Genomic DNA, 61,230 nt, shown 5'->3' with positions numbered 1-61,230 from the left:
TGTGTTTTTCTTGTGTTTTGTAATCCTCTGTTTTACAATTGTATTCCTGTCAGAATCATGTGTTTTTCCTATTCCTCTGTTTTTTCATTCCTACAATTCAAAGGGGCCCTGAACATCCACTCACACCTTATTTTTTTTTTCATTAGCTAGCACAGGGTACATGCTAATCACGTTGGAGTGACTAGATGGGAACTATATTTTATTGCTTAACTATACTATAATATATGAGATCAATATTAATTGGAAAATTCTTATGATTTATATATTTCTGTATTCCAAATGCTTCTTACCATCAAATTCCTTTGTTTTTCAATCCTACGTTTTACATATACAATCCTATATTATTCCTGTGTTTTTTCCTGTTCCTATGTTTTTCCTATCCTGTGATCCGAACAAGCCCTTAAATATCTTTACCATAAAATGTGCCAATTTTCAGCCCAACTCTTTTTATTTTTAGCATAAAAATGTACTAAATTTTAACCCAGCCCCTTACATTTTGTAAGCTAAAAGGTTAGACCCATTACTACCCTATGCATATGACCTCCTCCCTACAACCTTTGTGCTACTGACCATTTTGTTGGAGCGAAATGACAAGAATTTTCAGAAATGTAACCTACGACGCAGCTGATGGTGAGCAAGAACAAAACAGAGCTGCAATTCAGGCGGGACTCAGGACTCGATCAGGAGCAACCTCAGCATGCCTACTACTGTTCCCAATCCTAAAATTTTAGATTTTTAATTTTAAAAAAAGATGGATCCAACGGACCTCCAATTATAGATAAAAAAAAAAGTTAGAAATCACAACCCCATTATTCTCACTCCCCACAAGTTGGAGAGACCGCTGGCTCCCAATATGCCAATCCCGGATAGTTCACATGCACTACCGAAATGTGCCATTGTGAGCTCGTCCACAGCTGGCGGCCTACGATTCACATCACCGGCCACCGAGATCCTCCTCTGCACCATCACGCGCGCTAACAAAATGTTCACGTTGTCTCAAGCTTGTTTGTTGCCGCTTGGATTCGTGTCGGCGAGGGCCATCAATTTGCGCCACTGGCCACCGGATCCTCTCACACCCTCTCCTCTAGCTGCCCTTGTTGCCATCCACCACCAGACAAAAACCACCTCATCGTGCCCCAATCTGTTCGGCCATCCACGAGAAAGGCAGTAGACCAAGATAAGATGTAGAGGTGGAAGAAAAGAGAAAAGAAGGAGGGATTCATAGGTGGCCCCAATGTCCCATTTGTTAGATTGATTTATATGGGAGGAAAGGAAATATTTTGGTAGTTTTTTAGGTGGCCCCACTTTTTATTGCTATGTTCGACTGTACTTTTTGGTTGTAGTGCATCCAACATAAATAGTATGATATGTCTGCATACACTACAGCCGCGGGTATTGTAACTACTGCACCGTGTAGCCAAACATGACCATTACAAGGAGTCATGTTCGCCTAATCTGTTAGGGCTTTAAATCCTAGTTAGAAAACCAAAATATTTAGGGAGTGGATTAATGGGGTATCTCTTGATGATGTTTTTAGTGTTGTTACCACCTGGAATTTTCTCATGCTTCCCATGGAAACTGTTGTTTCTTAGTTACCGGTAATATGCTCATGCTTTGCAACAGATCAGACCCATAATTAGGAATTAACTGGATGGGTAGATTGAGGATAAAGCACGGGCTAGAAACGTTTGAGGAGAAAGTGCTGGGTTCTACGATGGTTACACATACACAAAGAGGACAAAAGGAGAACAACCCCGTTTTTAAAGCAGTAGAGATACTTTGAGGTGATCTAATTTTTGTTTTATACACGGACCTATAGGATGTGTATCTTATTTTTCTCCCCTCTTTCAATGAAAAAGAATGCAATAAATATCCTCTTATATATTATTAAAAAAGTGGCATGCCGGAATATTTTGTGCTAGCAAATTGTTCATCCCAAGTTACACATGATTTCACGAAGATTAAATGGAACTGATGTTGAATATATATTGTGATATATCATGGTTGTATCAATGTTGGACTGTGGATGTAATAGTAATTGCTGTTAATGAATCATATGGTGCTGGATGTGGATTACTTCTTGCCTGTGAATCGAGTGATGAAATCAAATGATCAATCAGTATCAAATGGTAGTAACTGGAATAGTCAAAAATGGTATTTCTTAGGCAAAATTTGCTACAGAACACTTAAAAGAAGTGTGATTAGCCGTGGGATACCGCAAAAACATAAATTGGTTGTAGGACATCGCAAAATAGTAATTAGCTACTGGACACGGGAGACATTATTTTATTATTTTCGGTGAAAACAGAGAAAGAAAGAGTGTTAAAAGTACTGAAATGCCCCCGGCCTTCTCACCTCCATTGCCAAGTTTCTTCTTCTTCACCTCGCAAGGGAGACAGTTCAATTATTCGAACGATCGATGGGGAACTCGTACAGCAATGTCGGCTCGCCGACGGCGGCGGGGTATGTGCAGGCGCCGGAGCTGCCGCTGCACCTGTGCTTCTTCCTGGTGGTGCTGCTCGTCTTCCTCGGATTCTCGTGGTACATGAGCTACGAGTCGGCAGCAGAGCGGTTCGCCAACCAGGCGCGGCTCCTGCTGATGGCGTCGCCGCTCGCACTGTTGCTCACCCCCCGGACCCTGCGTCACTCGAGCCGTCGCTGCTCTTCCCGTCGTTGGGCGCAGCCCGGCACCGTGTTCACCATCCCGGTGTTCCCGGAGCAGTAAGAGGTCACTGCCGCCACCTTCGTCTGCCAGCTCACCCCATCCCCGCCTCTCCTCCCCGCCGTCCTCATCTCCTGCAACGGCCGGCGCGGGCCGTCGAGGCGGAGTCGGAGGTGGCGTGGTCCCGCCGCGGCTGCAATACTGCCCCGCGCTCGCGCCTGGCTGTACGTGACGCACTCCACGACGGCGGTTGAGGCGGCGCCGGTGGTGAATTTGCCGGTGCTTCCCGACACGTGGAGGAGTGCGCCGGCGCGGCGGAGCGTGCTCTGCTCGCGGTGGGTTCGTCGCCGCCACCACCGCTAACGTCACAGGTGGGAGTGAACGGGACGACAGCAGCGTGCGACGTCGTGCTATTCTGCTACTGTCGGGTGAGGCTGAGGCGGCCAGCGTGCGCGGCGCCGGCGGGGAGGGCGGCGAGGAGGCTGGAGAGGTAGTGCTCGTGGCCGGGGGCATTTCAGTACTTTTAACGCTCCCTCTCCTTGTTTTCACCAAAAATAATAAAATAATGTCTCTAGTGTCCAGTAGCTAATTACCACTCTTTTGTGATGTCCTACAGCCAATTCACGTTTTTCAATGTCCCACGGCTAATTACACATTTTTTGAGTGTCCTGTAGTAAATATTGCCTATTTCTTATCAGCCAAAGTGATAAGAAAATAGTCAAGCTTTTTTCGAACGTGCAAAAAATTTACAGATTAATATATTAGAAAAAATAGTCAAGCCTGACGGGATTTATCTTCATGTTGGTTGCCCCCGCCGGGTCCTGACGTCCAACGGTAATGAATTATCATGACGGCTATCCTTAGTGGTGTGCTGACAAAAAGTATTTCTCTATCGATGAGCCATCAGACATTTATCACTTGGTTTCGTTTTACCTATCCTAGGCCATGACAAAAGTTTTGATAAAAAAGTCATATCAAATGTTTAGACACATGCATGTGATATTAAATGTGGAGAAAAAAAACAATTGCATAGTTTGCATGTAAATTGCGAGACGAATTTTTTGAGCCTAATTACACCATGATTTGACAATGTGATGCTACAGTAAACATTTGCTAATGACGGATTAATTAGACTTAATAAATTTATCTCACAATTTACAGGTGAAATCTGTAATTTGTTCTGTTATTAGTCTACGTTTAATATTTCAAATGCGTATACGTATACTTTAAAAAACTTTACACCCAAAGAACTAAACACGCCCTATGTATATATCCTACTAGCATTAGTGAGTTCTCTTCTATATGTCTATGAGAAATTTTATGGTATCTTCTAGCTTAAAGACCATAAAATTACTTATATATTGTGAATTTAATGTTATGTGAGGAAATAAAAACAGAAGGGGGTATTTTCTGAAGTTAGGCTTCATAACACAGAGGCAACATGCTTGTACGCAGTACTTCAATGTACTCTTATCCAACAACAATAGAAGAAGGTAAATTTCACAATTGCAGTTACACTACGATATGTAGATTCCCAATGTTTGTAGCACGGGAGGCATACCACATACATACATTGTACTTCCCCCAACAAAGGAGCGTACACCTTGAAGTTGATCGGTTGAAGCAAAACATCTGAGACCAGCAGAAGCAAAGAAAGGTGTTTGCCTAGCCTAGCAACTAGTACCATTACCGTATAACTCTTCTAGGAGGCAACACTATCACCAAATATTTATTTCTTACTACTATAATCTAACACTACAATCCAACCCTATATACCCTCGTTGCCATCTGTCTTAACCAATCTTGTTGCTGAAAGTGAAAGAGCCCAAACGAACAGAAAAGTGTACAATATCATCGTGCAAACTCATATATCATGCAGGCAGCGACCGCTGCCGCGGCGGCGGCTCCCCCGCCGCCTCGCCGCCACGGTTACGCGAACGTCGATCCCCGGTGCGAGTGGACACGCACGGAAGACGCCGACACCCTCGTCGTCGATGTCTCAGGTAAAAAATAAAATTCATGATTGTACCACGACTCGTGGTTCACATTTTTGGATAAGAAATTTCCGAAAAAAAAAACACCCGAACTTATCTGAATTATTCAGCATAAAATTTCTTGGAATTCAGCCAAAAAACTGTTGAATGACTTGCGAATTGCCTCTCGTGAGGGATTTATTTATTTGTTTTGTTGGTTTCAGGGTTCAGGAAGGAGGAGCTGAAGGTGCTGTACAACACCAGCCGGAAGCTGAAGGTCGCCGGCGAGCGGCGGGCCGACGGCGGCCAATGGGCACGCTTCCTCAAGATGTTTCCGGTCCCGAGGAGCTGCGACGCCGGCGCCATCAGGGCCGTCATGGACAACGAGGAAGCCCTGCTCTACGTCATCCTGCCCAAGGGATCATCGTCTTCTTCCTCCTCCTCCAGGGACAAGAAGGAAGATGAACACAATGTGAGCTCCCAGCCTCAGGGAGAAGCAGCCATGGCGCCCATGGCGGATGGGCCATCAAGCAGCAGCGGCGGCGGTGGCAATCTGTACATCGCCCAGGAAGACGAAGAGATGGGCAAGATTGATGAGAAAGAAGAGGTGATTGCCACGCAGGATGTGCCAAGAACACACGGCGATGTGGATGATGGTAACGGGAGATGGTGGCAGAGGGTCAGGCCTATGAATGTTCTTGGCGTTGCTCTCATCCTTGCAGTGGCTTGCGTTGGAGCCTATGTGCTGTGCTTGATGCTGCTGTGAATCGTAGCATGTGAATTAATCGCTTGTGTAAATGTGTTTGTTGCTCATGTGAATTACAATTGTCACTGTTAGCTTGGGACTGGTTTGCTACATACGAGCTCATCAATGAATGTGAATACAATAACATATATGGCATTCTGCTTTCCTAGTGTTAGATTCTAGTTGTAAATTGTAACGCTTCTGTTTTGCAATTCAACTCATGGAGCTCAGAAAAGGAAACAGTGGACGATGCAATTCGATGCGAATTTGTGATTCTGTTTTGTTCTAAGAGAAGACAATGCCCCAAACGCAGCCTCAAATTACCCACCAAATGGCGATGTTGGCTCTTTTCAACAAGCAAAGATAAGCACTATTGGACACCTCAATTTTGCACTATTGGAAATCTCATTTTGCGCTGGCAAGCTGGGTGCGGATGAGCTTGGCAGCATCTACCATGTTGGTTAGTGCAGGTTTCACCTCGGTGTATTTGCGGGTCTTGAGACCGCGGTCAGGGTTCACCTAGAGGATGTTGGTGTCAAGCACGGCAAGCATCTTGTTGATGCGGTCCGCGATCTCCTCGGTGGAGGGGATCCTGGGGGAGTGGATGTCATACACACCCTCGCGGAAGACGGACAGGAGCTTCTCATCGGTTCGGGAGTTCTCGATGGAGCTCCTGGATAATTACACTCCTGAATAGAGCGGAGCTGCTGCTCTACTGCTACTGAAAATTACACTGCGAATGTGGAGCGGCATTCTCACCACTCCTTAGTCCGTTCTGTCCTCAGTATAGGAGCTATACCAAACGGACCCTAAATATTAATAACTTCTCTATATATTTTGTGGTTTTTTACCATCTACGATATATTGCTGAAATATCATGGTTATATGGGCTTATATATACTCACGCTCTCATGCTTTTAAAAGGATAGTAGCCGATGTGTATTTGGTCACTCCTCTTAGAAAAGGACGTGTTACGACTAGGGTTTGTAATACTGTATGAAAACTATTGGGGATCAAATCCAAGCGGTTTTAACTAGTTTTCGTACCAAGTTGACCGAAAGCACACTTATGTTTTGACAATCCTAAGATATATACAGATCTTAAAGCAACTCCTGTTAAAATAGAAATCTGTCAAAGAAAGCTTACTAAATTTTATTTTCTTTTTAGATTCAAAACTATGCTAAGTTATGGACCCCTTTAATATTATTCTGATATTTTATAGTCATAGCCAATATATTTCACATAGAATTTCACCTAGGTAGGGTACACTACAAACGCCTTTACAACAAATAATCCTTTAATATAATTGTAAAAGCGTAGGTGTATCAGACAGTTTAAATTTTGGTGTACACAAATATAAATATGTGCATCTATATAAAAAAACAACTAATAAACCCTTTTAGTGAACCACTATAAATTTTGAGTGATTCCTGCCACTAGGAGTACACGACTTAGCACAATTAATTGACTAAACACACACCTACTTTTTAATTGGAAAATAAAGCTAATAGTAAGCTGTATAAATAATGGAGAACAAGAGGAATTCATGAAAACACACAACTTGGAGTTGGAAAAAAGAAGAAGAAATTGGTTTAATAGCACTGAAAGTTCACGACTTTAAAAATATGGCACTCAAATGTTCTATTTTATTTTAATAGCATCGAAAGTTACCCTCCATTACTCTACTTAGCATTCCGTTAAAAACCACTCTTATCTTTTGCAATATCATCATTTTGCTTTATTCCTTCTCACATTCCCTTTCTTCTTCCTTGGGCACACAAGTAGGAGGAGTTGTGGCAGCAGGAAGCAACCTCGAGCACAAGATTGATGGAGGAGCTCAACCGCTAATACCATGGTAGACCTCGAGGGCATGCATCATCAGGCAAATTCCAGGACATCGAAGGTGGCAGCCACAGGTAGGTTGACGGCGGTGGCCGCACAGCTCAAAGCCGGCAGCTAGGGACAAGCTCGACGATCAAGGCAGTGGGGGATAAGCTTGAGGGTGTCGGCTTGGGTGAGCTCGCGGCCGTGGCTGCGGGTAGCTGGGGAGCCCGAGGGCACGGCCTGTGGCGATCTCGATGGTGGCCGGGCCGGGTGAGCTCGAGGGCATGGCCTGGTGCTAGCTCGACGACCACATCTAGAGGCTAGAGCAATCTTGATGGCGTCCAAACAGGCAAGATTGAGGTCGGTGGCTGATTATGAACTCGAGGACGGCTGCACAATTTTTTTGTGTGTGTTTTAGTTTTTGAAAAAAATGATAAAGTAAAGAAGTTAACCGAATTTTGAATGGAATGCTGAATAGAGGAATGGAGAGTAACTTTCGGTGCTATTAAAGTGAAATAGAACTTTAAGTGCTATATTTCTAAAGTCGTGATTTTTCGATTACCAAACCCCGGCCAGAGCCAACCAAACAAGGCTATCATGCAGACTTCCGTGTATATGATCAGGCCAACAACAGAAGATCTTCCAGCTAAGAATGTACCGGAAAAGGGAAAAGATTCTGGGCTGATTGGGGGCAATAGTTGAGACCTTCAAATACAGGATACAAATATGGACCAATGTCAGTGCCTCAGAAGTTATTGGTAGAGGTTCACAGAAAGAAGGCCAGCTGAACAGGTGCCTGCACGGTTTTGAGTAAGAAAACAAGTACAGCAACATGAACAGGAGATGGGGGTAGTATATATACTCAACCAACGTTAGTACGTTACACAACCAACCTCTTGTTCAGCTAGGTATATGGAACCAACCCCATTTTATTATTGTTGGCCTAGACAGTTAAGTCAACCATCACCACAGAAAAAATTCAAGGTACAAGAGAAAAGGGGAAAGAGGCAACTCATGCGCTAAGTTACAGAATGACACAAGGACAGGCAAAAAACATCAGGAAGTCCAGCATCAATGTGATTCTTTGGCGGCCTCAATCTCTGATGTGCTTTCGACCATCACAATCACAGGGCTACAGCTGAAATACTGAGAGCTACGAGTTTAGAGCAACCGCGCTCTGCGACTCTACAGTCTTCAGGACTTCCTCTCCCATTCGCTTGCATCCGACCAAGGTCTGGTTAAGAAAGATAAGTTTTCAAAGGGGAGAAAAAGGGAGCACATATAATTGGTACCTCTGTAGCACTAGTTATACAAGTAGCGAAAGTTAACAAATTTGAGGTGCAACATAAGCTAAAAGAAACTGATTGTTTGATCTATGCTACATAATAAGGTAGAGTTGAATTTCCTTTTTTCAAGTTGAATACTCCCTCCATCCCAAAATATAAGAACCTAGGACCGGATAGGACATTTCCTAGTACAACGAATCGTTGTAATAGGAAATGTCCCATACGGTCCTAGGTTCTTATATTTTGGGACCGAGTACATGATAAGTTGATAACTAGTCCCAATATATCACACTTTTTTTCTATGCTCACTGTATAAAACAATAAATAATTATCCCTAGGTAGCCACCAACTATTTGGTATGCAAGTAGATTATACGAAGCTAGTAACCATTATTAAACCTCAGTTTGGCAGAAACATAGCAAATAGCTACTAGACACTGGACATCTTCAACAGGACAAATACAAGCATTGTACTATTCATGGATGCATAACAAATCAGTCTTACCGTTCCAGGAGAATATATGTCCCCAGTTCGGAACCCGTTGTTTAGTGTCTCTGTAACTGCGGCTTCAACTCTCTTTGCAGCATTTTCTTCTCCAAGGCCATACCGCAATAGCATGGCAGCACTAAGAATTGTAGCTAATGGGTTTGCCTTATCCTGCACTCAATAATTAATAGAGGAAGCAAACATTCAGATAAAGCTGCATATTAAAGGCCAATGTAGAGTTTTAACAATATTTCAGAGTTAGAGGTCATCTCAACCTGCCCAGCAATGTCGGGCGCAGAACCATGAATAGGCTCAAAAAGACCTGGTCCCTGCATACAAAAGGAGAATACTTAGCTGTCATACATCCATCATTTTCATCAAAAAATCAGTGTCTAAAAAATGCAGAGAAGTTTTGGCCATGCATTACCGATTCACCAACACTGGCAGATGGGAGCATTCCAATGCTTCCAGTAAGCATTGATGCTTCATCAGACAATATGTCACCAAAAATATTGTTTGTGACAATTGTGTCAAACTGCAACATTGCAGGGAATTCAGTGGGTTAATGCTCGCTTTCTCAGCAAGGTGCAATAAGTTGCATATAAAAGAAACAAACCTGCTTAGGATTCCTAATAAGCTGCATTGCTGCATTATCAACATACATGTGCGACAGCTCAATGTCAGGGAATTCAGAAGCTAATGAAGTCACCCGTTTTCTCCAAAGCATAGATGCCTACAATAATATAAGAATGAAAGAGCCATGTTAAACAACAGATCAAAAACAAACCTTTTTAACCTTTCAAGGGATTTACAAGTGTTAGAAAAATGATAAGTAATGATATGTGAATCCAATTAAGTATCCAAGATAGAAACACCAAATCTATGTTTGTACTTTTTATTTCGCAATCATATGACAACCACATACATGTTTGTTATAGCGTCCATGCTCAGTTTAAGAATCAAGTCAAACAGAAAGGATCAAGGAACACTTCCATACAACATATACTCCAACATGAAGTTTCACAACATAAATGTATCTTGAAGTACCTCAAGCACATTCGCTTTGTCTACTGAGCAAAGCTTCCCGCGCCTCTTGCGAGCAACCTCAAATGCAACACGTGTGATTCGATCAATCTGGGGATCAAGCAAAATTCCATGAACACATAAAATTGTTGGAGGTGAATGCATTCTTAAAAAAAATAATATTAAATGAACATTTCTTAGTTTGCAATTAAATACAGACACGTGACCAGATATCATGTCTAGACAGATATTTGTGAGAAAATAAATGTCGAAGCTGTATTTGAAGTTTAGCCATGCACATTCCTGGCACCACCACCCATGTGGGACTATGACTTGTCCAAGAAATAACTTTTCAGTGGAGCAAGATGCTAAAATATGTAATGAAGGATAGAATCACCTCAGAAGCTGAATATACTTCAGTGTTGAAGCCAGTGTCTTCTCCTTTGTCGTTCTTTCCAAAACCCCTAGGTTGGCCGAAGTATATTCCTGCCAGGCAAATGTTGTAACAAGTTCCATAAGAATGTATATGAAGTATCAATATGAAAAATTAATGAGAAACCTCCATGCTCCTTAATTAATATTACCTCCTGTAAGCTCTCTAACAACCATGATGTCGACTCCTTCAGCTACTTCTTTTTTCAAAGTAGATGCATCTACTAACTAAAGAGATAATTAGCTCAAAGGAAAAAATAACTACAGGTAGTCCTCTTGAATACTATAGGAATATAGGGGCAGCATAGCTAGTACATAAACATTAAAAAAAATGAAGATTGATATTAACTACTTTCCCTATCACTAAATATATATGTCCTAGAATATATGCAGTCAAACAGTATTATATTCACCATTAGTAATTTTCCAAACGAAATCAAGATTGCCTACATGAAGTTGGTATACTACATCTGTACATCCATCATGGATTATAATTTAAAAATATAATTCATAATAGATTTCTTTTGTGGTTGATGACAACATAATATAATGGAATGGGCAGGCAATGCATATTTAGTGAAAAAGGAGAACTAGAGAAAATTAAGCCAGCTCTATATAAGCATGCATATTTAGAGGAAGGAATGACATTGCAACTGGAGCTAACTTCAAAACGACATTACAGAAGGAAAAAAACAAACAAAAATCTTTTGGAATATCCCGTCATATTCTTTTGAATATGAAACACTCCTTCCACACCCATTTCTGGTAAGTGTCCATTACTAGCCACTACAGGGAAAGAAATCACTGTCATTTTACCATTCATCATGGTGTAATATGCCATAATATGCCTTCACAGTGCCATTGTGAAGACAAGCTTCATTTGCATTGTTATTTGTTTAAATTAAATACGGATGTTTGAAGGTTACTGACATAGTTTTCCCTATCTATTAATAGCAGCATCGCATGCACTAATGTAGTTACAACCTTGAATGTCCGAGACAGTTCAGCAGTCAATTCAGATACCCCAGATCGTGGTAATTGTTCAAAATTGGCATTGGCACAGATTACTTCAGGAGATGTTCTACCATCATTTCAACTCCATAAAGCTCAAAGCAACTAAAAAGATGTCGCTATTTAAACGAATAATACTGATCAAGCGAATTGCACTGAACTGAACTAAGGTGGGAGTAGGATATACCTGAGGCAACACTGCAGCTGGCCTCAGATTAGCAAAGACGCCAAGCCCAGCGCGTATCTGGAGCAACCCAGTCTCTGGCTTGAGGTGCTTCTCATTGTTATCCCACTTATACCTACAAAGCACAGCATTGTATCAAACTATCCCGGAAGTCAGAACGCGAATTCTGACCCAGCCGAAAACAAACTCTCTGCGGGTACTGCTGCGGCATCTACATTTCTAGTCGAACAAACCGCTCACCCTCCTATGGCGCCGAGGAGGACGGCGTCCGACGCCTGCGCCGCCGCGAGCGTCTCCTCCGGGAGCGGCACGCCGTACGCATCCACCGCCGCGCCGCCCATCAGCTTCTCCTGGAAGCGGAACTCGACGCCTGTGGCGGAAGGAAACAACAAGGGGGGTCATACTGCTGCTAGCAATCGGGGGCTAACGCGTAGGGCCGAGAGAGAGCGAGAGTGAGAGAGATTGATTCGAAGCCTTGCCTTCGAGAGCGCCGGCGAGGGAGAGGACGTCCTTGGCGACGGCGACCACCTCCGGGCCGATGCCGTCACCGGGGAGGAGCGTGACGTTGTAGCTCCTCTTCGCCGCGGAGCAGCGGACGGCCGCCATCGGGCGCCGCGCCGTCGCCGGCGCCGGCGGCGCCATCCGCCGACGAGGCGACAAGGCTAGGGTTTTGATGAGGGGATTAGCTTGGATTGACATTTTTTTTGTGTTTCTTTTTTTTTTTTTGCAAGTTTAGTGGTCGGAGACTTGGTGGTGGGCTTGGGCTTTGCCCTTGCTTTGTTGGTGCTGAAACGCGTTTAAAACCGGCAGCTCTCGGGAAAACCACCGGAGTCAGAGCTGCCGCGCGGTTGTGTTGTGCCCTGCCCTTCGCCCGAGAGAAGAGTTGCTTCGGTGGATCACGGTGCTCTTATAGCATGTAGGCACCGCACAACTTCGTCTCCCGTCTCCAGCAGCTCGCGTTTCTTCCACGTCGCGACGAGGATAACCAGCGAGCCGTTAAGTCTGGATAACTAATAGTAACGTTTTTCAATGATCGACTGATGCTATAGATATAAAAAGAGAAGAAATATGTTTGCGGTATGTTATGAGACCCTTTGATCGGACCTGCTAAAACCATACAACCAGTGAGGGTTCAAGCCCAAGACGTCGAGTCTGTCGGGACAAAGTCCCCATGGCGAAGACTATCAAGCAAAGACGGCGAAGGGCGAAGGATCGCGCTGTTATCCAACAAGGTTGGAGGCATCTTGGACGAAGGATGTATGGCAAAAGCGGATGGATTCGCCATAACAAGTTCAACTTCAAGGAGGCCCAAGAGGCCATCTCAGCCAATCAAGCCCGGGGGCCACTGGGCCAGCGTTCGCCAGTCGGCCCACTAGAGGCCCATGTATCTCAATTACATTATATACCCATGTAAATGTCCCTTTCATAAGGGCAACCACCCTGTAAAACCTAAACCCTAATAAGGGAACCTGTAATGAGATTATAAATAGACCCCTAGGGTCATGTAAAAGGGGATCCCAAGAAAAATTCTCAATTTAATTCATTTTACTGCTTTCCAACTACTGTTAAGTAACCACGTCTTTCAACGTATACGGTTGTTATTTCGACAACAAAATGCTATTTGCAAGCGTCCAAATCCAAGAAATACCATCAACCAGCGTGAGTTCTAAAAAAATGTCATCGTACAAACAATTTTGTCCTAAAAATATCATCGCCGTTAGGGTTCCATCTACCCCACGCTGTTAAATACACAGTTCATCATATAGCATTTAACGGCGAGGGATGGACGGAACCCTAACAGCGATGGTATTTTTAGGACAAAATTATTTGTACGATGACATTTCTTGAAACTCACACTTAAAAATGGCATTTGTTGAGTTTAAACGTTTGTCAATGGCATTTTTTGGATTATCTCGTATAAAAGATTATTAGCGTTGCATACTATAGCGTTGGATACTTAGGAGTTAACTCCGCCACATACATATTTTTAAATAGATTTAATTAAAATATCATATATAAGAGTTTAACGTAGAATAGCATTATAATTTTCATGTACGTTTTACCATGTTTGCTAAATAAATAATTAATTTTTTTCTTATATTGATTCTGAAATATGAAGTACATTTGACACTTGGTTTTGCTTAAATTCATCTAGCCTTTCTCACTTCAATAACAAAATGAAAAATTTACTCTCTCTTTTTTTCTAGAAATGAAAAAAATTATCCAGTCGCTCTCAGTGGAGAAATTAGTGATGGCAGAGGGAAAAAAAGATTGCAAGGCTTAATATAACAGAGCGACCGGTGCAACAAACAATCAATTAGAGTGAAAATGGAGTTGATTTGGACGGATAATGATCCTACTATATCCTAACCCATATTTTTAAGCGGATTCGAAGTGGGTGTAGATAGTGTACAAATGTGGATGCGGAGTGGATTGTTTCGAATGTCAAAAATGGCACGAAGTCGGTGCGGATTAATTTTGTCAAATATTATGTGTGTATGCAATCGATACAACGTGAAGTTAGTAATTCAAGGAATAATAATACAACAATCAAAGAACGACCCATGCAATAATTATATACTTAAGTGCTAAACAACATGAAAACATGATGTCTATAATATAAAAATGCAGCTACGCAAGTGTAATATGAGACGGTAAAAGCCTGAAACTAAGAAATCTAGATTAATTGATGAATTAGGTCACTAGATGGGCCAGCTTATATTATATGTAACAGATAGAATGTTTATATGTATTGATAATTTTGGATTATCCGATAAACTGCTTATCGGATAATCTGATAGAAATATTGAATAATCTGCATCCGTCGGATTTTAGAAATACCACATTCACATCTGAATTCGTATCATTACTATTTATATCCACAAGATTTTTAAAAACTCATCCTATATTATCGTTTTGGACGAATTTGGAACGGATTGTTATCCGATCCATTTTCACCTGTCGATTTTGCTATATCTCACTCGAAAGATTTTTTCTTATCTCTCACTCGATTTTCTCACTCAAATTTACAGTGCATTTTCTTGTAAGTTATAGTGTAATTTATGAAACTTACACTGTAACTTTTGTAAGTTACACTGTAATTTTTGAATCTTCACATGTAAATTTTAAATTTTGTATTTGATTTGGTCTTTTTCTTGAGGATATGGTAATTTAATGTTCATTATGGTGTTTCTTAATTGCTTTTTGCTTTTTATTATATCTATCGGATTTTAATACAAAGATTAAAAATCTGTGTGATACGATTATAAAAATCTTTCGAAAGATGTATAGGTACTCCCTTCACCTGTCAACTACTGTTGTTATGGGCCTAGAGAGGCCCACCTACTTCCGCACTAGTCCGTTCTGGACCAAATTAGGGAGGGCGTTTAGAGCCCAAATCGTCACGGCCTGCTCATTGTCGGCCGAATCCCGTTTTCTCATTCCAGCCTTCCAGGCAAGCAACACCATTTCCTGCAAAGTCAAGTTTAGAAACGCCAGATGGGTACCATAACCAAAGTCAAAATTAAAATTTCAAACTTAATTTTCAAGTTGATTTTAAGATATTTCCAACACAGGTTTTTTAATATTAACTTTTAAGTCGTTAAAAATACATATATAAAAATTTTACTTATAAATTACTCCCTCCGTTTTAAAATGTTTGACGCCGTTGACTTTTTAGCACGTGTTTGACCATTCGTTTTATTCAAAAAATTTAAGTAATTATTTATTCTTTTCATATCATTTGATTCATTGTTAAATATACTTTCATGTACTCATATAGTTTTACATATTTCACAAAATTTTTTGAATAAAACAAACAGTCAAACATGTGCTAAAAAGTCAATGGTGTTAAATATTTTAAAACGGAGGGAGTAATTTTTATTCTCTACTTATTAGAGAATATAGACTATTGATGAGGCTGCAAGGAACTTGCTGATTCAACTCGTCAATCTCAAATATGCCGGCCCAGTCTTCCGGAGGTGCTCATAGGGGTAGGATGTGCGTGTGTGCGTTCATAGGGGGTGAGTGTGCGCACGTTGTGAGCGTCTGCGTTTGTGCTGTGTTTCTCAAAAAAAAAAAAAACTCGTCACCTAAACTAGAAAAAGAACTCGTTACTTTAATGAGCTGATTGCCCTAACCAGTATACAGCCATGGAAAAATGGCAACTACCCGTTTAGCTAAGATTTTGTACGGTGTAAAAGAAAATTTAAATCAAGCATGATGAAACATTTGACCAAAGCAATTTCTTTTCTGAAAAGACATATTTGTGCTTTTTGCAGCACGAAGGGGGAAAACATTGTCTCTTGTACAGTATCAATTACTATAGTTTCGCAGGAAATGCTGGAACAAGTCGTCAAGGGGCAGTGAGCCAGGTTTAGATATCTCTCCAAGAAGAGAAAAATGAGAGTACAAAATTTTGAGCTGTTGGAGCGTTTAACAAGAGAACAACTCATTCTGTACATAACCTCACATTTGAGCTGACCATTTGACCAAACCCCTGAAAGAGCCAAAACAAACCAAGATTAACAATGCTCAATGTTTCTGATTAGGTTGACAAAAAGGGACTTCCAGGCATGCTTAATCGAGAGGGTAGGAAGGGGGGGGGGGATAACTTCTAGGCTCATGAAGGCAGTAATTGGGAGCTTAAATACAGGCTATAAACATGTATACAGCTATGCTCTAAGAGAATCCATGGGTGAAAAGGTTTGTTAAAGATCAGGGCCTCAGAAGCCACTAGGAGAGGTTAGTACAAATACAGCTGAAGAGCCGACGAGGTGCCAATGTGAAGATTATTCTTGCTCCACCTCGTCACCGGTTATCCCCTCATCTTCATCGTTATCGTCAGTGTCATCATCTTCATCATACTCATCGTCATCACTGCTGTCTGTGGAACCAAAAATTGCATCCTTTGCTGCTGCAGAATCACCAAAGCTGCACTGTCCTGGTTGTGCATGGCTTGAGGAAGGATGCACTGAATTGGGTATGCTGCCTGGTGGTAGCGAGGAGAGCGGTTGTGGGGCTAATGGTTTCAGATAATTTGGGACGCCTTCTCCAGGCCTAATGTGGATAGCACCTTTTGACTGTGCCGCTTTTATGATTGAAGCGGCATCAGATGGAGATGCAATGCGTGCACCTGCTGCGATGGCTGCTGCCCTAATAGAAGAACCCTCGGGAGTTGACCGAGGATCAGCATTGGTAGATTGAGATTGACAAAGACCGAATGACACATTGCCATTGCTAATCATGCTGCCAGAGTTCGTAGAATTAATCGCATCTGCATCGACAATAAGATGTAAATGAGTTTCAGTCAGAAGAATTGTCGATAAGTATTCATATTTAAACAGTCAAATTACTAGCATGCACCAATGAAACAAACATATATATATGTCATGGCACAAACTTAACAGCGAGGATGATTTGCAATAATTGGCAAAATCTGTATGCACAACTGGCACTAGATGTTAGGGACATCAACATATTTGAGTAGCGAAGTATAATAGTGTCAAAAGAAACCTGCAGATATCTTCGAGCTGTCCATTGAAGGCAAGCACAGTCCAACCGGGACTGTCACAAGCTGTGGCGAGGATGTAGAACTTGCCATGTTCACGTTGTTTCCCTTGTTGCCATTACCTTGGGACAATTCATGACTCTGCAGAATTCATCAAGATCAGTGTCTTGAAGACTGATAAATAAGCTATACTTGGAGCTAAAATAAGCAGATTGGCAAGGTCTATAAGCTGGGTCTTGGATAAATGAATCAAAAATAACTGGCCGCCATATTAGATCTTGTATTGCCTGAAGGCAACTCACTTGGTTTTTCTAAGAGGACTAGAAATACAAAAGTGTAATGTAATAGTAAGCAACACATAAAGACTGATAAAAATGTTTTCTGATCAAACCACACAAAGTAAAATTACAGCTAATGTAATAGTTATGTTCCGGACAATGATATCACAGGCGAAATTGAATGAAAAAAAATCTTCAATAATAAACCAGTTGATTTTCCTTAAATGAAAGGGAGATGTTTCAATAGCATAAGGCCTTCCAGAACTATTGACTGGGATCTAAATTTTCACCTCCAAGTAGGTTACAGCTGTTGGGCTACAAACACAAATTTGGTTGGTAAGTTACAGCTAGGGGAGAATGCCCCCGATTAACCAAAAAGATCACTTAAAAAGATAAATAATCCCGAGTTCTCATAAACTACCGAACATTGGGGGTATTTGTAAACACACAGAATTGATACCAAACAAACATACCATACCCAAAATATCAGCAATAGAAGTTCGTATAAATTACCAAAAAGTGACAGCTCCCATTTCAAATGAATTGACCATATCAATGTCATTTTCATAGTGTATTAAGCTTGCTATACAGAACAGGTGAAAGTTTCAAGATTATCTGCAAGGTATTAATGAGTAACGGGGTAAATCTGAGAAAGTGAGCATGTCACAAAACAAATTGGAAAAACTGAGTTACAAATCAACACTTGTTTATTAAATGCATACTAAAATGTGACCTAAAACCTTGGTTCTCTCACATAGTTAATCCTATTAATGATCCCCACCAATATTTTTATCTGGACCATCAGATATTTTTTTAACATTATTAATTAAGTACACAAAAGTGAGAATATTAAGCACAACACGATGATTAAATAACCCTTCTTTACAATATCATTTATAGCTAAATTCAAAAATGATCAGATCTCTACGATCACTCAAGTAAAAAGCTAATATTCTCCCTAAAAGCAGTCATGCTTCAGGTAAAGCTTCACTAATCCTTTTCCATAATGGTATACCCAATCAATCAGCAAGCTCAAATGAATGAACAAAGAAAAGCTTTATATAGTGTTCATTTTGATGTCATGATGCGACAGAAAAAGGAAAAATAGGAACAATAGGAGATGCAGGGCAAGAAGCAAAGGGAATAATATGTCTCATTGTGCTCAACTGTAAACAGAATTATCATTCATTGGTTATATGTGACCATAATATTGCCTGCATGAACCCCACTGTTCGTTGATAAAAAATTTAGATGACAGACCACAATCTAAAATGGAAATACAAAACAGAAAAGATGTTCAAGCCCTACCAATAGTGTCTCTTGTAACCATAATATATGCGCATGATGAGTAACATAAACCTATTAAATGTGTTTCTTGATACCTCATTAAATATGATTTATCCTATCAGAAGTTTCAAAAAAAATGATTTTTTAATGTAGCATCTTTACACAATGTGGAGGTTTGTGTAAAAGTTTCAAAATTCTTGCATTTCTACTTTTTTGTAAGATACAATTTATCTGTTATATGCTATATAAAATATATTTTTGCATTTTTGTTTTTAATGTAAATCATCTTTTATATGCTACACAAAATAATTTTGTGCTATTATCTTTTGTGTAAGCAATTTCTCTCTCATATATCACACAAAAAATATTTTAAAAATAAAAATACCCAAAAAAAACTTGAAACTTATATACAAATTTCAATGTTGTGTAAGGAGTCTAGATAAAAATTCCCATATTTCATTGAAACTTGTAATGAGATAAATCAATTGTTAATCTTGTATGTCTCAAAGGGTATTTCGGGAAGAAAAAAAAAAGCTCAGCCCAATGACATATTGTAGAACAATTGATAAAATCGTCATTATACTATAGAAAGGGGCAATGTAAATGGCAATTTATTGAGAACTATGACAAACTCAGTGGCATAGAGTATATTCTCTCTAAATTTATTCATCCTAAGAGGCCCTACCAATAGTGCAAGTCATCAATGGGAGTGCATATCAAACAAGAAAATGGTAGTTTAGGAAGATATGATTATATTTGTACCGGAAATGTAAATGTTGAATATCACTTATGAAATAACAAGAAACTCTCCATAAAAATCATCGACAAAAGAATGGACGAAGTATATATTTAGGTTATAATCCTTGGTTATCCTAAGCATGATACTAAAAGCAAATGCATAGAATATGAAACTTCTGGCAGTCACTATAGAAAATTACCTCTTTTATTTGTGAAGCAAACCCTGAAGATTTAATTTCTCCTTCTGGCACAACATTTCCCAAAGAAGGTGCTGATCCACTGTAGTTGGACAAGTCGGAATTTTTTTGAGCAGCTACAGAACAGGATGTGGTATTTCCATCACTTGGGTGGTTTGCACTAGACGTCTGACCGTGTGGCGCACTCGAAGAAACAGGAACTGCAGCAACTATTTGAGAAGGCCCTTGTGGACCACTTGATGTACCAGGAGCAACAAACAAAAAATTGACAGGCTGTTGTAGATACATAAGTTGATTTGATGAATTCTCTGTTGTTTTGTTGTTTGAATTCCTTTTTCTCTTCTTTCTCTGATTAAAACTAATCTCCGGGACATTTCTGAAGCCTTCAGCTGGTAGTTGGGCTGCAATTGGCATCACTGCCAATGGTGCATTTGGTGCTACCTGTCCGATACCTCTTTTTGCCATATTGACCTTGTTTGCAGCCTCTTGAAGAGCCTGCATTGCTACAATATAAACCTCTACTGATGATGCTCCTTCTTCAGCATATCTAAGTGCTTCGCGACATAAACTGTTGTAGCGCCATGTCTGAGATTGCTCACCATCTTCGGCACCACTTTTTTGCTCCTCCTTGGGCTCATTGACTTTGCTAACTTCATCAATTTTCTTGTCTGGACTTCTTTCCATGGCATATTTAGTCCACCTTTTTACAATGTACTGGGAAGGAAGTGAAGATACACCTTGTGTGCCAAAGACAGTAAGTATGTGCCTACAGACAATACCTAAATGTTCAAACATCTGACAGCTACATGTTGCAGAACTTCCAAAAGAATTGAATTCAACCATATGAGGCTTCTCACTTCCTGCAGATTTGGTCACTTTATATATGCGAGATTTGCCATCCTCCTTCATTACTTCCAGAGAGGAAACAGAGGCATCAACAAGTTCCTGTTGGAATTTCAAAAACATTGACCTCGTGTATAAGTCTGCGCCTTGTTTCTCAATAGGAGATGATGTCTTGATTTCTGGAAGTGAGTACTTTGTCTCAAATTCTTCCTTCACCTCCTTCTCATAACAACAGTCCAGAGCCTTTTCATACTGCTGGATGAATGACTGTGGATCAGTTTTTGCACTGATATAACCATCGAAAAATGAACTCCTGCTTGCACACTCCTCCTTTGATGACTCGTCACCAAAAAATGTATCCCTCAAGTACACGGGGACCCAATGTTGACGGCAATTATACACTGAATAGAGCCACTCGCTATTTCCTGGGCCAACCTTAGAAATTAATGCCTTAAAGTTTACTTCAAACTCATCAATTGTCTCAGGCATGTTGATACAATTGACAAGCTCCTCATGTAAGGACGGAAATTCATCAGATAAGTGTGATAACTTATCGTGTGTTTCATTCAAGATGTGCCACCTGCAGAAACGGTGCCTAGTTCGGGGAAGGACCTTAAGGGCAGCCAATTGTATGGCACTATCATGCTCCGTGGTAAGAGAATCAGGATGGTGACCAGACATTGCCAAGAGAAGTGTCTCAAATAACCAAACAAAGGAAGCCTCCGAGTTATCCCCAATGATCGCACAACCAAATAGGACGGGCTGGCAGTGGTGATTAACTCCGGTGAATGCAACAAGTGGGAGCTGATACTTGTTCCTTTTGCAGTAGTCATCCAAGAATACGGCATCCCCAAAGTGTTTGTACGCCATCCTTGCTCTTGCATCAGCCCAAAAGATATTACCTACTGGATGCCCATCAATAAATTGCATGGCATAAAAGAAAGCTGGGTCTTCAGCTTGCATGCGCTTGACATAATCCAGAATTACTCGTGCATGATCTCCAATACCATCCCTAGTATAATGGGGAACCACTTGAAGAACGCTTGTCTGCGGCATGGGCGGTGAAATGGGTGGTGGCGGAGGCTCAATAGCGAGAAGCATACCACCATTTCGAGGAATCCCAAATTGACGCTGTTTCCCGCACTCTGAGAGTGGCTTGTGAGGGCGCAGGCAGTGTGCCTGGTTGGGAGGGACCAGAGGATGGTTATGCGCGGTCTCAAGCTTGGTGACCGCCCACCGGCCATTGTCCTGCTTCTTCACCCGGATCATTGCCTTGCACCCAACCCTCGTGACAGCCCGAGTCCGGCGGCCCCTCCCGCTGTCCTCGCCGCTGCCGGCGGCGACTGGGGAGACCTCGTTCTTCCCGCGGTAGGTGCGGAAGCCCTCCTTGGCGCAGACGAACTGGCGCGACATGATGGAGCCGTCCCTCCGCGAGCGGTGCATGACGCTGATCCTGGTGCTGAAACCGACGCGGTGGGCGTAGACATTGTAGAAGGTCCACGCGTCCTCCTCGTCGTCGAACTCCATCCCCTCGAACGGGTCGACGCCGTCGTAGACGCCGGCCCGCGCCGCGTACGCCGCCGCCGCCGCCGAGCCGTTCCCGGCGGCGTCCGCCTCCATCTCCGCGGCGTAGTCCACGCTGTCGTTGTCGCCATCTCCCATTTCGCTCTCGGGCGTCCCCTGCTCGCTCCCCACCACCCCTCCTCCTCCTCCTCCTCCCCCTCCTCCTCCTCTCTCCATACCACCCGTCCCCCCAACCCAAACGCGCGCCAACCCCCCCTCCGAGATCAACCCCTCATCAATCCATCCAGAGAAGAGAGCCTCCTCCACGACCGCCCCATCGCCGCCCCCCCCCCCCCCCGATTACACAGGGAAGCAACGAGAGGCGATCGACGCCGGGAGATATTTCACCCGACAGCTGCGTCGTCGTCGGCGGCGTCCGCGGCGGCGGCGGCGGCGGTCCGACGAGGGGGTGGGGGCAGGGTGGGGGAAGAAGGGGAGGAGGGGAGGGGCGTGACCGGGTGGGGCGGCTCGGGGTTTGACCGGGCGCACCGGATCAGGGAGCGGGTCCGGCTAGCTAGGGTTTGTTTGCACTGCACCCTGGCCCTGGCTGGGGTGTGTCTCTCGTGTGTGTGTGTGGGGGGGGGGGCCTGGGGGGGGGGGGGTATAGCTTTGTTTTGTTCCGTGGCCCACCGCGATTCCCTGTACTTTGACGTGCAACAGAATGGAAAGAATGGAATGGGAATAGATCATCGGATGGTCAAAAAGCCCCAAAATAGTGAAGCCCTTTGCTTTCCTCTCTTTTTTTTTTTGGTTTTTTTTTTGTTTCATGCCTTTTTTTGGTGAGGCATACAGTTTGCTTTGCCGTACAATGTTGTTTCGGAAAAAAACAAAATGTGCCCTTTTTTTTTCCAAAAGCTTGCTAAAATATGTGTGTGAGAAAATGCTAAAATGTGTATTACTACTTGATGGACTTTTAAAGCAAATATTGTCTGGTATATCTCGTCGATTGAAACTATGGGTAATAGCTCTAACACTGAACAAAAATTATTCCTTAATCTGTGGTTTGGGTAAATATTCAAAAAATAAATAAATAAATAAGCTATAATACTACTGTTACTGAACATACAAGAGGGGCATATGTCCTGCAGTTTTACTTGTTTATAATTATGTGGTACTATAAAACAGCGAGAACATACTTTGCATTGCTTATTTATATGTACTCCACTGAAAACTTGCCATTTATTTTTCGTACAGGTTCATCTATAGGCGAGCAATTCAAATCAATTCTAGCGGTCCCATCTTTTCACTTATATTTATACTTATCAGTTAAATTGATTTTGGTTTTTTTTCATCGTAGTTTATTTTACGGCCTTTGTTTTTAGATCTTAAGAACATGTATATAAAAGATTTTATTCATAAATTATTTTTTGTTTGCAAATATTTTATTTGGCTTATTCCTCGAATAAGCCAAATGATGGGGAGGAATATGTAAGTTTACCTATTACTCCTCTATAAATGTAAGTATCATGCATTCACGCTGTGAGTTCCATATTCGGAACATGGAACTTATTTTGGGTGAAAAATATCTTCTATGCTCCAGACCGAGATTATAAAGCTAGCAAATACCACCAGTGCATTTTCACATTAAAAACACATTAACAAATCCGTACAGGGGTTAATTTATTTGAACATTGCATTTCATTATACTTTCTTTTTCTTTTGAAAATAGAAGAACAGCTCATATATTCATTCGTGGCAAAATTGGTTATATAGCATCGAAAGTTCACGTTTTTAATTTTATAGCACCGAAAGTTACCGGTTCACTTTAATAGCATCCAAAATTCACCATGTTTCCATTTTTAACACTTCCGTCAATTCTCGATCGTTTTCCATCCGTCTTGATTATTATTGATCTAGCCACACACACGATATGACGTTTCTACCCCTCACAAGTACAAGTATAATACATGTCAATGAGGGGTAGAAATGTCATATCGTGTGTGTGGCTAGATCAATAACGATCAAGATGGACGGAAAAATTGACGGAAGTGCTAAAAATGGGAACAGAGTGAACTTTAGGTGCTATTAAAGTGAATCGGTAACTTTCGGTGCTATAAAACAAAAAAACGTAAATTTTGATGCTATACTCAAATAGCGATTTATTTTTGTAAGGTCGAGTATACCATGAAAATGGCACGGACTAGTAAATTCTCTACGAAATGTGCAACGTGGTACGGTACTAAATGGGCCTATTTCATTTGTACCCGGGCTGACTCACCCTAGGCCCGTTCTTCCCGTTGCGTTCTCTTCTTTTGAGGCCACAGACACTTGCCTCGAATCATGGCCGGCTGCACAGCCTGGTAGACGATCCTGGCCGTTGGATCTCCTTGGGAAGATCACCGGTTCCCCGTTGCCAGCACGAGCCATGCTTTTTCCCCTTGGAGCTTCGGAGGTAGGACAAAAAATTGTTTTTGGTAGCGGCAACGTTTTTCAAAGCAGCTTGCGAAGTTGCAGTTTGAAAAAGGAAAACCGTCCAGATTAAAAGTTTTCAATTTTTTCCCCGAGTACTTAACCACTCGCTATACTAGCTTATTTTGGAATTTTTATGAAGTTCCTCCAAAATCGAACCACCCCCTCCAGACCCCACATTTCTTAAACTGACCAAATTTTGATATTACACACATAACCTCAAATATTTATAATAGAAATTTCATAAAACCACACGATTGACTAAGTGCTCATTAATTTATTATATTTATGAATTATATGACTAAATCTTGAATTTTACGAAGTCGATATATAAAAGTTTTAGACGTCCTAGTGGAGCATTTTTTTTTTCATTTTGCTATAGTAGCTTGTCAAATTAGTTAACGGTGTAATTCTATGAAACTATATAATGATAATACCTAGATTATGTGTCAGGTGCTAAATATGGATCACTAATTTTATGAAAATTACTTTTTGAAAAAAAAAACATGTAGCAGCTTGATGGTGTCTGTGCATAAAAAAGAAGAGAGTGATGTGTGAAGGTAGCACGTGATTTGGTACTGCCAAATAATACGAGTAGAATGCAACTAGCATCAAGTAGCACCGATGCCTTTTTCCAACATGACAATTGAGAATAAGTTAGTACTCCAGAATATGAGTATTGGCCCTTCTTGTTTGCTCGAGAAGAAGTTGTACGTATGGTGAATACAAATGAGAGTTTGATCAACTGGGTACCTTATGTACCCGATACCCCTCGTTGACGCCAAACTACTGATAGACTTAAATCATCCTGGAAAATAAACCCGGCTTCTTTTCTTTTTCTTAAGATAATATATATATTTCATTAAATATGAAATTACACCTAGTCCCTACATCAAGATGCACACAACCTTAAAAAAAAAGACAACATGAACAAAATATGTTTCCCCGCATAAAAAAAAATGTTGCCTCTTAGCAACTCACTCTCGTAACGTCTTGATGAGTAAACAAGTCCATACTACTCCAAAACAATGCCTTAAAAAATCCATTTCCAATGAATATAAATGGTATATTTATATCATGTAAGGTTAAAAATAATTTACAATGAAATATGTTCGGTGTGGGTGTCCAACATAGCAAGAAATATCATAACCCATTTGCTCTCATCCCTCTGTTTTGTTCTCTATCTCCTTTGCTCTCTCTTCTTTCTCTATCCATGTGGAAGATGGTGAAACTAGGGAGACGAGTAGGTTCAATTATTGCGAGCTCGCTTTGTTGTGTCGCCTCCCTAAGAGGTGATATTGTGGGAAGCCAATATCTAACCACCCGAGTGGAGGAAGAATGCAAACCCAATCATTGGAGTAGAGGAAAAAGGTGTACCCGACTATCGGAGTAGATAATATAAGGCAAACGCGGTAGGTTTGTTGCAATCCATTGTTTTATCTCGTAGTGTTCTACTCAGATACTGCATACGATGTGCATTCTGCGTTGTGTCCATCATCATCTCATTGTTTTGTTGATGTTGCAATTAATATTTTTTTTGTTGCACACATTATTTCCATTGTGATGCAATCGGTTTTGTTCAATGTTGTACGTACTGGGTTCTTGGTGTTACAATCAACATTGTTTAGTGTCTATGTGCTTGAAACATATTTTACGAAGCACTGAAATACTTTTCACTAAATGATAAAACACTACAAGACGTACGTTTCACTAGAGATCAGACATCTGATGCAGGCACGTCTAATTTTGATTTATAGACTGTGTATATTGTTTGAAAAAAACATATTTATTGGAATTGAATCGTCGACGTATAATTTTCATCATTTTCTTTCTTAACCCAACATGGAACAACTAATTAAAAGTTAATTCCCACTATTTTACAACAATTCGGACCGTCTTGGCCCTACCATTCTAGTAAGAAATCTGACAATAACAACAAACAAAAAGTAAAACCTTTGAACTATAATTATTACTACTGTTCTAAGAGAATTAATTTTTACAAAATGTATGTATACCACAATATATACTACATAAAAACACATTTAAACATTCCCCGGAGACATATCAGTAATCACCTCTCACCCAAAACTAATCACAATTTCCAACTCACCCATCTGAATCTTCCAAAATCCAAATGGCCACCTCAGTTTGAAGTGCGACATTAATGCGACCAACCGACGGCAACCGCGGCAGTTTCAAACCCGTCCTTCCCGCCACCGAACCGAATGGCGCCACTGCTTCCCTTCCTCCCCCTCCGTCTCCTGTCCAGGCTCCCCGCCTTCCCCACCACGGCCGCCGGCGACGTCTTCTCGGCGACCTCCTTGCGACCCACCCCGCCGGCCTTCTCGAGGAGACGAACCACCTTGGACTTGCCGGCGGCGGCCGCGACCTCCGCGGCGGATCTCCCCTTGACCGTCGTGGTCTTGGCGTTCGCGCCGCTCTTCAGGAGGAGGTCCACCACGTCGGCGCGTCCCGCCTCGGCGGCGCAGTGCAGCGCCGTGTAGCCCTCGGCGTCGGTAGCGTCCATGTCGGCGCCGCGGTCGACGAGGTCGCGCACGGTGTCGGCGCGGCCCTTGAACGCGGCGCGCATGAGCGGCGTCCACCCGTGCGCGTCTCGCCCCTCCACGGACGCTCCGCCGTCGGCCGCGCGGCGGACGGCCCGCGCCTCGCCCTTGCGAGCGGCGGCGAGGATCGCCTCGCCGAGGCCGAGGAAGTCCATGATCCGCCCGCCGTGGCACTCCTCGGCGGCGATCTCGAAGGCCGTCTTCCCCGCCGCGTCGCGCACCGCCGCCGTGCCGGCAGCGCCGTTCGCGAGAATGAGGCGCGCGATCACCTCGTCCCCGCGCCTCGCCGCGGCGTGGAGCGCGGTGCCGCCGTCCGCTCCGCACCTCGCGTCGGCTCTCGCGCCCGCGGCGAGGAGCGCCTTCACGGCGTCCCTCCTCCCAGCCTCCGCCGCTAGCCGCAGAGGAGTCTTGCCGTCCCTCCCCGCGGCGTCAATGGACGTGAAGGAGCAAGAGAAGGAAGCGGAGGACGCCGACGAGGGAGAAGCTGAAGCGGGCTTTCCAAGAAGCAGCTTCAGGACATCATTGTGGCCGGCGGCCGCAGCCACGTGGAGCGCGTCGGAGCCCGCCGGTGTCGCGCCGTTTGCTAGGAGGAGCTCGGCGATGAGGCACTCGCCGGAGGCCGCGGCTGTCTCGAGCGGGGTCCGCCCACGGCTCGGCTTGTCGGCGTCGGCGCCGTACTCAAGGAGCACCTGCACGATGTCAGCGCGGCCGAGGCCGACGGCGAGGTCGAGCAGCGTGCGCCCGGACTCGTCGACGGCGTCCGCGGCGCGCCACTCCGGCTCGCTGCGGTCGAGCACCTCCCTGAGCGCCTCGACCGCGCCGGCCTCGACCAGACGCGCCGCCACCGCGGCGCCCACGAAGCACGCCCTGATGCCGCTGTCCACGAACACCTGCTTCCTCCTCGCGGAGAACCACTCCGGGTTCACCGAGTCCAGCGCCGTGACGGGCTCCCGCACCGCGGCGCCGGGCGCCACCACGCTGTGCAGGAGGAACGCGTCCTCCCCGCGGCCGGCTCCCCCACCACCACCGGGCCCCTCCGGCGCCGCGGACGCCAGGTACACCACCTCCACGGTCACCGCGGCGAGCGGCGCCAGGATCCCTGTGTGCGGCCGCACGGCGAAGCGGCTCCTCACCGCCGGCTGCAGCCGGAACGCCACCGGCATGGTGTGCATCGCGTTCCTCAGCGTCAGCTCCCCCCTCGCCGGCCTCCCGGGCTCCACGCGCACCACCACCTCGTTCGTCGGCTCCGGTATCACCAGCCTATCCATCTCCCTCCTCCACTTCCCGATCACCGAATCCTCAAACCTCAATCTCCACTCAGACCACACCTCCTAGTTCTTGGCCGAGCTAGAGGTGGAAGAAGAATCCATCAAGAGGAGTGTGAGTACAAGAGGTGGCTTAAGTACAGCAGCAATGGCTGAATTGGCCGGCGCGGCGTGGCGGGATGCCACATGGTGGGTGTCAAGAACAATGAGGACTTGTTCTATGTGTTGGCAGACTAAGATTGTATAATTGACATTAATGTGGACGTGGATGGAGCTTAGCGGCGGTAACTTCCCGGTGACCTTAGCCCGTCGCCGTCGCTCTCGTCATTGTATACATTGTAGGCGATAAACTAATGATATGACCAAAGCAGAGATGATTGGGTGTCACAATTATATATCAACTTCTTCGTTAGGTCTTTGTGTGTATTACTACTTGGTAGTTGGTAGTAGTAATTTTGACAGCATTAATAGTTAAGCATCGGTGAGTTGAGCAATGGCATATTTTGGATTGGTCAGAATGTTCCTTTTTGCGCCCGCCATTCGACTACTTACAGGTTACACCATGCTTGAAGAGACTTGACTAACAACTGCCAACTTGCTATGCTTTCCTGTCTTCTTTTATACTGGAGATGCAGATGCAGCTCATGCCCAGGCTGCTTGCCTGCTTGTCCCTGAATTCCCTTTTTTACTGACACCTTCCTGAAACCAAGTTGAGTTTCATGCACACTACAGAAAATTTTAGCCATTAAACAAAACCAAACATTAAATATTCAAATGGAACTTGCTGCTGCCTGCCGGTAAGTTCATGTGTAAATGCGTCTAGTCTAGGCCAACATTGATGTTTATTCATTTTGATGGTCACCGACAAACTGAAGTGGCACTCGGAATTTCAGACAGCCTTTAAATTACGCTGTGACAAGAGGCAATGCCAATTAGTCTTCTTAGAGATCCCCACAAGAGTAAAATTCTTGCTATTAACTCTAGCGCATTTTGATGGACTATTCTGGTTCTTGTTTGTTACTAAGAAAATGACATCAAAGTGACATCAGAGTGACAAAATGTTTCTTGCTTTTCATGAAACCTTCCGTATAAGACACCACAATGGTCTGATAGGAACATTTCCTTGTCACATTAACCACCCTCCAACAATATGGACAGGTGAATCGCGACCTCTAACATCTTGAACATCTGCATATCACATAGACAGATCATGTAATGGTACTTACTGAAAACGCTAAACGCGTTGCTTGTGTCACCAGCGTTTGATATTCAGAGTTGGGGAAATATTTGATGGTGCTAATGCTCTTTGTTTGCATCTTCCTTCGCTGTTGCGTTTACAAGGTGAAGTTATTGGCTTGTTCCGATTTTTATATAAAAAAGGTTTTTGTTGGCTTGTTCACTACTTGTAGTTTATCCATTAGTGTTATGTTCAAGTACAATCCTAGTTCTGGGACAGGTAAGTACAATTTATCATGTCATTGTTGCATGCATTACATATTCTCCTGTGATTCCAGTTACTACATTGCTTGGATTGCTCTTACTAAAGAAATGGTTCTTTGTTCTTTCTGCTGAAATCTAGCTAGAGTCTTAAGAGGCCAGAGTTACTACTACCGCTGAGTGGTGACTCCGTCCACACATTCCTTCCGGTAGTACGCCAACTTTCGTTCATATAAGTTTTTGAACCCTTAATCGGCTGCAACTTATTTATTTATTTTTCGAACACGCAATGGTTAAGATTTAAGGATATTGTTGTACTTCCAGTTTTGTCTTTTAATTTACTTCTGCAATGCATCATGCAATCTCTTGCCGTGTTTCTTTCTGGTGCACACAATCTCAATTCTAATCTGACCTTAAGAGTGATCACTAAAGAATTCCCAAGTTTAACTAACCATGAATGACAAGAGCAAACTTACTGAGTCTAGGTCTATAACAACTAGAGCATGACATCAAGAACAAGAAAGACTTGAATTAAAGAATTGACCCCCAGCACAACTCAGAAACAGTCATCTGCTGGCTATCAGGCTATGGAGCCTAAACTATGCTTGATTTCCCCACGCTGCATGCCATCACACATTCACACTGACGTTGAGATCAAACTGCCCACATATTCAGACATATGGACTCTACCAGAGGCTTATTTTTTCTGCATATCTTTCCCTGTCAGCGGTGCTATCAAGTATTGTGATTGGATCACTGGAGCGTACTGAACTGGATGGGCGTTCCGTATATCTGTACTTGCGGAGTACTGACATGCAGAAGACTTTCAGGCAGCTGCTAACTGTTACTAAATGCTTGGTCGATTGCAGCTTAGTGCTGGCCGTACCATGCTTAGCATTACAGCTAAGTATAGTTAACTGCACAGCACATGTATATATACGTCGCTGTTTCTGGATCTCTCCTAATCATTGTGTGGTCATGGTCAGTTTAAGCCGCATCATAGCTGTGCTCATCTTGCTAAAGAAACATCGATCTGCGTAGTGTGTACAGGTACAGCTATCTTCACTCCATTTATGAACTAGCTCAGGCAATGTTTTCTGAACTTACCACCTGGCGAAAAACTGATTACTCTCCTTCTGGACAGCAGATGGGTTGTAAATCAGGGGTGGCGAAACAACTAATTCTATCAGTTATTATCAGTTATGTTTTCGAAACCTTGAAGCCATCAATCATCTGCTATTCGAATGCCTAGTCTCGAAGCAAGTTTGGTTTGGCGTGCTCCATTGGCTATGACAAGGGCACATCATCCCAAGGTAGAGCACTAGCAGGGATCTGTTGGATTGGTGGACACAAGGAACGAGCGATCCAGAAGCAACAAAACACAAAGGGCTCAAATCAGTCTTCCTGCTAGTTGCTTGGGAAATATGGAGAGAAAGAAATGAGAGAATCTTCAGAGGCAAGGATGCGACAACCCATCAAATAATCAACCAAATTCAGGACGAGTTGGGCTGTTGGAGTTTGGCCGGCTCAAAGCACGTTGCGAGATTGTTGCCATGAGGTGCAAGGTGGTCTGACATGCAAGCATGTTTGCAGTCAGCAATGTACAGTTTTTCATTTTTTTTCTTTAGCTTTTGCGGTGTTCTTAATCTCCTTCTATTAATATAACGCCAATCAACCTGTTTGGCCGTTCGAAAAAAAATTGATTAAGGGCCTGTTTAGATCAATTTGCTGTGGCAAATTTTTTTGGCAAAAGTTTTAGTGGCAAAAAATTTGGCATTGAAGTTTTGCTAACTGGTGTTTAGATGGATGGTAAAGTTTTACTATTTTACTAGTAAAGATGGAGAGAGCATGGCTCCCAACGTTTTTTTTGGTAAAATTTACTACTCTAAACTCTCAAATGACAAATGTTAAATTGCCAACTTTTGCTGCTAGTGTTTAGATCCATTTTTATAAAACAAAATACTCCAAAACAGTAAAACTTTTGCTATTTTGGAGGAACTAAATATTGCCTAATCTAGTCTCTACTCACATAACTGAATGGAGGAACATCTGAATTTGTCCTTTAGTTATCTAAGCGAAGAGGGCATGTTTGCTTCACAATCTACCAAGTACCAACCAAAACCAACCCAAATACATGACCATTAGGAGAGGAGACAGTCATGCCATGTTCAAGCAAAGCTATTCGAGTACTCAGTGTTGCTGCGCGTTAGCTTAGTGCAAATCAATGATGTGAGCAATGATTGGCGAGGATCTCAGATGAAAAGGGATGGTGATGACGTTTGCTGCCTATAATGCACGGACGCGTTACATTTGGAATGAAACAGAAACAGTCTGTGCGACCGAGATCTTGCTGCCTGGTTGCACACACCCTGCAGCTGTTCTGCACACCTCGTGTGCAGCGAAGAGCGAACGCTCCAAATGTCACATCTGATTCGAGCACAATCGCGCCTCGCCCTCCCGTAACGGCCGCGATGATGGCGCCGCCCGCCGCCGCCGCCGCCGCCGCCGGCAGGAACGGACGAATTGACGGAGGACGGGATAGCTGCGGAACTTGGCGGGCCAAAATATCTGAGCTGCCGGACCGGGGCTGTGAGGTACGTGCGGCCCATATTATATGGGCTAGAACTGGACCGAGACAAACTTCCGGCCCATTTCAGATGGGCCGGAACAGGGATTTGTTGGCTCCCTCATCCTCTTGCCATTGTCGAACGATTTTGCTATATATTTGTCGATAAATTTTTCCCCCAAAATTTAATAAATGTAATTACAGTACAATCGTAGTGTAATTACACTGTAACTTGCATGTAATTACACTGTAACTATAGTGTAACTTGTATGTAACTTTCAAAAATCTCCGTAACATGTTATTTTGGTAAAATGGAGGTCGTGGGAACAAATTCTTTCACATATGTGTGTGCTATGATTTGTTTTTTTCCTCACCAAAACAAATCTTGTAATAGATTTAACGATTCAAAATTATGTGAAACTTACATGTAAGTTGAGGAAAACAAATATTGTAATAGATCTAACGATTCAAAATTATGTGAAACTTACATGTAAGTTACAGTGTAATTGCACTACGATTATATTATAATTATATTTGTCAACTCGAACCCTTCCCGTCGTCTTGTCAATGGAGCTGCCGCTAGAGCCGATGGAGGTGGCTGGCGCCGGTGGAGGCTGCCATAGGGCAGAGGCAGCTGCCCATATATCATCATGTCCGTCGTCGTTGCACCTGCGCTAGCTGTATCTCATATATTCGGATTGCAGCTGCACGCTACCGTCTTCATGGTCACCGTCGATTTCGCAGTTATTGTTGTGCAACGGAATTGGATTCCATACAGTAGTAGTACGCGCTTTTTTTTTTATTGACCGTAAAGAGAGATTTTATTAATGGCATACAGTAGTAGTGCGCGCTTTTTTTTATTGACCGTAAAGAGAGATTTTATTAATGACAAAACATAAGATTACATTCCTAGTTTAACAGCTCTAGAATTCCATACAGTAGTAGTGCGCGCTTTGTTCAACAGCGATCCAACTTTAGAAACTATCATAAGTTTAGTCATCAATCAAATCCTGAATTGATCCTCTCAGATAGACCATGACAAAGGAGGAATGAGATTGAATTTGGGTATGACCTTAAGGGTATGTACAATGGTTGTCAATAGTGGTCTCTTAGCGTTGCTAATTAGGAATACTTGCTGATATAGAAGAAAGAGAGAGGAGAGACAAAACAGTTAACAGTTATGTATAACAACGGCTTAACAATGACTCTTTATCACTATAATATGAAAATATGGTTGCATGAGGAAAAAAAAAGGAAAGAATATTAACAAAAGGAATATTTTTTGAGTTAATGATTAGAGCCTTTGTCGTCTCAACTATAGTAAAGACACGTTTATAAATAATCTTGTATTGTTTAAGAGATCATACTCGTCCCTACCCGAACATGTCCTAATAGAAGTTGAGAAAACGCATGGAAAAAACAATCAGTACTGTCCAACTCTGAGCTCAAAGCCTCCGGCCCTGTTTAGATGGGATTAAAAGTAAACTTTTAAGTCCCTATCGCATCGGATGTTTGGACACTAATTATAAATATTAAATATAGACTATTAATAAAACACATCCATAATCTTGGACTAATTCGCGAGAATCTTTTAAGCCTAATTAATCTATGATTAGCCTATGTGATACTAAATAAACATTCTTTAATTATGGATTAATTAGGCTTAAAAAATTTGTCTCGCGAATTAGCTTTCATTTATGTAATTTATTTTGTAACTAGTCTATATTTAATACTCTAAATTAGTGTCTAAATATAGGGACTAAAGTTAAGTCTCTGGATCCAAACACCTCCTCAGACAAGTTTTGGTCCAAGCTAGTGATCGACTCAGACAGATTTTTTTTTTCTACGAAAAAGGGCAGGAGCTCTACTAATTTCAATTAAGAAGGGGAGAAATAAAGTTCACATCATACAGTTTCCACACTCAGACGGATCATAACCCACAGAAACCGGAAAAGCATAAGAATCTGAAGCACCGTGGTGACGCCAGGATAATACACATCAATTTCATCATAATTAGCGTTCTTATTACAAGGCACCGTGCAGCCATTATTATCAGTACATCACAAAGGCAAACCATGCCTTTTTTTTTTCTTGCAATCAAGCACAGATACATGCATGAGACAGATCACTGCATCACGTATTGCACAGATACTAATTAATCCTGCTACGAACTCCTCCAATCATCTGCAGCATCACCTGCAAAACAAAAAACATATTATCACAAGAGAGATTAATTAGCATCATGTCAGTCACACGCCAACATTTTCAGATCCTAACCAGAAAATCAACAAAGCAAAGCAACAAAACAGAAAAAAGAAAGATATCTTCAATTTCTTGCACAACAACTACCTGCATGCACGCACGCACGGCGCCGGTGTGGGGGCGCGGCGGCTCAGTCGCTGTCGCTGCTGCTGCTGCTGTGGCCGTCGTGGTGGTGGCCCTCCTCGCCGTGCTTCTTCTCCTTCTTCTTCTTCTTGTCCTTCTTCTCCTTGTGCTCGCCGCCGTCGCCGTGGTCGCCGGTGATCTTGTCCTTGATCTTCTCCACCACGCCTTCCTTGTGCTCCCCGTCCTTCTTGTGGTGCTCCCCCTCCTTCTTGTGCTCGTCTTCCTTCTTGTGCTCGCCTCCGCCCATGTGGAGCTTCTCCTCGATCTTGTGGATGATGCCGGCCATGGTTGGCGCCTCTCTCTCTCTCTACGGTCTCAAGAGAAATTTGATGGATCGGAATGGATTGCTAATGATCTAGCTGTGGTGATGTTCGCTTGGCTCGTCGTGGTTGGTATTTATAGAGGGCCGGGGCGGTGTGGGGGTGTCTTGAGAAACGGAAGGCCCATCGGATAAGGAGGAAAAGATTAGGCTAAAAAAGGAGACGGGTTGAGCAGGGTGATGCATGGCTTCGTGCACCCCGTGTAACGCACCAACCGTTTTGCCACAGAGAGAAAAAACGTATGCATTAGAGCAGGTACGATAGCAGACTATTAGCCAGCTATAAATATATTTTGATGAGATAAAAGATGAGAGCAAGGTTAATAGTAGCGTAGACAGCCGGCGTTAATTCCATCCAACTCAGCTAGTAGCTCTCTTTGCATCTTGTGAATACAATAAATGACCTGCAACGCTGGACCCATCAACTTCACATCATAATAAAATAACTTAAGCTTCGTCTCACACATGCAGCTCACAACCTCTGCGCTCACCACTTTTCTCTCGAAGCTGGTGCTAGAGCCGGCGATAAAATTGTCGCCCACTCTCACTCTCTCTCCTCTTCTCACTCATCCAGCTCAACACTGTAGCTGACGTGTTTCTCCTATCGCCAGTCCAGTTTGTACTATTATACTCGCTCTGAGAGAGAAGAGCAGCGGGCTACAGATCTGTAGCCAGCTGCAGCACGAACTCCAAGACGGAATATGTGTATGACATGTGAGACCATATATTAATAGTATAGTAAGCAATTATTGTGTGAATTGGCTATTAGATCAGTTATAAATAAATTGGAGCTAATAGTGGACTATAGTATTAAACTTGCTCTTAGACGAGATCAAATACTACATGGTGTTTTCTGGTCGCCACTTGTACAGCGTCGGCAGGGGAGGATCGAGGCGGACGCGTTGATTTCGACGGCGTAGTCGGCAGCACGGCGACAGCGCGGCCGGCCCGCGTGGGTCCGCGGGGGGGGGGGGGGGGGGGGGGGGGCGCTGCGTCCGTCGTAGCGGGTCGATGCCGGCCACGTGTTGCGGGCTCAACGTTTGCACAAAATCTGCTGCTTCTGGCCGGTGCCACCGTCCGTCCTACTAGTACACTTGTATAACCATCATCTCACTCTCCGACGGTCTGACCCTCGCGGCCTCGTCATCCAAATTGCAATTCATCAACCAATGTCCAATGATCCCGTTCCAGTCTCCTCCTCTCTCCCTGCGTTGAACAAATTGCCAATTGGATCTCGCCTTCCGAGCGGTTGAGGACAAGCCATCGTGGAGGCAAGTGCGCCTTGGGCGATCTGCAGCCTGAGCCTGCAGGTTGGACTTCCACGGCTAGCTCCAATGGAAGCTTTCTCAAATGTAAGGCCTTGTTTACTTCTCAATTTTATTTTTTTAAAAACACCACATCGAATCTTTAAATACATGCATAGAGCATTAAATATAGATAAAATAAAAAACTAATTACACAATTTACATGAAAATCGCAAGACAAATCTTATGAGTCTAATTAGTCCATGATTAGTCATAAGTGTTACAGTAACCTATATATGCTAATGACAGATTAATTAGGCTTAATAAATTTATCTCGAGTTTCCAGACGAGTTATAAAATTAATTTTTTCATTCATGTTCGAAAACCACTTTCGACATCCGGTCAAATGTGACACCCAAAAATTTTCTTTTCACGAACTTAAGGCTCAGTTTCGTTTACGTAGGTTCCCAATCTCTCATTCTCGATTTCTGCGCGCACGCTTTTCAAACTGCTATTTCGGTGCGTTTTTTGCAAAAAGTTTCTATACGAAAGTTGTTTTAAAAAAATCATATTGTTCCATTTTTGAAAAAAAAATCTTAAGCTAATACTTAATTAATCACGTGCTAATAGATCGCTCCTTTTTCTGTGCAAGAGGCAAGCGTTCCGAACCTATCTAGAACGCAGCCTAAACAAGGCCAAATGCTCCGCTGCCCTATCATTTTCGCTGGGACTAGCAAGGAAAGCTATTGTTTTCCCAAGTTAGATATCAATGTTCATCGCAAGAAGGCTTCGTGTGATTGGCTCCGCTCGCATTGAGACGATTCCTCGCCAAGCAGCCAAGCACAAATAAGCTGGAGTAAAAGCACCAATAGGCAGCAGAATATCGATACGTGGCTACCATCCAAAGTAAGGTGACGTCGTCGTCTACCATGCTTTGACATTTCGACAATTATTGAACCATGGAATCTGATGCAATGTCGACATGCAATGCACGAACGATATCCTCCTAGAGTCCTAGTCCTCCTAATGGCATGTTAGCCGCACATGCAGTGTGTCACTCGCACCAATTCATCGTCGCCGTGTCGCACGATTCGCCACATCAGATTTATTTTTCAGATCCATGAAAGTTCCCGGACAAATACTGCGCGTATGTCATAAAAGATGATTAAACACCAGTATCCATTTGGATTCAGATGGCATATGTACGGGCCTATTTAGTTGGGTATTTTAACTTATCACACCTCAAGTTAGCACATGCTAAAAGTGTGGCGAACGAAATCCTTGCCATAGCTTTGCCTCAAAAATATGTGGCAAAGCATATTGTGTAATTCTAAAAAAAAAAAGAAGCTGCCTAACTTTCTTTGGCAGGCTAAACTATGGAAGCAGTTATGGCTGACTAACATGAGGTGCGGTATATCTGGCACTTACGCGTTCCCTATCACCTAAAACTGATCAATGTCTAAATCCTCAAAAGTTTATCGAAGAAAATGAGCCTGCACCCCACATCATGTTGACCACCATATGGTGCTGATTGCTGAACTGCTGATACAAGCCCACAATCAGATACCAGTGCTAGATTAACGTTAATAGACCATGAACTGCTGAAGAAGAAACTGTTCAAGCTTTATATAGCTCGATTTTGCTGCCAATACTTCATACCATGATAAGAAAAGCTGGATCTCAAATCTGAGAGAAGGTGCTCAGAATCCATAAAAGCATAATAACATCCTAGCTGCTGCAAAGTCAGTCATACTAGCCTTAGGTCATTCATTAGTGGTAACAAAACAATACATACCCTAAACGCTGGATCAGTGGTCACCAAAGAGTAATCAGTCTGATAAAAACGACATCGCAAGCATATCAGAACCATGCCAATAGTCTGGTACTCTGGTGCTAGCTGCAGATGTTTGCGAAACTACCGACTAAGCAATGACAAGTCTACTTTGTGGCGTCAACAGTCACTTGCTACAGAAAGTCTACTGCATTCATCGAAGCTGGCTAATCACTTGCCTCTTAGCTTTTCAAGGTCAGGGAGATCTGCAAACATATAGACATGAATTATGAGATAGACAGACAGATGACAACTTGAAGTAAACAAAAGACTAGGCAGGTATTGAAATGTTACAGCCGTTGCTTAGTTTATGCAAATATGATCAGATAAAATCCTGAAACGTGTATGGACACCAATGATCAACAATGTCTCAATTCGTGTCAAAGTTGGCACCGAACTATGCAGAAGGTGGAAATAAGAACAATAAACGAAGGACAAAACCGATCAAGATGCGGATGCCATATCAATTCAAATAAACTTAGCCTTTCCATGAGAAGAAAAGTACGTACTACATTATAGTAAAGTCTTGACCATGTTTAGTAATACATCAGGTCTAAAATTCAGATAAGACGCAAAACAGAAATCCAAGGAAAAAAAAAACTAATATTCAAGGACAAGACTAGTTAGTACTCACAAAGCATTCCATCATCATCATCATCAGTTTCGTCTCTGTCATTTCCCTGCAACAATGCGAAGAGAGAAAAGAGTACCAGAACCAAAGCATTACATCTGAACTCTGGAAAGAGAGGGGGGGGGGGGGGGGGGGGAAGCTTGGTAAGAGCTCATACCTCATCAAAGGCATCATCTGAATCCACTGGTGCATCTGTAAGGAATAGTGTGTTAGACGTGAGTAGATAGGTCAAAGAATGCACCATTGCGATTAAAAAAATGCAAATAAAGTGAGTGAATCCAAAATTTCCATTGAACAAGGAATTAGTGAGATGCACTTGATAGTGCAATGGCAAGGGGTGTGTGGTTTCAACCCCAAGGTCCCGTGATCGATCCCCAGCACACTTACAATTTCTTCTTAAAAGAATGTTTGGAGGGACGTCTCTCCCTCCAAATCTCGTTTTTTTTTTGAACGAGGAAGTACTAGAGACTGAAATAAAAGCAGGAGCAGTATTTTGCAATAGAATACGACAAGACTCCAGAGCATTTCTCCAGCATATTTAACACTTTAACGAAAAAGGGAAAACATGCACACAGAAAAACACTCTCACAAAAAAATGCTTGTCATATAATACATCACAACCGGTGAAATTGAAGATATTATGCACTTGACCCTCATGCACAATGGGTGGTCCTCCAAAGTACAAATACGATGAACTCTACATTTATGTGAATACTAATAAAATAATCTGGATGATTGCACCATAAAAGAACCTTATTAGAAATATATAAATTTGTGCAACCAAAAAAGATATACAAGAGAAACTTATTTTAAAAATCAATATACTCTGCGACCTATCCGGAATGAGGGTGCATTTAGATGAAAACAAACTGAAGCCAAGGCCCCTGCTATTACAGAATCCTACATATCAATATAACTTACTTAGTTGTATCTTTTGACTTTCCTTTTACAGTCATCTATTTCTGATAAACTCCACATGAATGAAAACGTTTGCAGTTGTGTATGCATATCATTATCACATACCAGACTCTTCATCCTCATCGCACCATTTGTTCCAGTCAACTTTGATATATGGATGCTTTTCTTCTGACTTCAGCAAACGCTTCCACCAACCTTTCTTTTCTTTCTGGATCGAACAGATTATGTTTCGCAAACCCATCTTTGTCTTAGTTTTACTTCCCTATATACAAAGCAAAATGATAGTTAGCCCACTAAAAGTTCAAAATAAGATTGATAATATATGTCATCAAGATTGGCTGGGAAGTTATTATCATCAGCTAGCAGCTCTAAGAAAAAAGAAATCCAGTGATCGACTTCACTTATTTGTTTGCTCAGTTTCTTATTTTGGTGATACTACAGTTTACAACATGCATTAGTAAATGTTTTCAAATCTTTTATAGAAGTCATATTCAACGAATTGTGTGGATTCCTACTTTCATACAAATGAAATGTGCTCCATTAAAGAATAAAGACCAAGCAACAGCCAACACATTAAATATATATTACTTATATGATCATCTCATTAACATTTTAAGTTCATCCATGCAAGATCAACCCAAAAGTGGAAAGTGAATAAAGTTAGTACATGCCCAAATTTCAATCCAGAATTGAAATCCACAAATACTCCTACTTACCTCTGGCAGTACAGAATCAAACAGCTCCAAAGTGAAGCTAAATGGTTCCCCATTAGCAACAGCTAAGAAGCTAAAGAGGCCCTGAGGTTCAGTCTTCAGCACTACATCTTTAGCATCTGGCAGTGAAATAGTCAAGTAAATCTTCTCAGAGCGTTGAGCCCACAGCACCTCAGGTTGACGACTGCATGCCATTGAAAGTGCAGCCATATAAGACAAAAATAAATGCAAAGTTTGTCAGTTACAAGGATATAGTAGAGAAATGAAAACAGGGCAAGAAAAGGTGTGTCGACAAATAACAGTTCTATCCCTCTATACATGAATACATTACTCTTAATGGTAAATAGGATACTGTCTCACAGGGAACTGCATGATAACAGATTGCAGAGAACGGAGAGAGGAGGGGGGGCGGGGGCGGGGGTGATGGAATGGCTATAGTACTATAGTCAGTTATGGCCCCATCAGTTGCCCTAATAGGCTGAAGCCAAAGCCAAAGCCAAAATTTGAATTCTCAAACTTAATTTTGAAATTGATTTTAAGATATTTTAAATGTAGTTTCTTTTTCAGCATTGGCTTTTAAGTCACTAAGAACACATATATAATACTTAACTCACAAATTTTTTTGATAGGTACTTAACTTAAGAAGTACTAGAAATCAAACACATACATCAATTGATTACAATAAACACACGTGTCACGATGCACAGATTATAGCTAAGTCCAAACCTTTATCTCAAGCTATTGGCCTATAAAAAAGGACAAGAAACAGCAACGGTACTAGTTAATTGCCAAACGCATATTCTATTAGCATGTTATGTGCATCTTGTTTGACAGATGTCAGCATGTCTCACTAACTTTAGCATCCATTCCAATGTAACAGTAGACATTATTTTCTAGATTACAGGACATCAAAAATGGCCGTCCTGCTTTGATATTCCAGCAATGAAACATCATAAACATTATAAGAAACCACTAACAATTGAGTATATAGTTATATACTGGGTAACTACATATCCTCATTTGCAGTAATCCCACAAGCCTTTGTATTTCTAAGATAACAAGAACCGACTTCAACATTCTTGTTAGATACACTACCCCAAATAAGAACAACTGAGGCAGTACATAATCCGCCTGATCCTACCATCCAATCGAACTACATATGTACCATTCAATCCATAGTACAATTAACGCCCTATCAATCTCGGTGCCAAGAAACAAGATCAACCCACCAATTCAGAAATACACATTCGGATTCAGATCCTAGGAAGCCGCGACACATCGCGAGTCTCAGCAATCCAAGAAACACACTTCCCATTGGGCAAAAGTACAAGAACCAAGAAAAACCCAAGAAAGGGCCAAAACCCCAACACATGGCCAGAGGGGAGGAGGGGTAGGGGAGGGACGGATGAATACCTCATGGCGAAATGGCGGCGCAGAGGAGGAGGAGGAGGAGAGCCCCCGAGGAGAGTAGGGTTTTGCGGATTGGTGGTGGTGGGGAAAGCGAGGAGCAGCGAGCAGAGGACGATGAGGAGGGCAGCGGCAGCAGGATCGCTACTGTTTCTTTCCCCCTTCGCTTGCTGTTTGCAGCTTTATTTGAGGGAGAAACTTTCCCGGAAATACCCCTGCACTTTCGGCAAATCTTCATCAACTACTCCTCCTCTCTACGAAATACGTCTTCGGAGAACAAATTACGCCTTCAGTGGTGGAAAGCAACTCACCGTTCCGGAGCCTTCGAGTGGAAGGCAAAGGCAGCTTCATGTTGAGGTCCAGTGAAATCACGGACCAACCATGATCCGCCACGTGTCACATCCACGTCAGGAGGTTACCCCAGGGCCCACCTTCCGGTCTCTACTTCCAAGCTTCACAACTTCCAAACCGATCAAAAAAAAAACCCAAAATAATTAAGAAAAAGAAGAAATTAATCCTCCCCTCCTCGATCCCGAGCTCGCGCGACAAGTCCGACCACCGCGGCGATGGATTTCTCCGGCGGCGGAGGCGGCGGCGGCGGCGCGACGCTGTCGGAGATGTACCAGAGCGCGCGGCGGCTGCTGCTCTCGGCCCGGGACGGCGTGGCCCGCGTCGAGCGCCTCGCGTCGGCGCCCACCTCGTCTTCCTACTCCTCGGCGCCGCTCGTCGGGGGCGGCGGCGGTGCCGGGGATTCGGCAGCCGCCGAGGAGGTGCGGCGGGAGGTGGCCCAGATCCAGGGGCTGTGCGCGCAGATGGACCGGCTCTGGCGATCCATCCCCGCCAAGGGCCAGCGTGATCTCTGGAAGAGGTAAGGGGCGCCCTCAAATCCCTAAATCTCTTTTCGGCATGCGGAGGAGGGGTGAATTGGCGTTGAGGTTAGAGAGATCTTTCCGTGCTTCGGCTGTTGGTGTAGCGCAGATCACTGTATTCTCGTATTGTGATTGTTCTATTCCGTAGGCAAATTTGCGGGTAAATATGATGACAAATTTGCTAGTCGGTTGCTTGATTGCGACTCTTAATGTCAAATGATGATTCCGATCCTAGAAGTTTAATTTGTACTCTGTATTGTGCTTCTTGTTTGTTCAAACTGATGTAGTTTAGCTTGCTGTCGTGCTTTTTGTGCAAATTGTATGCAGACTGTTGGTCTATACCGGCTTAAGGTTTACATGGTAGTCTGGAGTATCACTCTTATGAAATGGAACTCAAGTTGTTCAATATGCATGGGGGGAATGTTTTGGTAGTTTAATTGGCCCATTAAACTTATTCATAGTTTTTATGCTTTTAGTGGTTGTCTCAAATGCCAGTTATCTATTTAGTTTGCCATTATCAGTTGCTTTCCGTGCACATCGTCTTTTGGCCTGTTTGAGTAATCGTATATTCGTATGTTTGGTAAGGAATTGAATGGTGAGATTAATGGCATGGCTAGAGATGCTGTCATTGGGTAATATCTCTCATTCTGTCTGTTGCTTGCAGGAGCCTCAAATACATTAGAATATCAACAAAAAATCTTGCTACAAAATAGTCTTTCTCAAATTGGAGCATATGCATCTTGATGATTGATAGGGGCAAAGAGGACATGAATAAGCATTAACAGAGTACTTTGATTGAACCTACCAGCTAACCTGCACATGCTAGCTAATAATCTTCCATCATCAACTTTATTTTCGTATCAGAGACATTTCGAGCTGGTTAAGGAATTAATGCCCCCAATACCAGAACAGCCACTAGTCCACTACCTATGCAATCAAACCGCTAAAATAAAGGTTAAGCTGAAAAGGACAGTTGCTTTATTGCATCCTACTGGAGCTGTACTTAAATGCAAATGCTGTTAGAGGCAACTCTGCAACATACAAGTAGTATATGAATTTGTGTAATATTACACTGACCAGTGATTATTTCATAAATTAGCCCGCAAACAGAAATACTTTGATTGTTTGAATCTCATATTTTGTATTAGGGAATTAAGCTTAGGTTTACAAGAATTGACATGACCAACTTAGCAGCTAGAAATTGCTAGTGTTCATTTCTATTATATGTTTCTAACTCATTAGCTCTCTGTCATATTTTTTACCTTCCTAGTGCAACTGAAATGCTATCATTTCGCATCCTTGAGTCTTGTTTTTTACTAGATAGTGCCACTTGAGTACTTTACCTTGAATTTTGTCAGAGCAATATTTTCTTCACCAATGTGAGCTGTTCCTGTAGTGCTTGACCTATACTTGATCATTGGATTATGTTCTTCGTTGTGCTCATCCGCAAAACATTTCTTTGAAATATTTAATAGGTTGATCATATTTTGTCATTCATGTTAGGAGTTCGCAGTAGCAGCAAGCATCTGTTTCTTGTGTTATCACCACGGATTAGTTCAGAAGCTCGTCTTTTTATGTTTGTGGTAACCATGGAATTTCAGGCCATAGCCATCAGCCTGTTTGGGATCCAATATCCTAGCCGGGATCCTGCAGCCCTGCCAAAATGAACTGAGCTGGCGGAGATTAGGCTGGAATCCCTGCCCAAGTCCTGCCAAAATGAACTGAGCTAGCAGGGATTAGGCTCTATCCCAGCCTAACCCCTGCCAAATGAACTAAACCAGTGGGGACTAGGTTGTGAACTTGTGATCCTGGCCTAACCCCTAACCAAAATGAACTGGACCGGTGGGGACTAAGCTGTGATCCCTGTTGGAATATGGGCTCTGAAGTAAGGCCTAGTTGGATGTAGAATTACACAGACTTCGGACCAGTGGCCAGTGGGAACTAAGCCGTGATCCCTGTTGGGATATGGGCTCCGAAGTAAGGCCTAGTTGGATCTACAATTACACATTCTTCTTTGGTTGGTGTAGAGGATATTGTTCTAATTAGCTTGTTCAACTAGCTTGTCCTATTGGTTCGTATTTCTTTATTTTGTGAAGATTTGCATTTAATTTATCTATTTTTTAGAAATAGAATTTATATAACGTTGATATTCTAAAGCCTGTAAAACAATTCTTCATGGTTGTCCATAACAGGGTTGCCTTAATTGTTTGTACTGACAATTGTGAACTTCATCAGAAACCTTGTTATTATCAGGAGGGCTACCCTGTTACATTTTCCAGATGGAAAGCTCAATTCGAGACTTATTAAGGAATCAGCGTCCCTTTTAAAATTTTCTTCATTTTGGCCTCTGCCTTTTGAATGCTATGCTTAAAGAGCTAGGTTTCTTGCATCGCGCAAGGCGCCTGCTGAGGATCCTGACATTTGATGCTCTGAATATGAGTTCTATTTTTCTGGTTGCGCATAGAAACCTGGGGTTTGTGCAATTATTAATACTATTGCCAAACATGAATCCTGTAGGCTTGTTGTTTCAATGTTATGACATTGTTTTGTGCTTTTGTGTTATCCTGACAGAAAAGTGGAGCAGTTGTCTGAAGAGGTTGATTCGCTAAAGGAAACCCTTGACAGACATTCTCTGCGGCAAAAAAAGAGGGTTCTAGAAGCAAAAGAAAGGGCAGAGCTATTTGAGAGAGCTGTAAGAAATCCTTCGAACAAAGCTAGAAGTTTCTTTTTTGCAATCTAATTTCATTGTTCGATTAAAGAATTGGAAATTATCCTTGCAGAATGGTGAGTCTTCACATGTCCTTCGGATATTTGATGATGAAGCCCAGGCAATGCAATCAGCTCGTAGCTCCTCTCGTATGCTTGATGAAGCATATGAAACAGGAGTAGCTATCCTTCACAAGTATGCTGACCAGAGGGATCGTCTAAAGGTAAAGCATATCCCATTAATCTTCACCATGAAACATCAGTTTTAACTTGCATGGTTAATCTTCTTAGCTTTTGACTGTCTAATTATTTATGATTGTTATTAATAGTAATTCCTGCATTGCAGAGTGCTCAAAGGAAAGCGTTGGATATTCTGAACACCGTTGGTCTATCAAATTCTGTTTTGAAGCTTATTGAGAGGCGGCACCGTGTGGACAAGTGGATTGCATATGCTGGTATGATGATCACAGTGGTGGTGATGTTTGTGTTTTGGCGGTGGACGCATTAGTGCTGCAGTGTGTCGGAAACAGCATATTTGTGTTTGGAAGTTGACAGTTGAGACAAGTGGTAGTTCTGAGGATATATCAACAACTGAATGGCAAGAGATTGGATCCCCTTTTTGTTCATGCTCAACTCTGATTGGTAACTAGCGTTACAAGGGCTTTCTCTGGGGGGGCATAAAAGCTGCTTTTCTTTTTCAACGCGGGTTTCCGGCATGCCAGTATATATGCCACTATGTCTATGTGGATCAAATTCTTTTCTGTATGCACATCACAGTAAGTCTATCACTATAATTCTGATTCAAGTGTATCCTATGGTCGGTGCAGATATATATACTGCACATGTACAGAAAAACTGATAGGGTTACTGTCTGCGGATTCTAGTTCATTCTGTACAAACATAGTATGCTTAATGATCTTCCTTTCCTTTTCCTCTTTTATATAACTGGAGTACGGTTTGAGCACAAACTTACATTTGTTTCATTCTAGTACTAGTAGCAAGTATACCTCAACTATATGTGCAAGTTGAAAGAAACAAAATCATCAGTTCATCACACGCCCACTGCTTCACACTCTGCCTTACTCGGTTATCTCTTTTTAATTTTTAATTTTTAATTTTCAGAGGCACTGTGCTGTTTGGCGTCAACTAGGAGTAGGTTATTTCAAGCTTGCAGCGTGGTGCGTGTCAAAACTGAAGAAACAGGTTTAAACTGAAGAAACAGAAATGTAGCTATTTGACCTTCACCTCCAATTCACCTACTCAAGCTCCACTTCATATATGCATCCTTTCTTTTTACTACTACCTCTTTAGCATTTTTCATGTCATGTTTTTTAAAAGTATATACTCCCTCCATGCTTTACGTATGGAGTATATATGACTTACATACATAGTTAAAAAAAATGCATTAGTCCTTTTAGTCCCTTTTCTAGCATAATAGCACGAGTCCAAACAAACCCCGCAGCGAAAACCTCAATAGGAGAAATAGAACATAAGATCAAATACAATAGCAAAATAAATCAACCATAAACGTACGTGGATAAAAGAGAAAAAGAAGTGTAGATTCTCATACAAGAGTTAGCTCTTCATATGCTCTAAGTACATAGATTAGAGAAAGAGAAGAAAAGAAAATATATAGAAACAAACTTATACATCTACTCCATTATATAAGCTAGCTCTAATATATATGTTTATAGTTAGTAGTTAAGTACTCTACTATTAAATTTGCTACACCACAGCGGAAACCGGTTCATGGATGATATAAAACATAAGGGTCTTTGTACAAAATTGATGATATGACACTATAGCATCGCGGCTCGTTAAGAGTGTAAGGGCAAATGCTATGGTAGATATGACTACCACCTCTAAATTTATCCATATTATTCACTCATGAGCTAAGAGACAACCCATACATTATGTTACCCTAGTACACAAATACCAATATCTATAATACTCTCACACCCTTCTTGAAATTTGTACGGAGGTTGTCTCTTGATTTAGAGCAGGTACAATAAGTTGACTCAGTGAATTGCAAAACTACGCCACATCATCAAATTCCTATGTGGAGGGGAGAGAATAAAACGACCGACTAATTTGTAGCCCGGCGATAGAGATTTTTTTAGTCGGTATCGCTCGCTTGTAGCCACTCCCGGCGATTAAAAACACACATTGTGGGGCCCGCACAACCATTGCGGATCACGCTACCCCTCCGCATCGCCCTCTCGATCCCCTTCCTCTCGATCACCGCCCCCCCCCCCCCCCGCACAATCAATTCTCAGCGCGTGAGACCACCTCAACGATTTCTCTTCCGATGGCGCAATCTCTCCCTCCGGCTCCCGCGCTTCTCTCCTTCCCGCGCTCGCGAAACTATCTATCTATATGACAAATCCAGTCGCTCCAAAATTCCCCATCGCAATATTTCAACGCTTCCGATCTCCTTCTTTCGCCGGCCACCAAATTGATGGCCACCTCGACCACAACCCCGCTCCTCTTCCACCTTGTATAATCTCTCCCGCCCCCACGAGAAATTCCTGCCTAAAACCCTAATTCCCCACCACCAACACCATGTCTCATCGGAAGAAGAGGGAGATGACGCCGCCTCCTCAGGCCGTCATGAGCTCTACTGGTCCTCAAGGAAGTGTGTGAAGTGTGAACTATGTGGTGTTTTGTGATTAATTCTATAGCATATAAATGTTAATGTCACAACAAAATTAGCTACAATGATCCACTTCACTCTTGATCATACGCATTGATTTGTGCTAGTTATAAATAATTATTTGATTTATGAGATGTAGCTAGCCAACAGGCAACCTATTGTATGAGTAGTTGGCTTCAGCATTAGCTATAAAATGAACTGTAGTTGGCAATCGGCTATACTATTAACCTTGCTCTTAGGGGTGGCTCATCATTTCTCTCCTCCGCCTCATCACTCAAATACTCAATCCAACGTGGTACTCTTAGGGGTAGCATATGGAGCATTATAATAATTGCCCTAAGGCTGTATTCGTTTGTATTGGTTGGGAACGCTCCCTTCCGGCACATAAAACGGAGCAGTTCATTAGCTAAAAAAACTTGAAAATGGATTAATATAATTTTTTAAAGCAACTTTCATATAATTTTTTTAGAAAAAAAACACCGTTTAACAGTATGAAAAGCGTGCACGTGAAAAAAGAGGAACGAGAGTTGGGACCATGAGAAACGAACTCAACCTAAAATGGCTAATCCACAAACTCATTTATAGATAAAAACGAACGGGTTAGCGGATTAACCCGTTACATCCTTACAGCAAAGCTCTCGGTGTTTGGAGAGGCTAAGGAGGAGTAGTAGTTAAGATGGATAGGTCCTAGCCAAGCCGGGCTAAACATTTTAAGTAACCTTGTGGGCCGGGCATGTGAACAAAAAAGGGGGCCAATCCCGCTTCAGGTGGGTAGGCAGGGCCCGCATGCCCGCACGTGGTTTTACCAATTCCGGAACTACGGAGCTGCCAATTCCAGTGAGAAAAAGAGTAAAAAAAAGAGAGAGAGAGAGCCCAAGCCACCATGCACTTTACTAATCCCATGCCTACGTGTCTACGTGATCCGGACAACGGAAGCAGCAGACAAAGCCACCCTGCTCCTGCTATAGTACGTTGGTCCGTCGAATTCGAACCACTTGGCCTCCCCTCTCCTGCTGCTCCGCATGCTGTTTTTTCGTGGCTAGATTCATCCACCTCACAAAATCCAGTAATCCAACGAGCGCCCCCCCCCCCCCCCCCCAGCCCAGCCAAAACGGTGTGCTACTGTGCCGGTCTCGACGTACTGGCGTACTGCTATTACTTACTACCACGTGACCGGTGACGGCTCACCACTTGCTTAATTTGCGCAGCGTGATTTTGTTAAAGCCCAAACGACTCGATCGCACCGGAGGGTTTTCTTAGTTAATTGCATTAGCTAGCTATAATTAAGCAGCCACACTACATGCCTTATTTTTAAATACTGCGTATTAACAAATAGGCTTATGTACGGTACGGACTATTACATGTTTATTATTCGTCGGAAGAACAACATGGCCGTTTCTTGAACGGTTCAACATGGCCGGGGGCCAAACTCATGACCAAATCGTTTCGCTTCGAGAGTTTGTAGAAAATTTGGTTTCAAACAAGGGGTAGAAGTTCAAAACTGCGAGCAGGATTCCAAGAGACGACAAGATTGCACCCAACTTGTGAGCACCAAAGACTCGACCACCTAACGGCAACCACTGTGACTCCCGGCCCGGGCCAGTAAAACTAATTAAATCCGTGTGTCAATCATTAATGACCGGTTAAAACCCTGATTTAATCTATCAACCATCACTGGTGATCTTCTATTAACCATCAAAAAGAGAACACAAGTACGATGGATCGAGACATGCATTTTGCACACACTCACACACGCTTTGTCAATATGTACCCACACGCACCGGCGCAAGAAAGTAATTAACCTGAGCAGAGTTTTGATCATCGAAATGAAGAAGATCAGATCGATCGAGACAGCACTAATTACCGCCTCGCTACGGAAAATCTATGAGATCAAGACTTTGAGATCGAGAGGCACCGCATGAAACTGCTCCTGCAATTAATGCCTCTGCGGATTGTACTAATTACGTTCTACAGGATGGGCGGGCCTCTGTACGGCATCTCGTACATCTCCAGGTCCTTGGGCATGGCCGTCTCCTTCAGCCACCCCAGCTGCCGCATCCTGCTGATCTGCTCGTCGTCCATGCCGCCGCCATGGCGACGCAGCTCTGCAATGTCGTCACCTGTACACACATGGCATGCATGGTCAGCTCGCTATTGCAGAGAAATTCAGTGGAGTGGTGGTGGTGGTGGCTCGCTCGCGCGCGTACTTGGGCAGTGGGAGTAGGGGAAGTCCTGGTAGTAGGTGCAGTCCCGGTCCTCGGAGTACGGAGGTCCGAGGACGTCGAGGAGCGCGCACGGCGTCGCCGCCGTGAACTGGTGCATGTTGCCGCCGGCCGCCGGGTACAGCACCAGCGTGTCGCTCGGCGCGCTGAACCCGCCGTCGCGCACCACCTCCGCCAGCCTCACTGCAAAAGAGAGAAATCACAAATCACGTCACGCGTTATTCGCTAGCGAATTTTGAAAATTTGGATGGAGACGAGTAGCATTTAAGAGTGGAGAGCTTACGGCGATCGCCGGAGCCGGCGGCGAAGACGGCGGGCTCGGCCCAGTCGTAGGACTTGATGTGGAGCGAGCCGAGGAGCAGCTTGCTGAACACGGTCATCCCCGGGTGGTTGTGGAGAGGGATGACCGCCGTTGGGGGCAGGAAGAATATCACTATCTGCGATTGATAAGGAACACACACACAAAACGTGTCAGTTTCACTAGGTTCGGTGTACGTTTGTTGTGCATTCCGACTGCAAATTGAATCACGTCGGTTTCGATCAGCTCGTCACGAGCTGGTGATGAGAGTTTCGTACCGAGAAGTTGGTGCATGTGTAGATGGTGGTCCGCGTGATGGCGAGAGGGTGCGGCAGCGCGGCGGCGTCGGTGGCCTTGAAGAAGTTGTGCTCCGCGCTCAGGTTCACGTCTCCGGGGCCTATCTTGTCTGCAAGAGATCGAGGTCAGGTTAGTTCAACGTTAGCGAAGGCGAGCTCGAGTAACGCAATGCGGCGGCGAGCGGCGGCGGCTGCGGCGCCTACGTACCGAGGATGCCGCGGATGAGGGCGACGTCGTCGGGCGCCGGCACGGTGCCGGGGCCACGGAACACGTCGCGGCACGCCGCGAAAAGCCGCTTGAGCAGAGGCGCCGGCTCCGGCGTCCGCAGCAGCACGCGCCTCCTCGTGCGCCGCACCACGGCGCCTCCACCTCCACCTCCACCGCCACCACCGCCGCCGCCGCCACCTGACCTCCTCCTCCCCTTCGCCTCCCTCCTCCTCTTCGCCTCCACCGATCCGCTGCTCCCCTGATCCACCGCCACCTTCATCGGCAGCTCAAACACAACACACTCACCGGAGCAATTCAACCACGTCGTCGCGCTTTCTCCGACCAAAAAAACACCCCTCCAACGATCGAGAAGCCAACCAAAAAAAAAACGTCAGCTAGCCTCGCATCAAGAAGAACCAGACCGCCGCCGCCGCCGCTTTCAATTCCACCGTCACCGGCGACGAACCGGGCCAAGAAACAAGGTGCGGCGGGGGGACAGAGGAAGCCGGATAAGGAGGAGCAGCGAGCGAGACGAAGGAAGGAGACGACGCGTACCAATATTAATATAAGTCAGCAGCAAAAACCAGGGGCCGGACAGGACAGCCATGGAGACGGTGGAGAAGTGGATGGATGGATCAAAAATACCGGTGGATTCCAAGAACCGCGTGTACTTTTTCCTCCCCGGTCTCTCCGTTTCCCAGCTATCGGATTCGAGGAGAAGCCAAGCGGGAGGTAGGAAATCCATAGCGTTTCGGTTGGTTCGTTTCGTTCTCTCTCCCTCGCGCGCGCGTGGTCTCGGGCGCCCGCCTTTTCGCGGGGAAAACCGCTGTGCGGGGACGGACGGCCACGATTTGTCGTGGCGCCGGCGCGCGCCACGTGGGGACGGGGGGTGGATGGGAATTTACGCCAACGCGACGGACCAATCGCTTGTCGGTCTCGCAAGTGATGCTGGACGGGTGGCGCCCACCGGTGTTCGTGGCTGCAGAGGTAGTAGTCCACTTCCAGTCTTCCACAGCTCCATCAAAGCAGCAAAAAAAGTTCACTTCTGCGGTGAAAATTTTGACTTTGAGAACCTACCGTGCGTCATTGACACGCTACTGCATGGAGTCTGATAGTACAAACCAAGCATAGAGAGCAAGCTGTCTCTATAATTTAAGAATTAAGATCGAACTGTATATCAAATTTAATGTGGTTTGCTTTCCATTATGGTGTGATAGATGTTTCTGAGGTTTTATAGTTTGATAGTTCCGCTAGTGATATCTTTCAATTTTATGGTGATATTGTTTACATTTCTGGTGTTACCTGTTTCCCATTCCATTTCCAAGTACAGAAGTGGTTAATTACGGGAATGGATCGAGTATTTCATGGACCGTTTAGGGCTATATGTTAACTAGACACTATCATAGTTAAAACAATACGGTTTCTAACTATTAATATACCAAAATACTTTATTACTAGTCATCTTTCCTTTATTAGACTCAATGCAACGAAAAATTTCCTAATAAATTGTAAGAGTCGACTCTATACCGTTGTCATGCGTAGCAACCATCTTTCTCTTTCCTTCTTCCTCTCTCTTCCACGCCACCAAATATACTTGCATGACAATAAAGAGAGACTGCTAATAAATACCATTGTACATACACTAAGTAGGTTAAGTGTTTGTTTGGTTGTTGCCTAACATTGCCACAACTCAATTTGCTATAGGTGTAGAATAACAAATAAAATGTGGCCAACAATTTGTTAGCCACAAGTGTGAAATGTTTGGCTTGACTTGTCGCAACTGAAACAAGCAACCAAATACTAAGCTAATAATTTGTGATATGTCTAATGTGTGATGTGGTAACGGGTGACACTTAATCAAACATCCCCTGATTACTTCAGACGCAATGTGAAAGTGAAAACGCTCACTACTCACCGCACGTACCTGCATGTTGACTCATTCGCGCGGTAATTGTTTAACAACTCCTGCCACGTAGCAGGCGCACACCGTATCTATGATCCTAACCAACATCAAGCAAATATTATAACCTTTTTTTCTCAAGCCCTATTCGCAACGCAATTTCATGGTACGTCTTGGTCCAGAGAAAAGGCGGGCGAGTGGGATGGGGAGAGCAGAGAAGCTAGGGGCCAACCGAAAGGGAAATCCTGCCGCCTCTCATTCATCATCATACCCATACCCGGTCGTGATTACCGGTGATTCTTCTTCGTCTTCTCGAATATCTAGGGTCTCGGGAAAAGGGTGGAGAGGGGGGTCGGGGGGCGGAAAAAGAGCAGAGGAGAGCACACAGTTGCTGGAATTCCCGTGGTCGTCGTCGTGGCTGGGTCTCGTGGCGGTACGGTGGTGTGGTGATGGGTCTCATGTGCGCACGCATGTTGCGTGGGGGGGAGAGTCCCCCGACGGAAGAAGGCCCAGCATGACTGCTTGCCAGGCTGCATGCACGGGATGGCCCATGGTTTTTTTGCCTGGACCGCGCGCGCGGGTAGTCGTAGGCGTAGGCGTGGTGAAAACGATCAGAAAGGATTGGAATCGATAGTATCTTTTGGAAAATGACGCTCAAACGGTGGACGATCGATCATATTTATCATTTAAATCACGTTGTATCGATATCAATACAAAAAAAATTAGAAAAATAAATTTGATATATAACATAAATGGTAAATGGTTGAAAAACGGTATGAAAAATTTAGGCTGCGTTCGTTGCTGTGTATCGGAAACACATGCGCACGAAAAATAGAGCAGTACATTAGCAGTGCGAATTTATTAAGCATAATTAATCCGTTATTACTGTAGCACCACATTGTTTAAAAAATTTGTCTCGCAAAATAGTTATATTCTGTGTAATTACTTATTTTTAGTCTATATTTAATATTTATATATGTGTTAAACGTTTTGATGTGACATGATGTAAAATTTTTATGTGGAACTAAACAGGGCCTAACATATAGAGTGGAAAGGTAGGGGGAGCCTGGCATGCACGCACCGACCATGCCGGTGCTGCGTGCCTGCGTCGCTGATGCTTCAACGTACGTGCCGGTAGCGGCGCACCGCGCACTGAATTCCGTATCGATCGATTTTGTCGGTCACTGCAGCCGTAGACCGTCGTCCGTAGGCACTGTGTGACATGCAGGCCCCGATGCTCATGTACCCATGCTAGTACGCCTACCAGGCAGCGGCCCTACGTATGTGATAAACTACGTACATGCGTGATGGCCGGTCAACGTTACCGGCCTATTCATCTGGTGCGCCCACGGACACACAATCGGCTCAACGATGGGAATATTGTCGCGGCATATGGAACAGAACGTTATGGACTGATGCCAGCGAGCATGCATTCGGGGAATTGGAGTTTCGCGAGCCCATTCAGGTTTGCTGCCCCGACCGAAATGGTGTTTAATTTGGGTTTTAGGCCCAAAATGATAGTACCGGAAATATTGGCAGCCCAGACCAACCCCAAATGTACTATCTAGAGAGGATCCTGAAGGTGAATATATATAAGGGTTAAGTCCGATTTACCCTCTAAAGTATAATACCAGACATAATACCCTCTTAAACAATTTAATCCGGATACTTAACCCCCCACGACCAATTTTGGCTGGTTTTACCCGTTTGATCTGACATGACACACCTACATGGTAAATAATGTAGCAGTAACATAAAAATACCCCTCCCTCTCTCTCTCCTGTGGAAAATTCCCCAACCCAAACCCCTAACCTTAGCAGCGCAAGCGGAGCTGGGCGGCACGGCGGCGTGGGGGCGTGGTGAAAGGAGCGTAGGTGGGACTGTGTGGTGTAGCGGCGTGGCGCAAGCACGACGCTCACACGGTAGTGCGGCACACCCGCGGCGGCGCGGCAAAAGTGTAGCGGTGAGGCACACGCACGACGGCGAAGCGCAAGCACGGGACAGGTAGAGCACAGGTATGCCACAGAGCTTAAGCATGCCACGAGGGTCTACTTGTTCGTCGAGTGGAGGCGGCAATGTGGGTCGACCAACTCCAGTGCCAGACAGAGAGCGCCCGCTAGAATATGAGCCGACCGTGTTCTGCAAATGTAAGAGAAAGCAGCAAGGTGGATCTCTTGGAGTGAATTGCATCCTGGAAGGAGGTATTTGGCTTACCTGAATAGACAGGTTAGTACTCCCTCCGTTTCAGGTTATAAGATGTTTTGACTTTTGTCAAAGTTAAACTATTGTTAGTTTGACTAATTTTGTAGAAAAAAGTAGTAATATTTTTAACCCAAAACTAATATATTATAAAAATTTATTCAATTATAGATTTAATGAAAATATGTTGGTGTTGTGAATATTACTACATTTTTCTATAGAATTAGTCAAAGTGAAAGTAGTTTGACTTTGGCTAGAGTCAAAACGTCTTATAACCTGAAACGGAGGTAGTACATTTTAAACCAAGTTGAATCATGTGCTTTTCTGATGTTGAATTGTAATGGAGGTGCTGAATCTGTAGGATTTTGGGATTGGTATGATGATGGGGAGAGTACTCCTTTCCTGAAACAATTGTTGAATGATCTGTGAGACACTGTATACTCCAGTAGGGAGGGGATCAAAGAGCTTCGATCTACACTTATTGATGTAAAGGTGCAGATGGAGTCCAATGCTGCTAGGCAAAAGGAATAGATGGAAGCAATGGGGAAGCAAAAGGATGTTGGAAATGCTAATCTAGTTGCTAAAATTAATATATTAGAGAAGGAAAGATGTGTGCTTATGCAATTAATCCTTCAAGCATGCAAGCTTAGAGTCATTACTCTGTCTGAATGCGTGGAGAATGAGGCAATGCGCAAAGGAAATTGAATTTTCACACCCAGATTAGTGTGTATTTGTCGGTGACATGGGATCGGGAGTATCGTGACTAGAGGCTTGAGGCAGACACAATCGCCCACGTGGCCTGGCACCCTCGGGGGACGTCGGGCCCGAAGGTGGTGTGTTCGCCCTCCTCTCAGTCCCCCCGAGGGGGTCGGGCTGCACCCCCCTCGGCCCCGAGGGCCGAGGTGCCCCGACCCCTCGTGGGTTTTCGCTCCGCGTGTATGGGGTAGGTGAGCACAGTGGGGCTCACCTAACCACATTTATTGCGGTTTGACTGAGCGTGTCGCGACGCATGTAACGTAGTGCATTACACTCATTTATCCGGCCTGTGACCAGTCACAGACCGGTCAGATCGCGGGATTAGGTGGCGACAGGCGGTCTGACGCACGCCTCGCCCCATCCCGTCAGGACGAGGGCTTCTAGGCGCTCGTCCCCAGCTGGAGCTAGCGTGTTACCTCCCAGAGATGGCACGTTAGTTCTGATCAGATATATGCCAGGCTTCATCCTAACCATTACAGGCAAAATGTAGTGTGAAGGAGGGCCAACGTGCAGATTGTTAAGCTGACGCGTGGTGGACAAGAATGACCGATTTGTGACCATTCTAACACCGGTCATGTCGCCAGCAGACAGCCATGATTCTACGTCGCGCCTGCTCCCGGCGAAAGAGGAGGTAGGTGCGGGCCGTCCCACCAGAAGGTGACTTGAACGGCAACCATGCAGATCTCCGTCTATTTATGAAAAGGTAGGGTAAGTCCCCATAAAAAAGGGGGGATGGTGCATGTGGTATCCCGGGAAAAAAGGGATAAAAGGAGGACCTTGCCCACGGAGAGAAGGGGGATAGATTTTAGGGAGAGGGAGTTTTTTCTTGGACTGGACCTTTCCAGATTAGGAACCCAGAACAAGGGAGAGGCTAGCTCATACTTTGTAGCTCTTTCATACACAGATCTCCCAAAACACAGGAGTAGGGTATTACGCTTCTCAGCGGCCCGAACCTGTATACATCGCCTGTGTTTTCTGTGCTTCCTGTCTGGCGAACCTTCCACATACAGATTGGGAGTTTAGAGTCTCACCCAGGGTCCCCGGCCGAACCGGCAAAGGGGGGCCAGTGCGGTCTCCCGGTGAGGAGCCCCACGCTCCGTCAGTATTTAATATGCGAAAGAAATCATGGGCCACCTTCACGCCTTGATCTTCACAAGGAAATATCTATGCCCTGTAAAATACAGAGGGAGTACTACTACGTAGTTCAAAGAAGTTGTATGCAAAGCATACGTTTGGTTAGAGGGATAGGTTGGATCGAATTGGATCGAACCACTTTTTCATAGATTTGGTTTGAGATGGCTGGGATGGGTTGATTTTTTTAGAGGAATATTTCCCTCACATCCGGGACCAAATCATTCGGCAAAAATGATCGGACGAGTTTGACCCACCTGGGTCGGGCACACGGCGTGAGCCACGCCGCTTCGCCCCGTGTGCTCGCACGCTTGACCACCTGCTTGCTTGCACTGTCGCCCACTGGTCGTGCTCCTCCGTGCACCGGCTTGCTCGCCTACTTGCGCCGCTCCTTCACCCGCTCCTCTGCTTGCTCGCCCGGTCGTCATTGAGGTGAGCTCCTCTGCTAGCCTACTCCTCTGCTTGCCCGACAGTCATTGCGCTCCTCTTCTTCCCGCCCACTTGCTCACCCCTTTATGCCGTTCCTCTTCCTTCTCACCGCCAGCTTGCTTGCCCACATGCACCGCTTTCTCCTCCACTTGCTTGCTTGCACACCAGACTGCTTGCCCGCCTACTCGCACCTGCACCTCCGCCTACTGGCGAGCTCCGCCCACCTGCTCGCTTGCCTACTGGGCCATTGTCGAGTCGAGCTCCTCCGTCCAACTGGCGACCATCACGCACCTCTGCCCGCCGTCGTCCATCTTGCGAGCCTGCCCTCGCCACTCTTCCTCTTGCTTGCCTCCGGTTTGCTTGCCTGCCCGCCGGCCCATCTCACTCACCGCTCCTTTGCTTGCTTGCGAACTCTGCCGGCGTGCGGACGGCTTGCTCACTCGCACGCCGGCCTAGTCATTCACAGTGGTTGCAAACGGTGTCCATCCCATCTCTCCTTCATCTCTTCATGCAAACAAAAAATCGGGATCGTCCCATCCTACGAATCAAACATGCGAGTGGAATCATCCTAACCCTAAAATCAGGGAAGGTTTCATAACATCCCATCTAGTCGCGAAACCAAACACATGCTTAGAAGATACATGATATAACGGTGAGAACCATTGTTTCTTTCATTCCATTATCTAGGGTGTACAACAGTGAGATTCATCTTCTCTATCTATAGGTATAGTCATGAGTTCCTTTTATATTCAGTGAGTGGTTTATGGAAAAGTGTTTAAAAATTTTGAAAAAAATAACAAGATAAATTAATATGAAATATATCACTCACAAACATGTAAGTTCAAATTCAGCTTCTACAAGTTAAAAAAATAACAAATATAACCATGAATGTACATTAACTATTCAATTTAATTTTTTTGTTGTAACTTGTATAAGCTGAATTTAGCCTTACATGTTTGTGGAGTGATATATTTCATATAAATCAATGTTTTCAATTTTTTAAATTTTTTTGATAATATTTAGATGATATGTAAAAAAGGATCACATTTTCTTGAGGGATGAAAATCTATCTCCATGGATTATAAGAACATCTCCAACATAGTACTAATATTATATTCCGAAAAAAATATGGATTGGGACCATTAAAAAAAATTAGACTCTAAAATCTTTACCACCTCAAAGAGAGAACTAAAAATTGGATCCCATAATATGGTTTGTTGGCCCCGTATGATGGTTGGGCCCTGCTTTTGGTAGCTACTGTTTCTTTCACCGGCGCAAAAGCCAATCGAGGAATGACCACGCGCTCGAGCGCTACTTCGGAGACCTCCCCTGCGTCGAGGTGATCGGCGAGCCCGGCCGGTACTTCGCCGAGACGGCGTTCACCCTCGCCACGCCCACGCGCGTCATCGGGAAGGGCACCCGCGGCGAGCTCCGGGAGTACTGGATCGACGACGGCCTCTACGGCCCCCTCAACTGAAGCCTCATGGACCACTACGTGCTGCGCCCGAGGCCGCTCGCCGCCGGCGAGGACACGACGACGACGCACGCCTCGATGGTGTTCGGCCCGACGTGTGACTCCCTGCGACTGCAAAGAGGACAACGTCGACGACGGCGGCAGCGGGTACGGCTGCAAGTACCCTGCATCCACAGAAACAAAAAAAACCAAATATTCCATCAGAGAAATCACGGTAGAACGACCTAAGAAATCACGGAATGGCACTTTCTGGTAGCTCATCGTCTCCTCGTCGCCGGCGGGAGCTGTGCCCGCACGCCGGGAGCACGTGGACGCGCTCGCCGCCGTCCGCCAGCTCCGACAGGCAGATGGCGCCGTCCGCCTCAGCTCTGACAGGCAGATGCAGCGCCGACCGCCCTTGACCTACCGGTGTTGGCGCCGTCGTCGGACGCCGGCTTGGGCTGCTGCGGCTGCGCCCGCTCCCCGGAGTCGCGCCGGCGGGCGAGGCAACGGATGAGGCACCGCGCGGCGGCGCGCTGTCGCATATCCTCGATGTGCACATGCTCTTCCGTCGCGTCGACGCTGGATTGGGGCGCATCGACGCCGTGCACGCCATCGCGGGCCGGGCGCCGCCGCTCCTGCTCCTCCTCCGCGGCCTCGTCGTCCCCGCCGCCGTGGTGCTCTGCGTCAAGCACCACCGTGGACGGGCCCGCTCGGGCCATGTGGGTGGTCTCCCGCAACGCCAACCTCCGGGCGTTGGTGCACGTCGAGGAGACCTGCAGGCTGCAGCTACCGCCTACACCCGGAGCAGCCAGACGAGTGGACGCTGTTCTGGAAAGAGACGAGCATCCGGTGCGCGCCCGCTCCCCACGCCCCTCGACTGTCCTCGCCGGCGGCAGCCATGCCCGCTCCCCGCGCGCGCTGTGCCGCCGCTGGTGATGATGAGTCGATGAGGATGACGACATGAGAGAAAGGACGAAATAGTGACGGGAGTGGCATGGTTCCAGTTTTAAAAATTTCCAGGGGCACCTAGTTGATAACGTGAATAGTAGTGGTATTTTTTTTATTTGCCACATTTACAGTGACATGTATCCAATTAACACTTTAAATTATGTTAGGAGGCTTAGGGGGTGTTTAGATGGGGCTAAAAAGCCCATGTCACATCGGATGTTTGGACGCTAATTTAGTCTATTAAACATAGACTAATAAAAAATCTAATTTCATAAATGAGAGCTAATCCGCGAGACGATTTTTTTAAGCCTAATGAATCCATAATTATCAAAAGTTTATTGTAGCATCACATTGTCAAAATTATGGCGTAATTAGACTCAAAAGATTTGTCTCGCGAATTAGTCCAAGCTTATAGAATGGGTTTTGTAATTAGTGTATGTTTAATAGTCTAAATTAGTATCAAATATCCGATGTGATAGAGACTTGGAATAAATCCCTGGGAAACCAACAGCCCCTACTTCCGTCCAGCATGTCGTACCGGAAGGTACAGTACCGGGCGGTGCCGAATCAAATCCAACCGTCCATCGTGAGAGGGTAGGATCGGGAACGAGCGAAACATCACGACTACATCGCGCAATCCCGGCAGGCACATCCCAATCTCCTTCACCAGCGTCGCCGCATTCATACTCGAGCAACCAACCAAATTACAGTAATCTTTCCCCTCGAATTTTTTTTAATTCCCCTCAAAAAATTACAGTAATCAGTACAATGATAGGAGAGGGTATTGAACATTTGTATAATGTCGGGCCTCATCTCAGTCGAAATTTTCAATAGCTTAGATTTGAGCGGCACCTTGACATGGATTCTGAAATAATAAACACATCCATACATTCTGAAGACAAGAAGCTAGCTTAAAGATGCCTTTTACACGAACACCACGCATAAATTCACAATTCACAGGAGCTAGAGACCAAGCAATAATTGAGCTCATGAAAACACCTAATAAATCAGACAACACAAATCCAAGAAGAAATGCAGAAGAAGAGCATGCAGCCAAAAAAAAAAAGAAATTTTCTACTGCTGCAACTAACATAAGCTAACGATGAATACAGAGGCCATCGATGCAGAATAAGGCGGCAACAAACAAGCTCACGGCGTCGTGCCCTCACCGCTGCAGCCGCCAAAGCCCCCGCCGCCGCCGCCACATCGCCGGCTCCGACGACTCCACGACCACCTCGATACCACGGCCACCACGGCCGCCGACGCACCAGCCGCCGCCGCCACCACCTCGTCACCGAGGCCGCCGCTTCATTCCTTCCATCTTCTCCGGCGCTGCTTCTCCCATACCATCCCTTCCGGGAGCGGCGAAGGAGAGATCGAGGACAGCTGCATCCGTGTCTCATCCAACCAAACAGCCTCATCCATCCAT

At 44.2% G+C, this 61,230-nt stretch overlaps 8 protein-coding genes and 2 pseudogenes across 8 annotated transcripts; 4 read left to right on the top strand and 6 right to left on the bottom strand.

Annotated features, from left to right (window-relative positions):
* Positions 1 to 2,047: 2,047 nt before the first annotated feature.
* Positions 2,048 to 3,189, top strand: LOC112938255 (uncharacterized; annotated as a pseudogene).
* Positions 3,190 to 4,430: 1,241 nt separating this feature from the next.
* On the top strand, positions 4,431 to 5,529 carry LOC9270178 (uncharacterized). Its single transcript, XM_015774747.3, has 2 exons — positions 4,431 to 4,665; positions 4,860 to 5,529. The coding sequence occupies exons 1-2, from the start codon at positions 4,536 to 4,538 to the stop codon at positions 5,399 to 5,401; spliced, it is 672 nt and encodes a 223-aa protein (XP_015630233.1). The 5' UTR covers positions 4,431 to 4,535; the 3' UTR covers positions 5,402 to 5,529.
* A 2,508-nt stretch (positions 5,530 to 8,037) lies between these two features.
* LOC4333613 (3-isopropylmalate dehydrogenase 2, chloroplastic) lies at positions 8,038 to 12,400 on the bottom strand. Its single transcript, XM_015777770.3, has 11 exons — positions 12,106 to 12,400; positions 11,867 to 11,996; positions 11,630 to 11,741; positions 10,584 to 10,659; positions 10,397 to 10,485; positions 10,024 to 10,110; positions 9,593 to 9,709; positions 9,404 to 9,511; positions 9,252 to 9,305; positions 8,995 to 9,147; positions 8,038 to 8,438 (listed from the first exon to the last, which is right to left on the bottom strand). The coding sequence occupies exons 1-11, from the start codon at positions 12,323 to 12,325 to the stop codon at positions 8,358 to 8,360; spliced, it is 1,227 nt and encodes a 408-aa protein (XP_015633256.1). The 5' UTR covers positions 12,326 to 12,400; the 3' UTR covers positions 8,038 to 8,357.
* Positions 12,401 to 15,975: 3,575 nt separating this feature from the next.
* Positions 15,976 to 22,616, bottom strand: LOC4333612 (protein FAR1-RELATED SEQUENCE 5). Its single transcript, XM_015776119.2, has 3 exons — positions 19,639 to 22,616; positions 17,141 to 17,276; positions 15,976 to 16,901 (listed from the first exon to the last, which is right to left on the bottom strand). The coding sequence occupies exons 1-3, from the start codon at positions 22,216 to 22,218 to the stop codon at positions 16,417 to 16,419; spliced, it is 3,201 nt and encodes a 1,066-aa protein (XP_015631605.1). The 5' UTR covers positions 22,219 to 22,616; the 3' UTR covers positions 15,976 to 16,416.
* A 3,637-nt stretch (positions 22,617 to 26,253) lies between these two features.
* On the bottom strand, positions 26,254 to 28,385 carry LOC4333611 (protein VAPYRIN). Its single transcript, XM_015773817.3, has one exon. It carries the CDS (start codon positions 28,280 to 28,282, stop codon positions 26,612 to 26,614), a length of 1,671 nt encoding a protein of 556 aa, XP_015629303.1. The 5' UTR covers positions 28,283 to 28,385; the 3' UTR covers positions 26,254 to 26,611.
* Positions 28,386 to 34,260: 5,875 nt separating this feature from the next.
* On the bottom strand, positions 34,261 to 35,033 carry LOC4333610 (dehydrin HIRD11). The gene is made up of 2 exons (XM_015772448.3): positions 34,632 to 35,033; positions 34,261 to 34,478 (listed from the first exon to the last, which is right to left on the bottom strand). Exon 1 carries the CDS (start codon positions 34,951 to 34,953, stop codon positions 34,675 to 34,677), a length of 279 nt encoding a protein of 92 aa, XP_015627934.1. The 5' UTR covers positions 34,954 to 35,033; the 3' UTR covers positions 34,261 to 34,478; positions 34,632 to 34,674.
* Positions 35,034 to 37,904: 2,871 nt separating this feature from the next.
* On the bottom strand, positions 37,905 to 41,889 carry LOC4333609 (co-chaperone protein p23-2). Its single transcript, XM_015777600.3, has 6 exons — positions 41,737 to 41,889; positions 40,327 to 40,507; positions 39,716 to 39,872; positions 38,850 to 38,884; positions 38,696 to 38,741; positions 37,905 to 38,267 (listed from the first exon to the last, which is right to left on the bottom strand). Exons 1-6 carry the CDS (start codon positions 41,739 to 41,741, stop codon positions 38,233 to 38,235), a joined length of 459 nt encoding a protein of 152 aa, XP_015633086.1. The 5' UTR covers positions 41,742 to 41,889; the 3' UTR covers positions 37,905 to 38,232.
* A 328-nt stretch (positions 41,890 to 42,217) lies between these two features.
* On the top strand, positions 42,218 to 46,273 carry LOC4333608 (membrin-11). The gene is made up of 4 exons (XM_015777599.3): positions 42,218 to 42,598; positions 45,171 to 45,291; positions 45,380 to 45,529; positions 45,652 to 46,273. The coding sequence occupies exons 1-4, from the start codon at positions 42,297 to 42,299 to the stop codon at positions 45,811 to 45,813; spliced, it is 735 nt and encodes a 244-aa protein (XP_015633085.1). The 5' UTR covers positions 42,218 to 42,296; the 3' UTR covers positions 45,814 to 46,273.
* A 3,337-nt stretch (positions 46,274 to 49,610) lies between these two features.
* LOC9266373 (plant cysteine oxidase 2) lies at positions 49,611 to 51,515 on the bottom strand. The gene is made up of 5 exons (XM_015773826.3): positions 50,983 to 51,515; positions 50,757 to 50,884; positions 50,464 to 50,617; positions 50,166 to 50,363; positions 49,611 to 50,078 (listed from the first exon to the last, which is right to left on the bottom strand). Exons 1-5 carry the CDS (start codon positions 51,260 to 51,262, stop codon positions 49,927 to 49,929), a joined length of 912 nt encoding a protein of 303 aa, XP_015629312.1. The 5' UTR covers positions 51,263 to 51,515; the 3' UTR covers positions 49,611 to 49,926.
* Positions 51,516 to 58,880: 7,365 nt separating this feature from the next.
* Positions 58,881 to 59,840, top strand: LOC112938254 (uncharacterized; annotated as a pseudogene).
* Positions 59,841 to 61,230: the final 1,390 nt, after the last annotated feature.

The sequence above is a fragment of the Oryza sativa genome, chromosome 3 (assembly GCF_034140825.1).
Source record: "Oryza sativa Japonica Group chromosome 3, ASM3414082v1".
NCBI classification, from domain to species: Eukaryota; Viridiplantae; Streptophyta; class Magnoliopsida; order Poales; family Poaceae; genus Oryza; species Oryza sativa.
Note: the sequence above shows the minus strand (reverse complement) of the source record. Positions and strands in the feature narration are given on the sequence as shown.

Bases quoted from the DNA above. Each gene is read 5' to 3' on its own strand.
- LOC4333609 (XM_015777600.3), bottom strand. The intron at 38,885-39,715 runs GTATGTGATAAT...TATTCCTTACAG, and splicing joins CGATGAGGATGAAGAGTCTG to ATGCACCAGTGGATTCAGAT. The intron at 38,268-38,695 runs GTGAGTACTAAC...ATATGTTTGCAG, and splicing joins TGATGATGATGGAATGCTTT to ATCTCCCTGACCTTGAAAAG.
- LOC9270178 (XM_015774747.3), top strand. From the start codon at position 4,536: ATGCAGGCAGCGACCGCTGCCGCGGCGGCGGCTCCCCCGCCGCCTCGC. The intron at 4,666-4,859 runs GTAAAAAATAAA...TGTTGGTTTCAG, and splicing joins CCTCGTCGTCGATGTCTCAG to GGTTCAGGAAGGAGGAGCTG.
- LOC4333611 (XM_015773817.3), bottom strand. From the start codon at position 28,282: ATGGATAGGCTGGTGATACCGGAGCCGACGAACGAGGTGGTGGTGCGC.
- LOC4333608 (XM_015777599.3), top strand. From the start codon at position 42,297: ATGGATTTCTCCGGCGGCGGAGGCGGCGGCGGCGGCGCGACGCTGTCG. The intron at 45,292-45,379 runs GTAAGAAATCCT...TTATCCTTGCAG, and splicing joins CAGAGCTATTTGAGAGAGCT to AATGGTGAGTCTTCACATGT. The intron at 45,530-45,651 runs GTAAAGCATATC...CCTGCATTGCAG, and splicing joins ACCAGAGGGATCGTCTAAAG to AGTGCTCAAAGGAAAGCGTT.
- LOC4333612 (XM_015776119.2), bottom strand. From the start codon at position 22,218: ATGGAGAGAGGAGGAGGAGGGGGAGGAGGAGGAGGAGGAGGGGTGGTG. The intron at 17,277-19,638 runs GTAATTTTCTAT...TGAATTCTGCAG, and splicing joins TTGCTTCACAAATAAAAGAG to AGTCATGAATTGTCCCAAGG. The intron at 16,902-17,140 runs GTTTCTTTTGAC...TTGTCGATGCAG, and splicing joins CAGCTCGAAGATATCTGCAG to ATGCGATTAATTCTACGAAC.
- LOC9266373 (XM_015773826.3), bottom strand. From the start codon at position 51,262: ATGAAGGTGGCGGTGGATCAGGGGAGCAGCGGATCGGTGGAGGCGAAG. The intron at 50,885-50,982 runs GTACGTAGGCGC...GATCTCTTGCAG, and splicing joins CCTCATCCGCGGCATCCTCG to ACAAGATAGGCCCCGGAGAC. The intron at 50,618-50,756 runs GTACGAAACTCT...TATCAATCGCAG, and splicing joins ACACATGCACCAACTTCTCG to ATAGTGATATTCTTCCTGCC.
- LOC4333613 (XM_015777770.3), bottom strand. From the start codon at position 12,325: ATGTCAATCCAAGCTAATCCCCTCATCAAAACCCTAGCCTTGTCGCCT. The intron at 11,742-11,866 runs GTGAGCGGTTTG...TGTGCTTTGTAG, and splicing joins CTCCTCGGCGCCATAGGAGG to GTATAAGTGGGATAACAATG. The intron at 9,710-10,023 runs GTACTTCAAGAT...ATATTATTGTAG, and splicing joins ACAAAGCGAATGTGCTTGAG to GCATCTATGCTTTGGAGAAA.
- LOC4333610 (XM_015772448.3), bottom strand. From the start codon at position 34,953: ATGGCCGGCATCATCCACAAGATCGAGGAGAAGCTCCACATGGGCGGA.